The sequence below is a fragment of the Leptidea sinapis genome, chromosome 14, assembly GCF_905404315.1.
Source record: "Leptidea sinapis chromosome 14, ilLepSina1.1, whole genome shotgun sequence".
NCBI classification, from domain to species: domain Eukaryota; kingdom Metazoa; phylum Arthropoda; class Insecta; order Lepidoptera; family Pieridae; genus Leptidea; species Leptidea sinapis.
Genome location: NC_066278.1, coordinates 4,081,475 through 4,153,563, shown reverse-complemented (window position 1 = coordinate 4,153,563; position 72,089 = coordinate 4,081,475). Strand labels below are relative to the sequence as shown.

General features: G+C 35.0%; 2 protein-coding genes and 1 pseudogene across 2 annotated transcripts in view; all 3 read left to right on the top strand.

Moving 5' to 3' along the window:
* Positions 1 to 22,769: 22,769 nt before the first annotated feature.
* LOC126968120 (uncharacterized) lies at positions 22,770 to 37,532 on the top strand. The gene is made up of 3 exons (XM_050812935.1): positions 22,770 to 22,810; positions 22,969 to 23,098; positions 35,489 to 37,532. The coding sequence occupies exons 2-3, from the start codon at positions 23,084 to 23,086 to the stop codon at positions 36,722 to 36,724; spliced, it is 1,251 nt and encodes a 416-aa protein (XP_050668892.1). The 5' UTR covers positions 22,770 to 22,810; positions 22,969 to 23,083; the 3' UTR covers positions 36,725 to 37,532.
* Positions 37,533 to 55,541: 18,009 nt separating this feature from the next.
* Positions 55,542 to 56,392, top strand: LOC126967837 (2-iminobutanoate/2-iminopropanoate deaminase-like; annotated as a pseudogene).
* Positions 56,393 to 69,567: 13,175 nt separating this feature from the next.
* Positions 69,568 to 72,089, top strand: part of LOC126967861 (uncharacterized) — an 18,170-nt gene continuing 15,648 nt past the window's right edge. The window contains exons 1-2 of the mRNA XM_050812547.1: positions 69,568 to 69,623; positions 69,744 to 69,787. Coding sequence (XP_050668504.1) covers positions 69,770 to 69,787 — 18 coding nt within the window. The 5' untranslated portion in view covers positions 69,568 to 69,623; positions 69,744 to 69,769. The remainder of the gene's footprint in view (positions 69,624 to 69,743; positions 69,788 to 72,089) is intronic.

Genomic DNA, 72,089 nt, shown 5'->3' with positions numbered 1-72,089 from the left:
TAATAGTTGCCGTAATAAAAAAGCTATTGTTCTTAGATAGTGGGGTATCTAGTTTGAGCGCAGCGGAGATCAATCCTTCATCTAAGATTATTGCACTGTATGTGTTGTTGGCGAACCAGTATATTATCTTCTGTTTCCGGTTTTAGGCCACTAGCGCCATCTATGGTTCGCTGTTTTAACGCTCCGTCCGTCAAGTCGTTTATACAAAATATATCCACGAAATAGATAACACTGTGTTGACTTATTCGTCATTTTATTCGAGTTTATTTCGGAATAGCATTTAAATCTTGAAACCGGCCAAGTACGAGTCAGACTCACGCACGAAGGGCTCAAATATACTAAAACATCAAATAAAAAAACGTCATCACGTTTGTTGAAAGGGAGCACGGAGCCCCCTTAAATATTTAATTTATTATGGTTTTGTATTTGTATTTATAGCTATAGTTAACGACCTTTATAGCCCGGTGGTTAATAACCCTGCCTACTGAGCTTGAGGTCCCGGGTTTGAATCCCGGTAGGTGCCAATATTTATATGATGAATAATATAAATGTTTCGGAGTCACGGATGTTTAACAGTATTGGCTATGCCTAGTTTGGTGCAAGATAATTTGTCTAAAAATGTGTCATTATTTATATTTATTTATAGCGGCAACAGAAATAAATTATCTGTGTAAATTTGTCTATTTGACAACTGTCTGACTATTAACACACAACACTTAAATGAATAGATAATTTATATGTATAGATAGAGTCTCTTGCTGTTAGAAAACCGATAAAAAACAGGCTAATTGTAATACTTTAGTGTGCGCAACAAGGCACGTCTTACACTCGCGGTTTGTATCACACTTTGTGTTAGTGTGCGTGAATTGCTCAAAATAGAGGTTAGTTCTACACTAAATTTTTTCAACGTTGTCACAGCTGTCATAGTCTATCTAGACGTATAAATGGTCTTAGCAAAACAGTTTAACAAACAATTCCTCGTATATTCGATGGGCTGTCGTTAAGAAGTTCTGTTGTATCCATTCCTAGTTCAATTACAATGCAGTCCAACAGGTTTTGATCATTTTTATGTACAGACTTGATGTTGTCACAGTTTCCTGGTGGATTTATTTTCCCTCCAGTAACTAACTTACTTCTTCCGGAACAGTCAATTTGTTCTTTATTTACTCTTAATAAAAATTAGTAAAAGGCCATATTATTGACAGTTCTTTACTATCGAGTGAACTAAATTAGTATCTACGCACTTATTATTTAATGTTTATTAAGCCACAGGTCTTGGCCGTATCTCGATATATATATACAACATCTTAGCGATTCACTCAATTGTATGAAACGTGCAGTCATTTATAGATTGACAGATGACGGCTTTAACAGACTTTATATATTGTAAACCACGAAGATAGCCGAAATCCACTATATTTTAAGTTACCGTTCACTCTCAAATCACTGCACGTTTCATACTAATCTTATAACGTAGTATTTACATACTCTTTGTTGCGATTGTTCTGTTTCTTATTCCCATCAATTAAATCGGCTTGTGTTTAACGTCGAGTCTTACCGATATTTTGTTATCAAGACCATATTACGAGTAGGTATAATCATTTTGAGGCTATCCTCTAGTTGCAGAAAGCATCCTTAGAATTAATGTTTCATTAAATATAATTCCGTCACTTTCATTTTCATTTTGACAGTCAAAGATGATTTCACTGCGGTTTCGAAAATTTTCTATTTTTTGGGTCACGCATCTAATAATTTAATATTTACTATGAAAGCTTTTAATTAGCAGTCTATAATATACGAGCTGTTCAATAAATAGTGAGAACTAAGTGCAAACTCCTTGGAACCAAAAAAATACTGGCAGGTAAGGCTGAGATACTGATTTGATTAAAAGAAAAAGAAATAGATTAAGTTTTGTTATTTATAAATGGAATTCTTTTGTTTGTCGCAGCGTGGTGTTAAAAACGAATAAAATTAAATTGCTTGCACTTGAAAAATTTCAGTATGAAAAAAGTTAATCAACATTTACAGGTACACCTGTAAATGGTAACAGGTATTTTCAATTACAGTACAGTTATACAATTTATCACAGTACAGTTATGTACAGTTACAATTACACGAGTGTTAATTATTTAAAAAGAATTTAATTTAATTTTACAGGATGCTCTAAGTGAAAATGCTCCACTGTGTTCTACGAAAGCAGACGAATGATAAACAAAAGGATAATCTTTCTTCTTTCGAGATCTTCTTTAGATCAAATTATATTCTTAACGGAAATTTTTGATTTCTTTGTCACTTTAACTCTCGAGTGGTACTTATAATAATTTTAGCTGTGTATGATACAAAATACCGTTTTTGCTTTGTACAAGATGTAGATAAGCATACCGTTTGTTATTTGGTTGAGTTCTTGTGACAAGCTTCGTCTTAAATGCCATTGCTTGTGGTGGCGTCGTGGGGCGGGTCGTTGCCTTCCCTAAAATATGGTCGAGGGCGATGGCTAATCCACGCGTCATGCCTGTGAACAAGTGCTACTACTAGTAGCGGCTGAATGAACTTGTTTTTGTTTCCGTTGGAAACTCTGCTTCCTGCTTTTTTTTTTATAAAATTTATTTCATATGTGTATAGTTTTATATATATTTTTATAATCGTTGATTAAGTGCTCGCATTAATTTATTTACAATGTGTATGGATTAAAGCTTCTACAGCACTAAACAACACTAGTTTTTACACGCTTTTTATTAGCTTCACCTGTATGTATGTTTGTTTGTAACCGACTCATTTGGGCGCGATTTTGACCCACTTTAAACGGCCAGATTTCGTTCAAACTTCGAAGATTTATCGAGGACAATACATTAATTTGATAAAATTATTCCATTTTTCAATTTACAAAATAATATTTTTGTTACAAAATTAATAAAATAATTTATTCATCTATCGAATCGAACAATAAGGCAGGAATTGATGTTCATTTTAAATTTCAACTTTTTCAATTTATTTTAATTTTTTAATTTTAATTTACTTAAAGTCGGAAAAGAAATTTAAGATATGACATTTGAGTATTTTCGTTGCATGACCTTGTAAATCAATGAAGGTGTCAATGTTTATTTAAAAGAGGCAAATTGTTTCTTGCCACTTCTTCTCATCAAAGCGCAACTATTTCAGAAGTGGTGGTAAATGAAATAACTTTTGACATTCATAAGTGTCACTTCCTTAGCTTACATGAATAAAGGGTGTAACACCGGAGTGCCTTACCATCTACTTTCTGGGTTGCCTCTCACTATCAAAGCAAATTAATAGGCGATTCACATCAATACACAGACATAGTCATGTGATCAAAGCTAGCACTAAACAAGTGCTACGTAATAAAAACATTACGTGCTAACGACAGATAACAAGAGATACATTTATAATGCCAAGCATGAAAAAATTGTCTATCGCGATATAAAAGATCATTTATATAAGTCGGAGATTGGAATATGCACCATTTACTAATAATACAATTTACAGTACTTAATATGGTCTGCATTCTAAGCTACATTCCCAAATGTTATGATACTATGCATTTGTTTTATGATAATAAGGGGCGAGACGAGCAGGATGTTCAGCTGAAGGTAATTGATACGTTCTGCCCACTACAATGCAGTGCCACTCAAAATTCTTGAAACACAAAAAAATTCTAAGCGGTACTTCAACTGCACTCATCACCTTTCAGGCGCTCGGCGCCATTCAGACCGAAACACAGTAATGTTTATACAGTACTGCTTCACGGCAGAAATAGGCGCCGTTGTGGTACCCGTAATCTAACCGGCATCCAGTGCAAAGGTGCCTCCCACTCGTAACTGGCATTTCTTGTTTTCAAGGTTTTTATTTTATGGAAGTGGAGGACAAACGTCCGTACGGGTCACCTGATGCTAAGTGATCACCGCCACTCACATTTCTTTGTAGGTAACACGTCATATCGTTCTGGAAACACCACACAAGGAAGTTTAATCCACAGCTTTGTTTGTTTGTACGTGGAAGAAAGTTCCTTAAAAACAGCATTGTCGTGTCGAGCGAAGGTGGTATTTGGCAGCAGGAATCAGGTCAAAAGCGGAACAGTGATACCACATTTAGAATATCTCTAATATATAAAATTCTCGTGTCATGGTGTTAAACTTTGAACTCCTCCGAAACGGCTTGACCGATTCTCATGAAATTTTGAGTGCATATTGGGTAGGTCTGAGAATCGGACACCATCTATTTTTCATCCCCCTAAATGTTAAGGGTGGTCCACACATTTTTTTTTTATTTTTTTTTAAATTTGTTTGATTATGAGTCAGCATTAAAAAATACATACAACTTCAAATTTTCACCCATCTACGATTAACAGTTACTTTTGTATCGCGATTTTAATATCGGCAATACAACGTTTGCTGGGTCAGCTAGTCTATATACAGGATGTCCCAAAGTTATGGGACATGAAGGGAAAGTACCTTAAATATCGAAGATAGGCTATTTTACTGAAAGAAGACTCTATGTTATTTTTAAAAGTTAGTAATTCTGCATTCAAAGATTTTCTAAAGATTACTTGCCTCGTCTGGGAATCAAACCGACTTAAATTAAAAAAAAAACACCCCTACTCTTATGATGCCAATCGAAAGAATGGCCAAAAGCTATTAACTCTTCTTAATAGGCACCTTCAAATTCACCCACTTTAAGTTGTACAATTTGTTTGAATATTAACAAACTTATCAAGAACTGATAACATTCCTATACTTAAATTACTTTGGCCTTAGATAGACTATGACAGCTGTGAACACGTCAAAAAAATTGCGACGAACTGTCAACCTCCATTTTCAGTAATGCACGCAGACTAAAACAAAGTAACTAACAATTAACAAATCGCGAGTGTAAGACGTAGCTATCATGCACACTAAAGTAATAAACTTGACCTGTTTTCATGCGTTGTCTAACAGCAAGAGGCTCAATCTAGAAGTATTAAGAATTTGGCCTTGTATCTAACTAGGGTCACAAGGGTGTATAAAAAATATCGATATACAAATAGTGTTCGAACGGGACGAAATCGAGCTAATGAGTTATATTATGTAGGTATTTATTATATTATTTTATTTGTCTATTATTACAATTGATGCTTTTTTAATGCTAAATAGTAGAATATATAATATCGCTCTATATGAAGTTGACTGTTTTGATAAAATAAAAAACAAATCTGTTAGTACACTTCATATACTGATGCTGTTTCTGCACTGTGCAAGATACAATCCGGAATACCACAAGGATCAGAGCTTGGCCCTGTGCTGTACCTCACGTTCACAGCAGACTTACCAACAACTGACAACACAGTAATGGGAACATTTGCAGAGCACACAGCTATATTAGCAACGCATAGCAACGAAATCATTGCCAGTCATCATCCGCAAGAAAGTCTTGTCCTCATGTCAAAATGGTACCAAAAATGGAGAATCAAAGTTAATGTAGAATAGTCTATACGGGTTACCTTCACGCTTATAAGGTCAAATTGTCCGCCTGTAAACCTAAACGGCGAGATCGTCCCACAGACAGAAGAAGCGAAATAACTTAGACCGCAGATTGACATGACGGAAGCATATTATGATAAAGAGGATGCTTGACTCTAAAGTCAGACACATGAACTGGCTCCTGGGCAAACAGTAAAGACTTTTCAAGTTCAGCAGACTCTGTGTTTGTAATAGTATGCTCAAACCGGTCTGGACGTATGGAGTGCAGCTCTGGGGAACAGCGGCTAAAACAAACATAAATATAATGGAGCTATTTCAATCCAAATTTATCAGAATGATTTATAAGATACAATGGTATATCAGCAATAGACATATGTACCTAGATCTAAGATTCCCTACAGTAAAAGAAGAATTAAAAAATCATTTCCAAAGATATATCGAAAGGATTTCGAATCACCCCAACATATTGGCCTCGGCCCTGATCAACAGCGACTGTGTTCAATTCACCCAACTAAGGATAGATAGTGTGACTAGCTTGATAACACGTTTTGAATAGAACAACCAACAATTGAGGCACGTGGCCAATGGGTCACTCTCAAGTATAATATAAAATCTCAGCACAGGCAGACAAGTGTTGCTCATTGTTGGAAATTACCAAACGATCGCGACAAGTGCAATAAAGAGAGAAGAGAAATAAAAGTATACCTTATATTGCTGTAGAAAGAATTAATCTTCATAAATTGTAACAAGCATGTTTTTTGATAACTATTATTTTATTGGAATCAATCACGTAATAAGCATATGGACCCACCTGTTATTATATCAGTCAAATCAAAAATTGTTTGAAAAATAAAAAAGTGTGAAAAGTATAACATATATTTAAATTAATATGTTAAAATATTACGCGAGTGCCATATCTGAAATAATGAATAAAAGGCTTCCACCGCATTCTGATTGCGCGCGGTTTACCATCATATGACCAGTATTCTTGTTTACCATATTCCATTTATCATATTGATAAAATACAGACAATAATTTAAGATTCTACGCTCCGACACGCCCGATATATATCTCGTAAGCAGCGTCTAAAACATTCGAGTGTATCGAACGAGAGCTATGCGTTTCCGCGCCTTTCAGGAAGCCAACTCTCACACAGAACTGGATCTGTTACGTCGCAGGACAAAGACCTATCGACTGGTCACTTCCCTTGGCACTGCCCCTTGGAAATTGAGGAAAGTTAACCGCAATATAAATAGTTGAACTTGATATCTACTGACACTTTTCCAAGCGACATCGCTTAGAGCACTTAATTTGCGTGATATGTGTATGTGCTAATAAAATGGCTACAAGGGAACTATTTGTAAGTGATTTTTGATATTTCGTTACTTAATTAGCGTTGCGTTACCTTTTACGAAACAACATAGCATCGGCCACTTAGCAAGTATTACAAAGGGTTGATTGATAGTATTGATCGTAATTTCTGTGTCGACTAAATTGGTGTCCTTGTTTTCAGATCTTAATTGTGTCTGTTGCAATTGTATTTGCAAGCGAAAGTGAAGATGTGGAACAAAAGAAACGGGGTGCTGGAAAGCCGAACGTCTTGAATTCTATTCCCACAGGAGCGCAGAAAACAGATTACTCATACAATTTTTATTCCCAGAATCCGATTACGCAAAATTCTGGGCAAAACTATCAAGTACCGAACTCATTTTATCCCAATCAGGCAAACCAGTTCTATACCTCGAATTCCCAAGATTCGTCTCACGCTAATCCCTCAACTGCAACCAATGCTCCCCAAGTCCCTCAATATATACCGATAAACTTTGTACCTAATTCAGTCTATCAACCAAAGTATCAAATAGTACCATCAAAGTCAAATGGAAATATCCAACTACTATTACAACCTTCACCATTCCCTTCATCACAAATTTATCCCCAAATGGTAATATCACCAAATACTAACGTAGGTCAAAATCCTGTAGTAATGCCTCAGAATCAATTTAATTTTCCACATTATCAGCTCCCTGCATTCGGTCATCCTTTTATAAGTCAACCGTCAATGTTCCTGTATCCTCACATGAGTCCGCAGTTTTTAAATAATCCAGGATATTCAGTCCAGCCACAGAGTGTTTACTATCCTGTAAATCAACAAGGAAAACAGCAACAGACATATACCTCGACAAATTCAAACGAATATGACAAGACACAGTCCCAAACCAGCGCAGCTAAGGAAGAAAACGATATAAGTAACCAGAATGCTGATTATAACACATCATTCCGCAACACATACACAAAGCTGTAAAAATTTATGCTCAATGAAATAACGACGTTAATTTTAAAATTAATTTTATTTTAAAATGTATTTATTCGATTAAAACTTAGTTCAATGTTTTGTTAACTATTTCTAATGATTTTAACATGATTTAATATAGAAACTCTTTTGTTATATGTTGTTTTTTTACGATTCCATGTATTATGTGTATTATTTATAATATGTCTAGTTAGTTACTCTAACCATGTTATAAGTCAGATTTTACATATGTTAGTGTAGTGTATTTTGTATATTTTGATCTAAATTTTGATTTTAATTATCTGATCGTCAATTACAGGTTCACCCTTCTTAATGATATAACAACAATTAATTTTCAAGTATTTATGGTGTGTGTAATTAAATAGAAATCGCCTGAAATTAAAATAAATTCGATTTATTGATCATTAAATGTATATCACATTAATTATGTATTTAATAAAATTACAGATCCCTTATTTATAAATTTTAGATACCTATGCACAGTAACAACTTGACAACAGTAATAAATTGAGTAACACAACGTATTTTTTTTGGAATGATTTGCATGTTTGAAAGGGCATCACGTAGAAATACACACGTTGGAGTAAAAAATTATTTACTGACAAATATTAAGCTTTTCTTATCGTAACATTTCATACTCATTTCATTAAAATTTACGCAGGATAGCGGACAAAGTCGCGGGCACAGAGATTTATGAGAAAAGCGGACGAGATGAGTAAAAAGTGATACATACTGCCCATTACAATTAACGCTCAGGATTCTTGATTGATCTCAAAAAATTTTAACGGCACCGTAATTGTGTTCGTCACTTTGAGACCTCATTAGCCCAGCAATTTCATTAGCTACCTGCAAACCGATATACATGCAAAGTTCACGCCAGAAATAGGCAGTGCCGTGGCCCTACGTCGCCATCATGGCCAAACAAACCTCCCACTAGTAGGTATCTTTTTCTCTCCTACCACTATTCACACACAAGCTTACATTAAAAATAACCCATAGATTATAAATTTTTTGCTAGTCGACAAAATTCTTAAATACGTATAATTTTACATCCTTAATTATAAGAAGTAAGCTTAATCACTGTTTAATTGTCAGCTTAAAGCCAGAGAAAACCGTTAAACGCGTTTTAATTGAGCAACCAATAAAAAATTTTGAGAATTTCACAGATATTATTACTATTTTCCTATAAAAATTAATCGTGCCTCCATGTATGAGGATACAGTAAAAGCTAAGGAATTTTCAAGACCATTCAAATTCTTAATGGCTGTATGAAACTCAATTAAGTTTTAACAGAACAACGTGTGAATAAATAAACTTATGTAACGTTTACGAAGACAAGTGTTATAATGCGATGAGTTTGGTGAAAGGCCTCGTGTTTTGTTAATTGCTCGTATTATTTGTATCATTTCTGAGATACGCAATAACTGCACCTGTGTTATATACAGGATGTACAAAAATTGTAATGTTATATGTAATTATTTTTTTTTATATAAATTGAGTTACTGTTTTCTATGTAAGTCGATAATAAATCTGCAAAGGGTGCATTTGATAATAGGTGATCATCTCAGCACATTTCATCATAAATTAAATAATATTTTTTTATTATTAGCTCGAATGAATTATGTTTGCTAATTATTTTAATGTATGTACAACTAGCTGTTGGCTTTCTTAGAAAAAAAAAATAATACACCTTATATCGAGTTCGTTTTCACCTTCGAGTATTGTGTTTATTTTTGTTTTATTTTATTTCTCTTATGAAATTGAGTTCAACATTTATAATTCTGATTTTTGTTAGTTTTAGAAGTGATAGATACTGATTAATTAATGTGATTTCTTTTTAGTTTTTGTAATGTCTCTGAATAGGATTAATATACTTATTTAGTAAAGTAATTCCTACAGTATTAGTGATTCCATCTTTTCTGGGAGTAACATAATACTGTATGTATAATTGTATATATACATAATAGTCATATTTAATTAAAAATAATGGTAAGTTCCTGTAAATATTATTGTGAAATGTCAGTATGAACCTACCACAGAATTAGAAAGATCATGAATTCTAGAGAGAAAATAGGAGAGAAAAGAGGAAAGAAAAGATACGAGAGCCTTTCCGCCCACTATACCACTCAATATCAACCTGGCGCCTTAGATAACCTTATATAATATTAAATTAAATTTTATAAGGGAAACCGAATATAGAATATGTTATATATTGACATAAACACTTTAGCAAATTTACTAGAAACATATGATATTAAAATATTAACACGAGTAACAAACATAAACTTGTCATGCGTACTACTCGGTTAAGTCGAGTTGGTAAATATTTTATTTGACGATGTATATGTTTTTACAATAAGACCCTAGTAAATGTACAAAACAAATGTGTTACGAAATTCAAAAGAATTTTCATAAAAAGGTTTGCGTGGTTAAGGTTGCTATTAATGACTTTCTTAATGATACCACAGATTGGGAATGGAGCGACCGCCCTCAGGCTATTTTATTGCACGGCATTACATTGCAACTGTATTTTGTTAAAAAAAATCCGCTGATTTTCTTGTGCCCGTTCTTTACTTTACAAACAGTTTCGAATGGGTGGTTTTTGGCGTTCAATAAGTGAAAAAATATTTGAATTTGAATAGATTATTTTATATACGAGAAAGTAGCTTGGCCAGATGTCGCACGATTTCGCAATCACACCCTGACAGTGTTTGCCCTTAGGTTAGGTTAGTATATATAGTAATAGTAAACTAAGTTAAGTAGTTAAGTTTATAGTTAAATTGTAAAATACTCAATGAATGTTTTTAGTGTAGTTTAAAGATTAACGATTCATCGTGATCCTTGTAATTTTTATGAATAAATATAATCTATTTTTTTCTTATGAAAATAAGGTTATCTCTAAACTCAATTTTGTCGACGTTTTCACAACTTTCATAGTCTATCTGGGGGTATAAATGATCTAAGGTGATAGGTTCTCTTTCTTACATGGATGTAGAAATAAAGATTGACATATTGAAATGCAGTTACGGGATCGATTGACGAATGACATAAAAGCTGGATTAGAGTTGGTAACGTAATAATACTAATATTTAATAATAACATAAAATATTAAGCCACATTAGCAAATAATTTAAAATGGGTCTCTAAGAGAGAAGAAGCCGCGATGATAATAAGGGACGAGACGAGCAGGACGTTCAGTTGATGGTAATTGATACGCCCTGCTCATTACAATGTAGTACCGCTCAGGATTCTTGAAAGTCCCAAAAATTCTGAGCGGCACTACAACTGCACTAGTCATCTTGAGACATAAGATGTTAAGTCTCATTTGCCCAGTAATTTCACTAGCTACGGCGCACTTCAGATCGAAACACAGTAATGCTTACACTTTACTGCTTCACAGCAGAAATAGACGCCATTGTGGTACCCATAATCTAGCCGGCATCTTGTGCAAAGGAGCCTCACACTGGGAAATCTGAACCTAAATAATAGGAGATTACGTTAACGTCTGATATTCCAGAATCTTGCCGCGTGCAACCAGTCTTCTATAATTAACACGCGGAGAGCTTTTTTGCGCCATTTCTTCTCTATCAGAACGCCATTTGTTTCCCAAGCGTCGGTAATGTTTCTAAGGATTATAAAGGAATTAATTTTGAATAAAGAAATAACTTTAACAGCCTCTGCATGAAATGTTTGTGGCGGGAATAACTATTCTTCTCAATGGGTCACTCATGTCAGAGTGGTCGTGGTTGCTAAGATGATGAGACATTTTAGTCGCCGTTGGTCTCCTTAGTATTGGGTCACACTGCCTCCCGCGCGTCCCTCCTCTCCACTTTTGGCGGTTTGTAGCATTGCGGGAGCACTCCACCACAGTTGTCTGGGTCACTGCTTTGATCAGATCCGTCCATCGCGTGGGCGAGCGAACTCTCGCACTTTTCCCCTCTACCTGGCCTGCTCTACCAACCGCTCAATCCATCATTCATTTCTGGAGATGTGGCCAAAGAACTTCAGAATCCGTAAATGCAAACTAGCCCTTCTTTTATCTTCAGTTCTTTAAAGATGGAATAATTATATCTTCACTAATTACTTTCTCTCTTAATAAATCTTAAACATAGTAGCTAGTTCATAGAAGCGGAAAGGATATTATTTGTCACGGATATCTTATAATTATTGCGTCTACAATTCGTCGGTTATGCCATAGAATTGTAAGGCAATGATGAATCTATTTTACAACGTCCTGTACTTGCTCCCAAATCGTTTTGTTGGCCACGAAACCGGTCTACCCATCGTTAGGCCGAAATATTGAAGTGTGTACAGTGAAATGCTAAAACATAGTTGTAACAACTCATCAATTTTGTGACGTAACTCTATTTGACAGATAGAATGGTTTATTGGGCGTCTTGGTCGAATCTACAGATTAATTATCGACTATTTAATTGTATTGATGTTCTCTAAATGATGCGTTAATTTTGTTTGCTTCGATATATTATAACGGTCAGTGTTTTACAATATTTTTATTGAATAGAAAAGCAGCACTACTCATGGAGTCTTCACAAATTTAATAACCCAGTTGGGTACCACAGTAGCGCCTTTATCTGACGAGGAATAGTAATGCAGAATTGTTGGTTAAGGTTTGTAGAGCGCTGTAGCTAGTAAAATCACTGATTTAATAAGACTTAATGACTTATTTCTCATAGGGATGAGCGTGAATGCGATGATGCTCGGAATATCGTGTTCAATAAAGAATTCTGAGCACTACATTAAAATGGGCAGGGCGTATTTGTTATCATCGGGCGAGCTTCTAGCTCGTCTCGATACATGTTCTCATAATAAAAATGTTTTGATTATCAATAAACCATTTTTTGCCATTGCTGTCGCTAATTTTGATTGCAGACTTAAGCCACAGTTTAAAGTGACCTATTGTTATAACACAATTTTATTATAAATACATCATATTATATAATTATAATAGTTTTTTTTATGAAAATTAGGGACGAGACGAACATGACGTTTAGCTGATGGTAATTGATACGCCCTATCCATAACAATTCAGTGCTACTCAGGATTCTTGAAAAACACAAAAATTCTAAGCGGCACTACAATTGCACTCGTCACCTTGAGACATAACTTGTTAAGTGTCATTTGCCCAGTAATTTCAATAGCTACGGCGCCCTACAGACTGAAACACAGTAATGTTTACACATTACTGCTTCACGGCAGAAATAGGCGCAGTTGTGGTACCCATAATCTAGCCGGCATCCTGTGCAAAGAAGCCTCCCACTGGTAAACTATAGTATGATATATAGATATATTTGTTGATTTAATTAGACTTGAAATATTCATTCTTGACCATTTAAATCGAATAACGACTTTGAAACATCTTTTCCTTTGTCTGTTTTAAACAATAAGTCGTTCGACTTGAGTAGTCCAGCCCATAAGAACATTCAAGGAATAAGACATATAGTATACGACAAGCCCTAAGTACATTTAACTGTTTTATGAAAATAGTTTGAGGACCTCGTAGGATATTCGTTGACCAAATTGGGGACGTTTTTAAAAAAGGAAAGGTCTAAAGCGCCCGGAACCGGCGAGCATGTATGAAAAGAGTAATGAATGTAGAGGAAGCGCGTGAGATTTGTAAGGATAGAAGCAAGTGGCATTCTATTGTTGTTAGTTATTTTCATTATTATAAGACTAGAAATAAGGGATTGCTTGTATCTAATTCTAGTAGTCTTCATAAGACAAATAATAGCTTTAAAGGTAAATGTATACACCATTATTAGAAAGTCCCAGTCACTGTTTAGGCACTCTCTATAAATAAATTTAAATGATTTATTAAAAAATGGCTCCTAAATCCTACTACTCCACAGCTGAATATCTCTGTGATCATGGACAGCCTGCGACTAGATTATGATTATTTTACAGCAATAGCAATGACAGTAGGTACAATATTGTATATTTTTAATAAAAAAAAGCACAAAAAAAGAATGCTGGTGGAGTTTCTTACGCCACTTCTTCTCTCTCAGAACACCATTTGTTTCCGGAGCGGTAGTAGTATCTAGAATATTAGAAATTACATCAAAAAGAATTCTAAAGGTATCAATTTTGAGAAAATAAATGCCTTTTATGCCTTTTTATGCCTTCAACCTACCTGAGGGGAAAAAATGGGGAGTGTATGTATGTATGTAAAATAATTTAAAACCGGCTTCCGAATTTCATATGATTCTTCATTATTGTTCATTAAATGTGCTAACAGGCTCGTATTAAATGCATTAATTAAATGCAAATTCAGTTCACGATAAAATTGAAATGAAATAAGTTACGAGCTTCAATTTATTACTGTCATAATCGCCAGGTAAATCATTACGTTATAGTTTTATAGAGCGATAGTTCTGTAGTTATGGAGGTCTTAAATAACGTTTAGTTGCACCGCGGCCGCACGCTAAGTCTTCCTCGTGTTAAATAATGCCATGTAACATTGATTAAAATGGTCAATAACTGTATTTTATCGAGGATCTATTCCACTTCTGAGACTTTTTGAAGTAAGAATTTATTTTGGTATGCAAAGCTCTTTGTGGCGACGGGGAGAGGGTTTCTAATAAGCGTTTTGAAGATTTCTGAACCGCTTAGCTTTTTAATAAGACAATAAGAGACGAGACGAGCAGGACGTTTATCTGATGGTTATTGATATGCCCTGCCCATTACAATGTAGTGCCGCTTAGGATTATCGAAAATCCCAAAAATCCTGATCGGCACAACAATTGCGCTCGTCTCCTTGGGACATAAGATGTTAAGTCTCGTCTGAGAAAAGCAGTGGGCCCATTCTTCCTTAGGGGCCTATTCTATGGCATACGCTTTCACCGCATCTTCAGGGCTCGTAAAGCGAATATCTCGAATGTTAATCCTTAGTTCTTGGGAATAAATAAAAGTCGCAGTGCACCAGGTCAGGACTGTAATGCGGATGACAAATATTCAACAGTCCGTTTTGCGAAGTGTGCCGAAGCATTGTCGTGGTGAAGGAGGATCCTGCTTCGAGAGCGCTGTCTATGCGAAGGCATTTTTTCGGTCGTCGGTTAAAGTATGGGGAATCCATCTGGTACCAAGCTTCCTGACGCCTAAATGTTCGTGTAATATTTTTTGCACTTGACTCATACCTATGCCTAGGCTTGCCCGTATCTGCTGATAGGTCACCCTCTTATCTTCCTCTATCATGCGTCTCACAGCACTGATGTTATCTTCAGTAGTAGCTGTTAGAGGACGTCGCTCACGCGGATCATCGTTGAGATTGCTACGTCCACGCTTAAACTCATTAATCCAGTTGTAAATAGTGGCACGAGATGGGGCTGTAATAAGAAATGCTAATCGCAGCTTATCATAGCTTTGTTGTTGAGTCAAAGTCATAATAAATCATTGACCGAAAAATTTCACAAGAGTTTTAGGTTTGCCGCCAAATCACAAAAACAAATGACAAATGAATGCAACATACTACATTGGGTTACCAAAGAGTACTAAAATTGAAATTCAAAAAAAGTTTCCATTAGTAATGTTTCTAATTGGCCAGTTCTAAACATTTTCAGTGTTACCCACGTATAGTCAACATTTTGTATATTCTTGGTTTGTTCTCAGATAAAACTTTGTATCAAGTTTCTTCGAAAGGCCGTTAGTGTTTGACACACAGAGCTGCTTGAATTCTGGCAGATCCATAGCTCTGTGAACGGCTAGATCCCTTGGCATTGCGTAGAGACGTCACTTCAATATGTGTCTTCCACCACATTTGTCACGGGGAGTGTTCCAAAGAGCTATTTTACGTGATTTCTGCCGCTGAATTCCACTTCACTTTATCCTTACACTACACGTCATAAATCAGAATATCATCCCCACCATCTGGCTGTGTGACATTCCTCCAAAGTGCGGTTTTCAAGGAACATTCTTCTAAGTACGACCAAATGGAATGTGATTCCTTGTGCGGTCCTTCAAATAAAGCGCGTACACTTTTCTAGAAGGCTGGATACGCTCCTATCATTCCTCTGGTGTTGCATGCAACTGTAAAGGCTAAGATCAATTGATCACTTCTCATCAATTAACTGTACGTTTGCACTCTTCTTCCATATAGTAAAAGCTAACTTTTTACTTAACCGGCCGGTAAAAGTTGTCGATCCATCTCATCACAAAGGTCATCATTAACGTTACATCAATTGCAAATATGTTCATCTTTAATTAAGTCTCGCATTTTGTCAAAAATCTTTTTAAACTTCCGATAATGTTATCCGATAAAGGTCCATCACATTAATGCCAAACTTTCCGTAATTACTTCGCAACGATATTATGCCCTGATATATTACATCGATAGTACGATGTGCCTTACAGAATAATTTTAGAATATCAATCATTATTTGACGCATATGTTTTATAAGGTTAACATTCTAATTCTGGTGACGTCCCTTTCTAGTAATACCACACTGTACAGAATGTTAACATTTTCATAATTATTCTTGTGAGATTTCTTTATATATTCTAGTACTCTTGTAGTACTTTCCAAATCTTGTTTTTTATAAGTAAGTATCTATTAGTCCACCCCATATAGCTCTGTCAATTTTGAAAAGAAAACGATCCACGAACGGCCGTTCCCAATATACTATCTACAGATAGAGATAAATTACTAACTACTGTCAGTAATTAGCTGTCAATAATCTGAAGCTGTCCCAATATACCCGATAAGTCATTCTTATCGCCTTATATTGGGACGCGTGAATTGCAATTTCCATACAAACTTCTTTCGCTGGTAAGCTATACGTCTTCCCATTGACATACACCGTGTACGGATAAGGTGAGTAACCGTTGATAAGTTTATTGGGACAGAAAAGTCAAGGAGAGTAACAATTTTTATCTAAAGTAAGCCACAACCGGTGATACACTGAATATTGGGAACGGCATCACGAAAAAGCTTACAGATTTGGCCTTGAGGCCGATAAAACGCCTCTTCATATCCTTTGCGATTGCGGCCCACTAATGCATAAACGTAACACCATCCTTGTCGACTACACCCTGCTCCCAGGTGATGTAAGTAATACTCGCGTCAAGAAGATATTGCGGTTCGTATATACGGCAGGGCTTGACGACGAGCTATAAGTATGAGTGGCGAACACAATAGTTCAAGTCCGGACGCGGTGTTACTAGGACTCTTAGGACGAGATAAATAGCCCCCCTCTGTGCATAAAAATATAGGAAATTGGTTGACCCTAAAGGCCACCCCTATACCTCCCCCCTAATATCATACTTACTTACACGCTTCAAATTGTACTTATGACGATTTTGAGTTCCTCGAGCTCAAAAATATAATTTGTGTAATGGTAAAAGAGATAGCTGTTCCATGTTTTTGAGTTCTTCGAGCTCAAAAGTCTGGTAATTGTTAAATAATACAATATTTATTGAATTTTCAAACGGCAATAACTTTTTAATTAATGAACCAATTTCCACTTGGTTGGCGGCATTCGACGCAGTTTTTCTTGCCTCATAAGTTCAAATGAGTTTCAATTGATCGAACTCGGAATTTCGCAGTAATTCGGAAAAAACACTTTTCTCAGTTTTTTCGTTTCGTCAACGATAACTCACCATCCGGCTAGGTGGCGATCGACGTGATTTTAAGAGCTGATTATTATATATATATTATTTATTATATTATTTTGGAATCGATCGGTAAAGCAGTTAAATAGTTACACACATACATACATACAGACGTACGGACATCACCATCGCGGGAATTGCCAGGAAAGCTTTCTAGGACTTTAGAACGTCGAGACCTGATGAAAACTTGATTTTCGTAAAACGGGGTAAAACAAATGACTTCCCGAATTTTCGAAAATTTAAATTTTCTCTGCGGGAATATAAAAATAGGAGGGCATCATAAACACATTCTTCAAATGGGAATACAACAGTAGAAGAGAACTGCTGTTTAGTGGTAGAAGTAGGCGTAGCGGCAGTATTGTTGGATAAACATTGCACATCAACTTATAGTCTTTTTTTATGGAAGAGTAGAAAGACGAACATACAAGACACTTGATTGCATGTTGTTACAGTGGCCTATATTCTTTTTTGTCACCAGAGGAACCACAAGAGCAATGCCGACCTTAAAAAGCGTCGAAAAAATTTATACCTACATCATCATCAGCCCGAAGACGTCCACTACAGGCCTCCCCCAAAGATCTCCAAGATGAATCGGTCCTGCGCTGCCGTAATCCAATGTACTCCGACGATCTTGACCAGATCGTCGGTTCATCTTGTGGGGGGCCTACCAACATTTCGTCTTTCGGTACGTGGTGTCCATTCGAGGACTTTACTGCCCCACCGGCCATCTGTCTGTCGAACTATGTGTTCGGCTATGTTGGTGACTTTCGTTCTTTTACGAATAACTCAATATAGCGCCAATGGATTTGGATAAATCTTTTTTTATTGGAAAGGATATACAAAGGTAGTTTGAGGAGAGTTTGTATGGGTTCTGATTATGGAATCCATGTCAAAGTAACGGAACTCTTCAATTCTTAGAAGTAAATTAAAGAAACTCGACCGAATCTTTTTTATGCTATTAGAAAGAAAGATATATTTATATAAGATAGGTTTGTAACTGCATACATAGTTATAGGTCAGATGTGCTTGAGTCGTGAGGAGGCAAGAGGCGAGAGCGGGTCGCGGCGGAAGGACACCGATTCCAAAAATAACAATAATCGTAACTAGAATTAGATTAATTAATTAGATTGTATAAAATACGCAATTATTTTTATCCTTTTTAGTACATATTATATCTATTGTTTTGGAATAGAGTTTTTGAAGTCGGTTGTTTTTTTGTTAATTTTTTTTTATTTATTTAGGCAAAGGCATTTCCATTTATTAAAAATAATATTTTAAACTATATACATGTATTGCCTATTATAATGTTTGACAGATTACATTATAACGAAATTATAACGCTCATAATAATATTCTATATATTGTTATTATTATAATGGTGATTATATAAAAAAAGAAGAAGAAGTCCTGAATAATATGTTCTTGTGATACATAATTATTAGATAAGAATGCGAAGTGAGTATGTGAGAGTTACAAGTTGTTGCATATTATTGTATAATAATAATATAATAATATTGACACACTTTTACACAAATTATATTGCCCCAAACTAGGAATAGCCTGTAGCGGTACAAGACAACGATATATTTAATACAATATACTTACTTAAACATATATAAATACAAATAAACATGACTCGGAAACAAACATCCATATTCATCATATAAACTATTGCATCTACCGGGATTCGAACCCGGAACCTCTAGCTTAGTAGTCAGGGTGACTAACCATTCGGCTAAATGGGTGTGTCAAACGTATATGTATGGGCTTTGTGTTGTTTTTAAATGTTTATTGAATTGATCTTAGATTAGTATTACAGCTGGTTAGATCAGTCAAGTGCTCAAGTTCCCTAGAAAGTAACGCAACTAGCCGATACCTTGTAATTATATGCCTTACTAGCCGTATGACTGCTCTACTATGTGGCTGATATATATCGGAGTGCAATGACTCCGATTTACTTCATTTATTTGTATTACAAGTGACAACCTGTGGGAGGCTAACTTGCACAGGATGCCTGCTAGATTTTGGGTACCACAATAGCGCCTATTTCTGCCGTGAAGCAGTAATATGGAAGCATTACTGTGTTTCGGTCTGAAGGGCGCCGTAGCTAGTGAAATAACTGGGCAAATGAGACTTGACATCTTTTGTCTCAAAGTGACGAGCGCAGTTGTAGTGCCGTTCAGAATTATTGGGTTTTGCAATCATTTTGAGCGGCACTGCATTGTAATGGGCAGGGTGTATCAACTAACATCAGATGAACGTCTGCTCGTCTCTTCCCTTATTTTCATAATAAAATACCTCGCGTGTCTCCTGCCCGTGTATGCATGCCTGGTTAAGCATATGCAATGGAAACTCTATGAAAAATGTTTGAAAATGAATAGATTTTGATCCCGACCACCTAGAAACGTAAACTCAACGATTTTACGCTGTTCTCATCAAGACCTATATATAATATATAAGTCCTTATGGGGTTCTGTACCTATTGTGGTTGCTAAGAATTAAATTCCATGGCCTTTTTTGTGCTTTTTAAGCATGTATAATGTTTTTAAACATATGTTTTAAGGCAGCTTAAATATCAGCCGTATTCAGAAACAGGAGGAACTTTTCACTTCGACTATATTAATTGTGTGTTCGTTACCTTATATCTTCGCCGTTTATGGAATAATTTTCCAAAATTACATGTAATGATGCAGTATATGAGCAGTACTCAGTAGGAACTAATTGAAGGAACTCCACAATATTTTTAAGCATAGGTACAAATAACCTTTTAGTTTTTATCAACAACAAAAGAAGCACTACAGTACACAAAAAGTGTTATTCGGTGGCACAAATGAAAATCACAGATGGCCACAAATTAATTTAATAATAATCTCGTCATAAAGTTTATTTATGGCATAAACCATATACTAGCATATATAGGAAATGACAGCCCATAATGCCTGACCAATTTTGATTTTTCAATTTAAGCGATAGCTAATTTAATATTTAAAATACAAAAGAGCTAATTCTGAGCATGGCTGACTGTTTACGGCTTCTCAATCAAAATCGGTTACTGCTACTACCTTGCTGTTACTTCGTGAAAGATGTTCATCTCTACTATACGCTTTGTCTATACTCTAATATTTTGTACGTCTATGGCACAAATCTTATACCTTTAAACGAGCAATTCTTGTATATATATAATCTGAGTCTCGGAAATGACTCCAACGATTTTAATGAAATTTAGTATACAGGTAGTTTCGCAGGCGAGAAATCGATCTAGCTAGGTTTCAATTGTAAAAAATGTAGTTATATCCGTGTTTTAATGAGTAACAGTTAAAATAACATTAGAATACAAAGGTACATTTCACCACTAAATACAAGACTATAATAGCTCACTGGGTGATCCGGAAAGCACAAGACCCCGGTTCGAGTCCAGATGTCTTATTAGTTTTTTTTTGTTCAAATTTTGTACCTTCCTAAAAATCCGATCAAATCTCGGTCGTCCAAATATATCTAAAACCGACAAATATTAAATTGATATAGATTGAATTAGACAGTTGTTAAATGGAATATTGATACACATAATATGAATATTGAATATGTAATGAGATTATTAAACACCATTTATATAATGAATGTTAGTACGAATAGGTATTGTGAAGCTGAAGTTATATAAAGTAAACAATCTGCCGCCGATATCATAACCCTGTTATTAAATCAAATATTGTCTAAAATAATAATACATTCAAATAATTATCCGAGCCCTATAATTGTTGTTCCGTCCAATCATTGTAATGATAAACATTACAATCAAGATATGCTTTTAGCGCTTTCGAGTTTTTGATGTCTGTCATTTACGTAACATAAAATGGGATAACTTCTATTGTACGTGATTTAATGTACTAAATGTTGTATGATATTCTTAGTATAATATAATCGCTATGTTGTGAAGAAATCCTGTTGCTTTCTATCGGGTGATAAAAGGTAAAATGTATAACTTAGCCACTCACATTTAAAAGGGACGGTAAAGGTTCATTGGGAAGTCCCACACCCAAAGGTGTCGTAAGAGGCCACTAAGGGCATTTAGTGGGAAGTAACTTTGCACAGGATCTCATAATCTATCCATGGGTATATGTATGGGTACCGTAACAGTGCCTTTTTCTGTCGTGAAGCAGTAATGTGTAAGCGTTAATGTGTTTTATTCTGTAGGGCACCGTAGCTAATGAAATTAGTAGCTATGGGTGGCGAGCGCAATTGTGCGGCTCAGATTTTTTTTAGATTTTTCAAGAACCCTGTGCGGCACTGCATTGTAATGGGCAGAGCGTATCAATTACCATCAGCTGAACGTCGTACTCGAACGTCACTTATTTTCATTATAAAAATCTAACTCTGGTGATGAAGCCAATGAGAAATTCCTTTATAAAGTCACAATGTATCCTACCTTACTTATTAGAGTCCATGCATTAAGTAATATTTCGCGTCACAATTAAGTAGTGCTTACTTGAGTCATATTATGCATACCCACATCCGTAGCCTAAAAGTGTAAAACAAAAAAATATTGATTTCAAACATTATTTTAAAACGAGATACAACTGAAAATTAAAAAAGAACTAGTATTTTCTACAAAACTTTAAAGTTAGTGGAAATTACTCATTTTTAACTCAGACCCATAGGCAATAATAATAATAGTAATAATTAATAACATATAGTCTATAATTTCGCATCAGCATTGTATATATGTACATAGATATATTGTATGGTAATTTTGTGGTTACCTTGGCAATGGCTTGGAAAGATCAAAATATTGTAGTAAATTAATATATGTTTTTTATTTTAGTCACCTAATTTTTTTTATGGAAAAGGAGGATAATAGAGCGTAAGGATCATCTGGTTTTAAGTGATCACCACCGCCCACATTCTCTTGCAACACCAGAGGAATCACAGGAGCGTTGCCGGCTTTTAAGGAAGGTGTACACGCTTTTTTTAAGGTCACCAACATATAATTATACTTTTCAATCAAATGTGTTTTTAAAGCTATTTTTTTTTGTAAAATATTTCATTTTAAATAAGACTACACAAACTACAATATTCAAATAGCTTTAGACATATATTATAAATTTTTGCGGTAATTCTGTTCAACCTCATTTAAATCAGATCAAATAAATCATTAAGTTTAACGAACTACATGCAAACAGGCTATAGATATATTAGGACCAACAACCTTAATAATATTGTATTTCTTACAAATCAGATACCTTACATACTTTCGCTCTCAGCAGAATCTCAGCTGATATTATGTGTCTCGTTACACCTTTCAAGCATCGACATATAGCCTAGTTATATTTAACAACTCTACCCGTGGCACGAGAGACCATTTAGATACCAAAGCTACAGACGTGCGAACGCACCAGTGAATATTCAAGTAATTATCCTTTATCAATACGATTTAATTCGAAATGGAAACGATGTGTTACAAACTATTGAATGTGTAAAGGTTTCACTTTCGTTTAGAAAAGTGAACCAATTATCAGGGGTAGTGAATAGTGAAATTTACAAACCATTGGTCTGTTTCCATTACAGGGCTCTCATTGTTCTGTTGGACGCTGAAGGTGCCGGCTATGAAGACGCAGTGAAACGGCTTTTAGCGATGATATAGCTGTTTATTGACACTTTTATTCTGTTTGGGCCAGTCAAAATGTATATCATAAAGGTATGTAATTATTCATCTTATAACTGTTTAATTAAAACGTGAATTAAACTGTGTTTATTTGCTCTACATTATAATGAATTAAATACCGTGTACAACAATTTTATTATAACATAACAATCATAACCTCACTTTTTGCCGCCAAAACATTTGTTTTATTTGTAAAGAAGATAATTGATTTTTTTTGGCTATTTGAATTTATTATTGACTTAATTGTTATCAGCTTCGTCAAACTTTTGGAATTAATTATTTTATTCAACCGTTACTAGGAGATGTTACTTTGTGTATTATACATTGTTTATTTTGCTGAGTTTACTTTTATATATTTATTATTTACACAAATATGCGAGAGAATAATAATATTTAATTGAGAACAACATAAAACATAATCTTTAATAGGAGTTTTTTTTACTATACTCGCTCACTCTTTACTGGGTACATCAATGTTGTTTAATTTTGCAATTAAGGCAAGTTTAATTCAAATTATGGTCGTAAAAAAAAATTAATATTCTTCAAATTATGGTCGTAAAAAAATTTAGTATTTTTTATTATGCTTTTTTTTATGTCGCGACACCATTGTAACTTTGATTGATAATTCCATATCTTAGGTTTGTGTTTCTTCTAGAGAATTTATTATCTTTCTGTAATATAAATATCCATCAGTAGTGAAGTAGTTAGTTAGCGGAGTTAGCGATGTAATAATTAAATATGCAAGAGTCTAATATACGATTGACATGTTCCTGAAACCCTTAGCTCGTGTAGGGTGCGGTGCATCCACAGTGCATCTCCATCCTGATCATTACTGAGCATCTCTTGATTTCACTGCAGGACTTTCTGTTGGCTTTCGCTTCGTCCATGACAGGTTTGCTTTGTAAGTCCCCATTGGCATCTTCCTTGGGGAATTCAGTCTTGGGCTTGCTGCATATGGTTTTAAAACCTTAGCAGTGCCTATTCATTTCCCTTTGCAGCGTTTAATCTCTTAATAGATCTGGTCTTTATGACAACGTTCCCAAGATGGTCGTAGGTTTTGTCGGACTGAAGATTCATTCTAATTGAAATATTTTTATTCAAAATAGGACGTGATATCACTTATTGAAAGTCAACAAATACCACCCATTCCAAAACGAATGCCTCAGACCTGATAATAATGGGCGCAACAAACTCAGCCAAGGCGTTGCAGTCGATTGGAAATTGATCTTCGATATCTCACACTCATACAGTAATAATATGGTCTTCACCAAGGACCGAAATATTTTAGGCTTCAGTCTCCGTGTCAGTTTTTGTGATAAAACTCGAACCCGTGCAAAGATTGCTCGTTCTTTGGTGATGCGTGAAAGGATATCTTCTTCAGTCCCTCATACGCACCCGATATAAGAAAATTTATGGAAGCATTCCACCAGCTCCCTGACTGTCTCGCACCTCAGTAATTAACTCTTTTGGTGTTCATTTAAGTACCACCTTGGCTTCTTTCAAACGGACAGCATGTTTGCGCGTGCGTGGCTTAAGAGGCATTCATATATCGTCGGTATCATACATATCCTCCATACTTCCGAAGTGTTAGGACTTATTCTAATTCTATATGCCGGTGCTTGCCTGTTATCTTTATAAAAACTGTCAAAGGCAACAAGAATATGAAGAGGTGAAAGCAGGTACCCTTGTCAAAGAGCATATTGTATCGCTATGTTATCGAAGACTAATCCGTTGTCGGTCATTTAACACGCATAGTTCTAAGACAACATATTTTGCACCTCTAATAGGCATTAATTACGTTGAATGCTTAATAAAATCTACTGACTATATTTTGTGAATTTTATAAGTAATAAATAATAAATTTATAAACAAATTCCGAATCCAATTTTTTCGTTAACGTACCAGGAGATGAGAAGTAAAAACAGCATAACAAATTTAAAAGCGTTATGAAAGATATTTGATGCTAGTGGAAGAAGGCAAGTATGTCAGAGCGTCGGCAAATGGATGTCCATGATCTCTGTCTGCTCTACATTGGGAGTCAGGCGTGATTGTATCTATATATGTATGTAGCTACGTGCAGTCACCTAAGTGATCATTGCCGTCTATGTTTACATAGCATTGTAACACCAGATGAACGACTTTCTTAATAATAACACATATTGGGAATGTAGCGACCGCCCTTAAGCTTTTAAAGAATAAATTTAATCGTACGATATTACATTGTAATGATATTTAAAAAAAAATGAAGCACCTTGAGTTTCTTGCGCCCGTTCTTCTCTGACGTATACTATTTCCAATGGATGGAAGTTTGTTACTTTCAATGAGTGATATCAAATCCTAATTTGAATAAAAATATTTGAATTCAAATCACAGCAAAGTTGTTGACTTTATAGGTGAGTGTACGCGCTTTTTTAAGTTTTTAACTTTTGTCACACTGGAAACACTTCATATAAACCGTTCTCTGGAGGAATACCAAAAATCCGTGCGCACAATATTATAGTATACTAGCTGACCCAGCAAAAGTTTTTTTGACATATAAATTATTTTTAGAGTCAAACCGTTTCTTGGACATTACAACATTACTTTATTTTTCTAAAATAAAAGAATTTGTCTAAAATAAACGTAGCCTAAGTTACTCCTTATTACATCAGCTACCTGCCAGTAAAAGTCCCGTCAAATTCGGTCCAGCAATTTCAGAGATTAGCCGGAACAGACAGACAAACCGACAAAAATTAAAAAAATGTTATTTTGGTATATCTACCGTATGCATATTCATATACATGTAGTAAAAAACGGTTATTTCAATATTACAAACAGACACTCCAATTTTATTTATATGTATAGATTATACCCGTGATAATTGCGATAGTAGAGAAGTACTTATAGTAGAGATAGATATTTACGTATAGACATATAGAAGACGAAGACGTTTTTAGGCAAATGTTTCTTCAAAACCCAAAAATAATGTTTGAAAATTTGTGAAACTTATGAGTTTTCACTTTGTGTAGTCCTATGACTGATCATTTTTTAAATCGAAAACCGGCTTTTGGACGGTTAAACTCATCATGGTTTTTATATAGCTTAAGGCCATCACTAGACTGGAATCGATAGAATAAGCAAGCTTCTTCTAGCACCGATCATAGACTTCCTATACAACAACTGCAGCACTATCGCCGGATATTATTGAAATGCAAAAAAAACACAGACCAGGCTTCACGCTCTTTAGGTCCGAGGAATAACCGTAGACAATGACTTGTACAACCTTGTGATTCGTATACACAAGCTCTCGCGAAGACCATAAGACGGAAGTTTCGAGAAAAAGATTTCAGAAGTTTCATGTCTTTAAAGTATCTTAAGGACATGAAAAAGCTCCTCGTAGATTTTGTATTATAGCGATTTCTTCAGAACTCTGCACTCCTTTGTGTACAGTGCAGTACCTAGGTTTGAAACGATTATGTCATGTATGTTGATTGAAGTCAGCTTGTTTAACCGAAGCATTAAACCAGGGCTGTGATCTATCACATTGGTACTATTATTTACTCTTAGTTTGAAAATGTCCAAGTGCTTTAACACGATAAGTGCGCAACGAGGCTTGAAACACCTCGTTAGTGTCTCGTCTTTATAGAGGTAAGGAAAAACTTAAACTTCTCTGACGTGCGAGAGGCATAACTTCTGTGTGTGTCTAGGAAAGAGATAACTATATATCTAAGATGTGCTTTTGATGCTGAGTTTTTGGGTATACCTACCTTAATACCGGATTTTTTAGGCATCGTACCGCACACAAATAAAACTTTAATACAGTGCGTTACGAGGTTGCGAACACCTCGTACCCCGCACACCTCGTACCGCACCCTACGCTAGCTTCAAGCGGTTAGTGTCGTGCAAAACTGCGCCCGCGACGTCCCATCACTAAACAATATGAAAAACTGCCCTTTTCCAGTGCGGTATGGGGTACATAAGAACTCACATTTTATTTTATCTATAGAATCTAAACTAATCTGCCCACAGGCGGCGGCAGATTTAGGTTAATCAACTCATTGATAATAATAATCGCGACAAAAACCGTACAATTCTCCTTATTTGGCGCTAAAAAAAGGATTTTTGTCTCCTGTGGGCGGTGGGGTTTACTAAGCCTCGTGCCCCTACAACCTTTGGTTCAGAACGATGTTTCAAACGTCTCGTAACGCAATAATGGAAAGTACAGATAAATCAGTGACGCTGGGAACGTGTTAATATCACATCTGCCACCGTAGCGGCACAAGCACTCCCATCATCGTAAAGGAAACAATACCAATTCAAATGGATGTTATCAAAAAGCGGCCAAGTGCGAGGTGGACTCGCCCATGAAGGGCTCCGTAGTAGCAAGTAAGAGAATATAAAAGTTCTTGTAGTTCGTTGTAACTTTGATCGATGTTTTAATAATTGTGTATTTTTTTCAATTATTACTCATATTAAGATTTATGACTTATTAAAAGAACTTACTTACTAAATCTCGTTTAAACCAATTTTCGGTGGAAGTTTGCATGGTAATGTACATCATATATTTTTTTAGTTTTATCATTCTCTTATTATAGAAGTTACAGGGGGACACACACATTTAACCACTTCGAAAGTGTCAAGGATTCGATATATGTTACATAAAATGACATTTAACAGAACACTTTATATAAATACTAGCTGACCCAGCAAACGTTGTATTGCCGATATTAAATTCGCGATACAAAAGTAACTGTTGATCGTAGATGGGTGAAAATTTGAAGTTGTATGTATCAAACAAATTTAAAAAAAATGACAAAAAAATTAAAAAAAAAACATAGTGTGGACGCAACATTTAGGGGGATGAAAAATAGATGTTGTCCGATTCTCAGACCTACCCAATATGCACTCAGAATTTTATAGAATCGGTCAAGCCGTTTCGGAGGAGTTCAAAGTTTATCACCATGACACGAGAATTTTATATATTAGATTAATCGATGGGAATTTGTTGCTTGATAAGTTTCATGGTTCTAGGTCCTGATTTAACAGAAAATTACTTAAGCGTATTTTTCGACTTGTCTTGTTTGATTCTAAACCTTGCTTCGAATATGATAGTAGATATTTGATGTTCTATTCAAGACAGACGTCAACAAAGTTATAAGGGCTGTTCTTTTTCGTACAAAATAATAGAATTACTAGCTGACCCAGCAAACGTTGTATTTAAATGGCATATAAAATAAAATAAAAAATAAATAATTAAAATTTTTGGGGTATAAAAAATAGATGACCGATTCTCAGACCTACCAAATATATCATACATAAAATGACTACATACGAATAATAATATTAAAATCGCGGTACAAAAATATATGAAAGGTGAAGTTGAAGTTGTATGTATATTTTAATGTTGAATCATAATTAAATAAAAGTTAAAAAAATGTCAATAAAAAATAAAAATTAAATAATTAAGGGTGGGTGACCCTTATCATTTATGGGTATGAAAAATAGATGTTGGCCGATTCTCAGTCATACCCATATACACACAAAATTTCAAACAAATTGGTTTAGCCGTTTCGAAATAGTTTGGTAACATACACCGGGACACGAGAATTTTATATATAAGACTAGCTGACCCGACAGACGTTGTTCTGTATACAATAAATAAAATAATGATTTTTATTTGAATTTGTCAATAATATATCATAACATCAAAAATTACTTCGTAAAATATGCACCCTGCTGTCGTAATGAAATTGTTTCACAGCAGAACTGTCAAACCGTGCGTCAATAAATTATCTCATAGAAATTATGTATGGACACATCAAAGGAAAAACAAATCTGTTGGTTTTATTAAATTTAGCAGCATTTTCCTATTTATTTACCTTTTAAACCTTCCCTGGACTTCCACAAATAATTCAAGACCTAAATTGGCCAGATCGGTCCAGCCGTTCTCGAGTTTTAGCGAGACTAACGAACAGCAATTCATTTTTATATACATATGTATATAGATGGTCACACAGCTTCATCTGAAGGTGACAATGAAAGAATAATAGGTATAAGACAGATTTCTTTGTATTATTATTGTGATTCAAATCAAATCAAATCAAAATCACTTTATTCATCTAGGTCAATGAGATTAAACTTATGAATGTATAAAGCTATCTTTTTTTTCATTTGTTTTTTCACTTTGGCAATATTATTATATCGTGGTAATACACTCAACTTTTATATATTATTTATACAAAACCAATAATTTAAGATAATGGCCATTACTAAATTATTCCATCTACCTACACTTACTCAATTTTAGGACGTAATCAAAGTAACACAAATATGACGTAAGCACAAAAAAGGAGATTGAAACCACAACCACATATGGCAAGCTGAACGACCCAGTTACCAATTTTTTGTTATTGCCTCTGAATATGATGAAATACTGCATGCAAAGATCATTTCTCGAAACATTTTAGAAAGGTTTTTATAACTCCAATCAATACTATAATGTAATAAAACTATAAACTTTGATCCCAATAAAATTTTATTCTTTAAGGTTCAAAGGTGCGTATGGTTCAAATAACAGTAGGTTCATATGTGACATAATATTGTTATCGATAGTGAAATAACTGAGGCATTTTAATGTGTTTAACTTTTAGTTGAGTTTTCGTTTCTTAGAGTTGAGTTCTCGTTGCAGGCTTCGTCATACTCGCTAAAACTTGTGATGGCTGTTACGAGTAATTCTGGTTCATGTTTTTTAAATTAAAGTTATTATATTTTTTATAATCACTAATAAAATGTTCGCATAATTTATTCATTTACGGTGTGTGTAGATTGATGCATCTACTGTACTCAATAACTCTAGTGTTTTTAGTTAGTAATTTACATTTACTTTTTAATGTGAAAACCACTTTAGCGGTGTTATTTTTCTTGTGATGGGTATAAAATGTTAAACTCGCGTCAGTACACGTGACCTGATCGAAAATTCGTAAGACAGTCGTTGAAATTATGGATGAAAGCTGATTTTTCTGAGAAATAAACTTTTATAATGTTAAATAATTGTAACGAAGTGTTAAACTTTTTATGTAATATAAACTGTTATTTTTGTGTACGAGAGTGCAATAGATGAATATTGTATTTAACCACATAAATGTACTTTTATTCCCTAACCATTCTAAACTATTAAAAAATACACAACGTTAAAGTTCGAGTTTTCACTTCTGCCGGATTGCAACCTGTTCTTTTTACTCGTGTAAGGCATCTTATATTTGACGTTTGACTGTTTTTGTTTCATCACTTTACAAATTGTATTGTAATTAAAATGATTTGTTAAACGATGAAGCTGTAAATGTTGATTTAAAAGAATGGCAATGAGGTTCTAGCCACTTGTTCTCATTAAAGGTCAATTTTTTCCAAAGTGATGGTAAATGTAAAAAGAAAAGAAAACTTTTGTCATTCATAAGTGTCATTTCCCTGAACCACATGAATAAATTGATTTTGATTTGATTTGAACCAACTGGTAGAGCTACGTTGTGGCGTATCTTCCACAGAAATCACAGTGGGAAGAATATAATAGAAGCATTTAGCATTTCATACTTACATATATAATGTATAATTTGCTAAAATTAGTGAAAAGGAATATTTTCTGTCCACCTTAGGTATTAATTCTTTATTTGTGGACGGAGAAAGTGCCATAAAAGCAGATAAGAAATCTGAATCTTTTTGATAGCGATCAGTGGTTTCATGTCAGCCTTCGCTTTATCACAGCTTTGGCATTTGTGTCCGTTGGTTTGTTGTCGCTTCTTTATATATTTACTCAGATTAAGGATTGGTCCCCGCTGCGCTCCAATTAGATACCGCATAAGTATACATTACTTAGTCTGATCATAATTACTATTACAATTAAAAATAGACATTTACAGAGTTACAAAAAAAAATACTTTTGAATTTGGAATGTGTCATTTTTATATAATTGTTCATTGAGTTTTCTCATTTTGGCGTCAATACATTGTACAATATTTTGCGATATTAAAATGGAGTGGGGTGCTAAAGAGAAGCGAATCTCTGTGATTGCATTAAACAAATGCTAAAAGCCAAATGCAATTTTTAAAACTTGTGAAATTTGTAAAATGTTTTTGTATCGGGCTATTAATATTTACAGTGAGACCTCTTCTGTTTGTGACAGAAAAAGACCTGGCCGTCCACGTAGTGTCCGTACGAAAAAGGTGGTCAAAGCAGTAAGGGAAAAAATTTGAAGAAAGGATTTCTTCTTCGTCCGAAAGCAAAATATTTTATCTCGGGAGATGAATACCAATTTATGCATTGTATGTTTATGTAACCGTTCGTAATGCTAACTAAATGAATAAGAAATGACGTCTCTACAAATAATTTTTTAAATCATATTATGATTATCGTTTAACTGTCCAAACGTACCAGTGGGAGGCTCCTCTTGCACAGGATGCCGGCTAGATTATGGGTACAACAACGGCGCTTATCTCTGTCGTGAAGCAGTAATGTGTAAGCATTACTGTGCTTCGGTTTGAAGGGTGCCGTAGCTAGTGAAATTACTGGGCAAATGAGACGTAACATCTTAAGTCTCAAGGTGACGAGCGCAGTTGTAGTGCCGCTTAGAATTTTTGGGTTTTTCAATAATTCTGAGCGGCACTGCATTGTAATGGGCAGAGCGTATCAATTACCATCAGCTGAGCGTGCTCGTCACGTCCCTTATTTACCTTAAAAAAAATCTTTTGTACATTTTCTTCAAAAGGTCCAATTTTTTTGTCGCACAGACAACTGACTATTTTTGATCTGCAATATTTAAGGGGAGATCCATAGAACGTACTTAGACTTTGCTCAGACTTAACTTACGTAAAACTTAGCTGCGTTTATTTAATGCAAAAGTCAAGTTCTCGTTTTATCACACTCAAAGCTTTAATTAAGTAAAGTCTGAGCAAAATCTTAGTACACTCTATAGATTCCAGCCTAAGATTCTGCGTCCGACTCAAACTTTATTACATACAAGCTGACCCGACTGAATAAATTAAATACTGTTTTTTTATGAACTTGTCAAGAATATTTCATAAACTCAAGAATTATATTGTAAAATATGCTCCCTGTTGTTATAATGAAATTGTTTCACAACAGAACTATCAAACCGTGTGTCAATGAATTCTCTCATAGAAAATATGTCCATACAAAACAAATACTGGAAATGAAAATAATTATGGGTCTCAAATCGAAATAAAAACTATCCTATCTCTCAAATTGTACTAAACTGCACTCCATGAAGTAATCACCGTTAAAATTATTATCACCCGTTTATTAGTTTAGGAGTTCACTGGAAATAAAAATCAGGACACTGGATTAATATATGTTAAGATTTCATGTAATAGCTTTTTATTGCCTACTATTACCAAATTTATAATATGAATAAAAACTAAGTTTGAATAGAAATCTAGTTGTGGCGTGCCTTAGAAAATATTTAGTATATATATAACATACAATATAGATTACACTAAAACTGATTATTTCGTTAATGTAACAGTTATAAGCATCGCCGTAATATGTTACTAATGTAAGCATATTATTACATGTAGTGATTGTACAGCTTCGTACTGTGATGGAAGTAAATACAAGTAATAATTATTAGAACAAGCGATCATTTAAAGTTTGTTATTGAAAGGTTATTAAAGTTATATGATTATAACGATTATCATTTGTTCTCCCTCTTCCGATAGTACTGTTCCAAGTAGTGAAGACCAATCCTTAATTATTTTTATTTCACCCGATCTTTGTTGAGGTTTAAACTTTTTGTTATTTTTAAGTGGTATCCCTCACTTCTGCGATTAAGTATATACAAAGCTAATTTGTACCAAAATTTATAGACGATGAGGGATTCGAATCCGCGCCTCATCGGCTGTGACCCAGCGCATCATCCGTAATGTGTTGTTGCTGTGGAATAGTCCGTTATTTTTAAGAGCGTTCTTAAGAATACCAAATTGAAAAAAGCGACACTCAATTAATTTTTTTTTGGTCTAGATAAAGGGAAAGGGGATAACGACAGGAGGGAAGTGATGAATGCATAGCAACGCAGACTTAGGCAGCGATTATGTGGGCGTTATGTGGGACTCACGTAAAACCTAAGTGCCTACCCCCTAACCACCATCTGAGGTTAGCTTGGCTTGGGCAAGTGCCCTCTAAGCCTTCATTGAAGCCGACCTTCTCTTGGAGAGAGATTGGCACTCCCTATGGAGTATCCGAGAGATAGCTCAAGTCAATTTCCTAATATGCAATAAATGTGGTATAGCAGGTTATAAATTGTAAAGTAGATCCTGTAGATGGAGCCACAACCCGTGAGTTGAACAAGGTATACCAAGATTGACGGATCATGCGTCATGCGGACGGTTGGCTTAGTTGGTAAGAGCGTACCCGAAAGGCGCGGGTTCAATTTCCGCATCTATCATGAATTTTGGTATAAATTAAATTGTTCGAGGTTGAACAATTCCGCAATTCTTGTTCTTGAAGTGGTTTCGATACTTGTTCTTGAAGCAACAACGTCTTCCTACGTCCAATAGTGTTTCATCCGGCCACTTTGCCCAACATCATCAGAGTGCCTTAGCCCTTAGCAGGTGAACCAGATAGGCAACCTATCTTCTTTTGTTGGTCTGCATCAGTTCGTGTTTCCTCCCAAATCGACGTCAAAAATAGCGATAGTCATAAGTTTAATACTAGTAATAAAGATAAGCTTGCTGTTACCACTACCAGGCTCCATAAAGTTGATAAATCATTTAAAGGGCAATGTATACGCTTTTATAACAAACTCCCAAGTGATATGCTTAATCTGACAATAAACAAATTTAAAAATTCAATTAAAGGGAAACTTTATAAAAAAGCTTACTATAAAATAACGGATTACTTAGATGATAAAAATGCTTGGGAATGAACATGCTCTAACTCTGTCTTAATAAAACAAAATATATATTATAATTTTCTAGAGTATAAGTATATGTATTATTTTTACATTATGTAGCTCTTATTATTATAAGAAACCTTAAATTGACGATTCAAAATGATCAAATATGATTTCAATGAATAAAGATATTTTGACTTTGACTTGACGTAGGACGACGTTGGTTGGTCATTCGTTACCAATATGGGCTGAAAAATCAAATCATAGCAGCTATATTTATTTTATTTGTATTTGTATTGTTTTTTATTATAGCATATAAAATACATTAGACATATTGTAAAGCAATAATCGTTAATCGTTAACAACGTTAAAGTTTGATGCTAGAAAAACAAATGTCTAATGAAGTGTTACACCAACATAACAACATAATCTCAATAAGTCATTATAGAACTTAACTTAATTAAATTAATTACGACAGCTGAAATTTCTTCCATTATTTTAATATTATTAAGCTTGTTAATATAATAATGTAGATTTAGATGTACGAAAGAAGCTAATGCACTTTTACATAGCGCGTAGTAAAAGACATAATAATGCGTTTATTTTCTTAAAATTACTTAATTCATTTTGTGCATCTTCAATTTATATTAAAGTGATCCTAGTTAATTTACCGATTATGTTTCACTGTAGCTCATATTTAATTACATTTACATTGATTTACAATAAAAATTCATTCAAATCGGCCCAGCCTTGTTGATAAGAATTCTAGCACCGTAAAATAATATAAAGAGTGAGTTAACTTCCCCGTAATGATAGTTTTAATTTAATGTAATCATAGTATTGTAAATATTTTTATTAGATTTGTTTTGTTTGAATAAATTTATAGTACTATGGGGTAGAGGTAAATAACGTTATGAATGCCCAAATACTATTAAGGCCTACTAAGTAAATAAAAATATGCCGACAAAACCGTTTTTTTCATGAGAAAATATAACAAGACGGGCAAGACTTGATGGTGTAAGACTGTAAGTAATACGCCGTGCCCAATTACAATATAGTGTAACTTTCGTTTCTTGATTGAACCCAAAAAAAAACTTGAAAATTCTGAGCGGAACTACGACTGCACCCGCCGCTTGAGACTTAAGATGTCAAGTCTCATTAGCCCAATAATTTCACGGGCTACCGTCGTTGTTATACTTGATATTTATTTATTATGTAACAGAATTGTAACACGATGCATTATTAGGTGGAAATGTTTTTTTAATAATAGGATTGTACCGTAACGTGTTTCCTTCGGAAGCATGGACTACATCCGCCAAGAAAGCGGAATGCAATTAGATAATCGAGACAAAATAAGAGTAAAAGTTAGTACATTCCTTCTTTAAGCAGTCGTCGACGCTATAAACCAGTTTCATAATAGGCGAGGGAATTTTACCATTCACCTGTACTGTATCAACATGGGCACACCTTTGCATTGCTAGTTATGGTGCGATGACCACCAACGGATAAATACTCCTTTTAAAGCTGTTTACTTTTACTTTCAGGTATTAACAGCAGTTTTGTTAGTGACAGTAGTCAATGCTGAGAAGAAAATAGAGCTAGAAGACATCGAAGAAGATAATCTAAAGAGTGAAAGGGAAAAGGATTTTGAGAAATCTGGAAATTACGTTCAAGGGCCTAGTGGAGGATCTGGACTGGGTGTGATACCACTTGAATATGTTAAAAATGGTTATCTACGGTATTATGAAGCTCAAACTGCTCAGCCAAGATATGTCCAGCAATACGCAGTGACTGAAGCGCCTGAAAGACCACCAAGCGGTGAGCCTCATGGATATGGACAAACACAACCAGCAATGGTCGGCTATCTGTCTAATATTCCAATGCAGTTATACTTCGTCCCACAATTTTACAATGAGCCTGCAGAACAAGCAAGTAATTCTCAGCATGCAGCGCAATACAGACCAGCTCAAAGTGGATACTCTAATTCACCAGATGACACTCAGCATCATAACAATAATGTGGTACCTACATATGTTGCGCCGACTGGGAATACTTATCCCCAACAATATTCAACGCCAGTTGGCTACTTCAGTTACAATCAACCACATTTGCCATCAGCTCATGCCTCAGTAACTCCAGTGATTGCATATCCAAACGCCCAATACCCGTCACCTATACCAACACCACCAATCAAAAGCTATCCAGAGAATACGCAGTTTGCTGACACGAATAATGTTGATGACGATAAATATGTTCAGCATGTGCAACATCAAGAATATCCAAGATATTATAACTCCCGTGTACCTTCTAGGGAAGAGTACGATTACCGAGGTACAGTGAATAAATTGCCACATCCGAATCCGTTGTTGCTGAACCCTCAACCACCTCATTTATCCCATATTCCGAAAGCATTACCTATTTACCGGCCTCTGACAAAGCCCATTTACGCGGCCGGCGGTGCGTTAATTGCGAACACTTTCACTCCTCGGCCTAACGAAGCTTACGGAGTCCCTTTCAAAAGGCGACCAAATTCACTTCTAGATTCTTATGTGCCATCAAGCTTGCAACTTGAATATATGAAGAGAGGTTATACAAAAGATCCTTTGTCAGCATACGAGGCGCTATCGAGCGGGAGAAATCTTCATCAAGTATATCCAATGCCAAGATACTATGAGCGCGGATTCCTTCCAAATCAGATGTATCATACTGCAGCTGGAGGTATAACATATGGTTATCATAAAAGAACACCGAAAATTGATAAAACGACAAAGAAAAAGTAGTGCCTTTTAAAAAAAAGGTTCTAATATTTTTCATACTAAATATGCTACTTGTAAGCATTGTAAAAAGCTTTAAATTATTTTTGTTTATGCATAGTTTTTGCCGTGTTGACTTATGAATATATTAAAGTAACATATTAAGGGAATTCCCATCTCTATTAAATTTATATTATAATGAAAGTTTGCATCGTTATGAACCGCTTTATTACAGCTCGGTTTTATTATCGTCGTAATTTTAAACACAAAATAAGTAAATGGTGTATTCCATTTATCACAGTTCCATCAAAACTGTTAAATAAAATACTTTTTAAAGGATTAAAACGAGTGTAGTTGTAACTGCGTTCTTACTTTACGTTTTTGCGTAAAACTTACATTTTTATCGTCATATCTATCTTGACCCTGAAAAGGTGCTCTGAAAAGGTCACGAAATGTCGGGTTATATAAAACAATAATAAAATGTAACATTCACGCAATAAACCTAATGTAAGAACAGTTACAAATTCAAATTCAAATATTTTTATTCAAAATAGGATGTGACATCACTTATTGAAAGTCAAAAACTAACACCCATTCCAAAATGAATGCCTCAGACCTGAGAAGAATGGGCGCAACAAACTCAGCAATTACATATTCTAATCCTTTAAAAAGTATTTTATTTAAGTCAATACAATATTATAAGAATTATGATGTATTTTATATTATATAACTTAATAATTGTTCAGTATTTTTGAATAAATTAAAAAATAATTACAAATCTAGGTTATGTCAATAAGTCAATTGATTATATTAAATATAGATTACTAATAAATGGTGGAGCAGTTATTTAATTGAATTGTTATATTTTTCATTGATTTTTATTAAAATAATGATGAAAAATTGTGTGTAAATTTATTTGAATAGTTATCTCTCAGCTAATTATTTTCAGGTACTTGAGTTTCTAAATACTTTTATAATAAAAGTACTAGATTAAAAACCTACGGCCTTACAAATAAAAATGACATAAAGTTATAACTAAGCACAAACCATGAATATGTAAAATGTTTACAAATAGACATTTTGTTTACGAATGGTTTGTTCGGACGTATAACGTTTCCCGCGTTTATTTGCAAGGCAGCTTGTCATTCGTAAAACTTCAGAATTATAATTTTTTTTTTTATTTATTTAGTGGCACGGGATGCAAGTCCATAGGCCAAGAATTATTATTGTATTGACAGTGTTGTCAACTATAGTGTAAACATTTTGCATTTTCTTTGTGTATCATTAGTTATAACTTTATACCAAGTTTATTTGTAAGGCCGCTAGTATTGTCTCGTTCACAAACAATTTTAAAACATTGCTTTTAAGGGGAAGTGTAGTTTTTTTTTAGTTTTTGGTTAGGTATTAGTATTTAACGAATGAACTGGCTTTATCATTTCTGTCTATTACATCAATAATGACGACGTTACAAACTGTTTAGTAAGGGTTAGGTACAACATTATATTATTAGGTACTGTTTCATGTCAATCCCTTATTGTTTTATATCAGACCACTGACCTGTATAAATACCACTGGACAGGCTGTTCCATATGTTTGACAGCAAATTTTTGTGCCTGTTTGAAACGCCACTCGCGAGCGTCCAGATAACTAATTTTGACGTATAATACAAATGGAACGTACAATACTCTAAAGCATTTTTGTATTTTGAATAATTTCGTTTGTTTTCAATTCAATACTTCAAGAATCAACGTAATAAAGTACACTATATTTTTTTGTACTTAAATAGTTTCCTACCATCGATGTTTGCTGAGTTTGTCATCTCTAGTTTTAGTACCGCTGACTCTCGCTACATGGCCAACAGCGCCAAAACAGCGAATGTCAAACAGGCACAAAAGCACTTTGACAGCCACCAGTATAGTGGTATATAATAGAGGGCAGTGTATCAGACGTAATAACGTAAAGATATACATAACGTAACGTAATCTTAGTCATAATAATAATATGAAAACACCTAAGACTACTCCTGTCAAAACTATTGCTATCCAAAAGAGGCACGCGGAGACCACTTCTAGAGTGTCAATATTCTAATTGAGAAGTGTGTTTGTCTATTACACTAGTATAATAAGTTTATGGAACCCACATCTCTACGCAACGCCAAAAAATTCAAGTGAAAATTCAAATTAAAGATACAGCCGGCCGATACCACATTAGACATACATATGTCTACTGTGCCGATACAGCGCTGTTCCTTTTTTGAATTTGAATAAATTATGACAGTGAAATTTTTAGATGCGCGTGCATCACTGTAACACAAAATTAAGAGTAAAGTTGGTTCCTAAAATATTCTGACGTTAGCGACATTCGTTATTTTTTTTGGTTTCTTCGTCCATTATTAGGATTGGCAAAGGGTTTAAGCCCGTACAGCTGTATTCGTTATTTAATAATTAACTGTCAAAGCTATCGTTGTAAGATTTTTACAATACTGTTCTTTCTGGAAACGTAGAATAGCACGAGGAATAAATAATTTTAAGGATTTTTTCTTTGTTAGACAAAGAAGTATAACTTCTTGCGTGCATACATAAGTACACACACCCTTTTTTTATTTCAATGGAGTCCATCCATAAAATAATAAGGGCAACAAAACTTTAGTCACACAAAGCAATGAACTATAATATATATTAATCTGAAGTTTAGTCGTAATGTTGAAAGTCATACATAAGTACCTCACTCTTGATTAGTACATGAATTTACAATGGATCCTCTCGGCACAATATTGGATTTATCGGTGTCGATCTTAGAATAACCACCCGTTCATTAACATTAACCATTCATAATATTGTGTTCCATTTTTATGAAAATAAGGGACGAGTCGAGCAGGACGTTCAGCTGATACCACCACAGTACCGTTCACACACACGTTCCACAGCTCTGTAGTACGTGGAAGAAAGCTACTTGAAAACCGCACTGTGGAGGACCGACACACATCGAGATGGTGGGGATGACATCCTAATATGCTAGTATATTCTAGTATATAAGTTTATGGAGATAAGATACACGTGATCACACATTACCTTTTTTTATGATTTTTTTTTATGAAAAACGAGACGACCACGACGTTCAGCTGATAGTAATTGATACGCCCTGCCCATTATAATGCAGTGCCGTTCAGGATTCTTGAAAAACCTGAAGAATTCTGTGCGGCACCATAATTGCGCTCATCAGATTACTGTTCAAATAAGACGTAAGATGTTAAGCCTCATTTGACCAGTAATTTCACTCGCTACTGCGCCCTTCAGACCGAAACACAATAATGCTTACACATAATCTAGCTTACCCATAATCTAGCCGGCATCCTGTGCAAAAGAACCTCCCAATGGTGTTAGTGGTGTTTGTGAGAAAAAAACTGTATTCCTGTGGTGATTTCTAGTGAATCTAGGACTATCTAGGACAATGACCGAAACAGGTTTTGTCAAAGCACAATCGGACAATGTACCGGAAGTAGATGCATTTTTGATGGCATACTTTGCATCAAATATCGATTTTACGAGCGCAGAGATCATAGGAATGAAAGCAGTAAGGAAATTATTGTGGTGCATGGTATATTTATTCCGTAATATATATTTTTATTCTTAAATGTTTAAAAGTCTAAGCAACATGTACTTATTTAAATTTTAGGTTGGTTTTTTACATTATAACGTTGTATTTTATTTTTAAAATAATATTTTTAGAGTCCTATGGTGTAAAAATAACAGCTGTTGTCTTTATAAGTTCTTTTAATAACAGAAATTAACAATATTAGAATATACTACAGAAACTAACATAAGCAACTAAATAACTACAACTAAATACTAAAATTTTTAACAAAATGAAATTTCTAACGAAAATGAATTTATTGTGAAAGAATAGTGTAATTTAATACAAAGTATGGCCACCTCTGTTATTCAGAACATGTCGGCAACGATTATTCATTGAATTAATGAGACTGTTTATGGCATCTTGCGGTATTCGCTCCCAATGGAATTGTAGCAAATCCTTCAGCTGTTGGGATGTTGTCACTCCGTCCAAGACCTTCAGCACACACTTCTCTGGAGCATGTCCCATGCGTGCTCCATGGGGTTGAGGTCTGGCGATTGTGCAGGCCAGGACAATACCCGGACGTTCTCCGATGCCAAGTATTGACTGGTTCGCCGAGCTGAGTGTGAACGCGCATTGTCATACATTAACGTAAAATCGGAGCCAAAGGTTTGTGCAAATGGATTGACATAAGGTCTGAGAATATCCTCAACGTTATTTTCAGCGTTCATGTTTCCATTTACAAAAACGAGCTCAGTTCGCCTGTCCTTCATAATACCCGCCCATACCACAACTGTTGAGCCGCTGTATGGATGAACTTCCTGAATGCACCTGAGCCTTTCAGTATTTCCGGGCCGACGGTACACTCGCACCCTTCTTGTATCAGGTCTAAACCCGAATCGCGACTCATCGGAAAACATAATTTTATCCCATTGTTCCTGGGTCCTTGTTCTGCGTTCTCTACACCATTCATTTCTACGAGTGCGATTCCCGTGACGTATCGGTGGGCACCTAATTGGGCGTCGAGCTCGTAGGCCATGCAGTCGATTTCGCACAGTTTGGTGACTCACTTGAATTTTGTAGCCTCAAACTTATCTCTCGAGAGGTTAACATCGGCTGGCGTCTTGCCGAGTGGTTGTACTCCTTTTACGGCCTGAATGCTGTTCAGCGGGTTCCCTTGTATTATTGTAGCGCTGCCAAAGACGACAAATAACACTTCTATGAATGCCAAATTGCCGATATACCCGACATTGAGTACTTCCCCCTTGCAACATCCCTACAGCTCTTTGCATTTCATTTGCCGTCAAATGACGTCGCTCCATGACGTAAAGAAAATCTAGCAATTCAATTTTGTCGCTAACTTTATTTAAATGGTTGGTAAAATTATAAAATCAAGACTAAACTTAAATTCAAACAAATTCCCTTTCATTTAATTTTATGAAAAAAAAAAACAAAACTTAATCGAATGTTTTTTTACAACCAGCCAGTATGACCAAACAATATTAACAAAATAGTTTACATACCTATGCACTTTGAGTGAATAAAGACTTAGCAATTAATTAATATAAATGGTAAATTTGTAATATCATGCATGTTGCCTAAGCAAACTAATCTTTTTTGATGTGTGTAATTTACCTTTATGAAATATTAGATAAATATTTAATGATTTTTTGTACTTAGTAATTGGTCAGTATTTTGGAATAAATTAAATAAAATTACAATAAGTCAATTGATTATATTAAATATAGGTTACTAATAAATGGTGAAGCAGTTATTTAATTCAATTATTATATTTTTCGTTGATTTTTTTAAAATTGTATTTTATTTTATTGAAAATCGCTATTTTGATTTGTTGCCATGACCATTTTCATGAACAACATTTTTCAACAACAACATTGGCGCGTTTACATAATATGAAAAAATATCTAACGTAAAACGCACGCTGTCAATCTAATTGTAAGTTGACCTATATAGCCCAGTGGTTCATGACCCTGCCTTCTGAGCTAGTCCCGGGTGGTGCCATGATCGAATCCCGGTAGGAGCAAACATTTATAATTATGAATGTTTATTTCCGAGTCATGGATATTTATATGTATTTATGTATGTTTAGGGTATGTGTATCACATATAAATAAATTGTCTAGCGCCCATAGCACAGGCCATGGCTAGTTTGGTGCAAGATAATTTGTGTAAAAGTATTCAATATCTAAAAAAAGGTATATGCAGCAAGCAGTACATACATGAAATACTTTAACCGTAAATAACCATCCATACTCTGTGCTTTAACTCTGTCTGAATTAAAAAAATAATAATTGTAAGTGTTTGAGTACAGCGCCATCTACATTAATATATTGTCACATTAATATATGTCCTACCTTTTGTAGTTTCCGACTTTATACGAATAAACTTAGCAGTCTATAAGATGAATTCCTATTGCATTCGAATTTCAGTAAAATACGTGTAGTTTTCAATAGATGGCGCTGTGTAGCATTAAATAAAATCATCTGGGGAGAGTGATTAGGATTATTCCAAGCAGTAACTTGAACTTAACTGTCATACTCATATCGAAGCCTTAGTAAAGAGTAGTTATTTTTTTATGGAAGAGGATTACAAATTCATGGATAACACATTCTTCTGCAACGCTACATTAATCACAAGAGCGTTGCCTGCTTTTCAGGAAGGCGAATAATGATCAAATAAAAATTATAATGCATCATTGAAGTTGTGATGTATTTCCATTCGAATAAAATCAGATTTATTAAATTAAGACAAAAAATTAAACTTATGAATGTCTTTGGAAAAGGTTGAGCTTCTTGTCATTTCTCATTATCTAAAGATCTTTGTCACTCTTTTTAATCAATATTTGTTCAGTTAATCCCAGAAGTGAGACATATCACGTTTTAAAAATAATTAATTGTTTATATTTACAAATCATTACAATATATTATGTGAAGCGTTGCAAGCGTTGAAAAACCCATTTTTAATTAATATGAGTTAATGAGTACAGTAGATGTACACACACATAGTAGCATTATAGTGGCGACTATCGGTGAACGTGGGCAAAACCCAGGCATCGCGACCGGGAGTGTGCTCACAGGCCAGCAAAAGTTGCAGCTAAACGGACAGGACATTTCGTGGTCCCCGGCGGTAAGGTCTTCGGGCTCACCATCGACCGCCGGCGCAATATGATCAAGCACGTCACGAAGACCATCGCGTCGACAAACGTCACAATGGTATTACTTCTCCCAGTGCTCTCCCCAAGCATTCCTCTGAGGGTTAAGGTGTTGGTATACAAGTCCCACCTACGCAGCCGACTCACGTACGCCGCGCCTGCATGGTACGCGCTCGTGAGCCAAACTAATCGGAAAAGGTTACAAATCGTTCAGAACAAGATTCTCCGCCGTATCAGGGGCGCACCATGGTACGTGAGCAGTACGTGAATCCAGAGGGATCTAAGAGTCGAGAGCCTAGACGACTTCATGCGTCGTCTCGTCGTCAACATGTACGCGCGTGCTGATGCGTTCGATCTCCATCATCTGCGAGATCTGACACGCGCGGCCACCTGACGGCCGCCGCTACCCGCACGATCTCGTGCGGGACGAGCATGAAGAGTGACTTGTTTGCGCTCGGGCCCACTGATCGCCCTCCCTCTTCTTCGGGGCTGATTGCCAGGGTCCGCGCAAACCGGCGATAACTCACCGGACTTGACAGAATAGGCGCTCCCTCAGCTACAAAAGATAACAACAAAGGGGAGCATCCACTCCCCCAGCAAATATAACTATTTAAAATAAAGAAGATGACAGTAGGGAGCAATCGCTCCCACCTCAATGACCCGCCCGTCTCCAAGGACGGCGAGTGAAACCTGCTACGGGGGACGAGAAGTCCCGATCATCATTTCCCCAACGCGTCCTTACTGGCGCGGCGAGAGGAAACCATGATTTGTAGCATTATATGAAGATAATGAAAGTATATGTTATCTATTCTAACTATAAATGAAGTAGAGATCCCGATAAAGGATCATCCTGCCACCACAAGTAGTGACAGTTCACGAGAATGACAAGTATTATTGAGGAAACCAAAAGTATGTTTTCACACGTAAATAAGCACAGCAATATGTTTACATAAGTGATATAGCAAAATTGATATTTTACATAATTAAATACGTTTTGCGACACGTCTTTTAGCAAACAAATTAGATTTTGGTTAAAACAATTTGTCAAACCTACTTTCCTGGTTTTACCTCACAGTTTTACATTAAATCCTTGTTATATATGCTATATTGACAAATTAATGAATATTTAGTGAATTCGTGTGCATATTAGGTAAGTATTAGGAAATTCTAAGTTAGCATTGCTGTGTAACTGAAAGTAAATGGATTATATTATATGCGGGTAGAATACCTGCCTAACTTCAATGTGTGGAGCTCTGTTCCTGGGCTATGGACTATGGCTATATAAAAGGAATCTATCCGAAAATTCAATATTTCCATTTTGTTCTTCGAGAATATTTTTTTAATAATACACACCCTACCTCTGCAACTCAGTCCTGCTCGGGATTCTTGAAAAACCCAAAAATGTGAGCGACTTCGCAATTGCGCTAGTCAAGGAATAACTGAATGGTTACTTTATAAAAAATAACTTTATTCAATAAACCCGATTTACAATGTTTACGGACCTAAGACTAAACACAGAATACTTAATTTTACGGAAACTAACTTTATATAGCTTATTCTAACAAAGAGAGTCATATTTCTGTGGGAAAGTAATTTGGTACATCAGCAATATTGTTTCCAAAAGGATCTACACGTGTAAAGTAAATGTACCTACGACTTGTTGCTATGTTCTACTTTGGCTGACAAAGCATAAATCTATGGCGTGAGCACCCTTAACTCGCTCGTCTGCTTAATTAAGGTGGTAGGTCTAGTTATAATGAATACAATACAAGTATACTATGAATGTATAATGAAATATACGGGTACTTTAAATATACTGGGGCCTAAACTAAGCCCGAACCGATACCTTAGGACTCCAGCTCCTTCCATTTCGGACGTCACGTCATGTCTTTTAAATTCCCATGTTAATACAAAAAATATATATATTATTTGCGGGTGTGTGTTCCGGCGCCCTGCTGAACACAAGTAGTACTTTTTCAAAAACAACAAAGATGTTATTGAATTATAATATACATTATAAATGTTATTTTTTACGTCATCTTCAAAACCCATCACGGCCAGTCTCTTGTACAAAGAATCTTCCCTCTTATATCAAATCAAAAATATTTCATTTGATAGGTAAATCACATTACACTTGAAATATGACATTTTTTCATACAGCTCATTCGGAAGGCAGATTTCCTCAGAGAAGAACGAGCAAGAATCTCTAAGGTTACTCTTTTCAAAACAGAATGGTGCTAAAAGTTCTTATTTTCAATTAAATTTACAAATCATTTCGATTTCAGTATATATGCAAAGTGACGCTATAAAAATACTCAAACATCAAATTCTAAGGCCTTACACGAAAAAAAAAAGTAAATTAACAATTAAAAACACGAGTACACCAATCCAAGCATACTGTAAATGAAATAAAGGCATGAAAGCATTAATATCCTAAATGGAAAACTATTTTCATAACTATTTTCAAATATAACTCGTGCCAATAAAGAAACGAATCTTAAATGGCGACCACTACGATTCGCTCTCACTCGCACATGTAATGTCATCTATCTGCCATCCCTGTTTTGCTGTCAGTTCAATCTGTTTCGCCGCAATTTTATATTTTTACTGTTTGTACTTCGGAATCCATTCCATTATAAAATTTTCATTGAAGTGTTTTCCATAATTTTTAACACATTTTACTATTAGGTACATTACTACTATTTATATCTATGTGATAAGTGTCAATTGAGTAGGAAAAAAATCTGCCATCTGCGAGTTAATTATGCGTGTGCTACAAAAACTTCCAAATATATATAATGTATAATTCATATCTTTGTCTTAAATATATTTTATGTGTAAGCCATTATCACAAAAATAGTCAACCATAAATACAATAAAAACTTTCATTTATTTTATAACGCACATTTGGTAGTAACTAATTGATTGATACTAAAAAATACTTTTATCAAATCTTGTATTTAAAGTCCATACACTTCGTCATATTTACACTACATCATTGGGACAAATATATGAATAATAATGACGATGACGATAAACAGCTGAGTGCGCGATATTATGTTGCGGACCGGTGGCGGGCGAGCTACATACAATTATGATTGAGAAATTAATAAAATATATGTAGGTAGATGGTTACTTAAAAGTTTCCACATAATATGTTTAAAACTATGTAATTAAGTATAAATTTACGATTTGAAACTTGTTTGATAATAGTAGTTTAAGTAAGCAACAAAATTTTGTTTAAAGGCATTTTTAATTTCACTATAATGAAGAATTTTATATCCAGATTATTTTTACTAAGCTTAGTCCAGCTCAACGTCATTCGACAAGGATTTGCAGGAAAATAGGACTACAGAATGGAAATGCGTGCGGTACTATTACATGCATATAGTAAACTCTTGGTTAGTTGATCTGAGATCTATTCCAGTCCTTTCCAGAAGCTCTCAATACGTAATCGGTGTTCAAGTGTATTTTGTCTATAAATTTAATTTATCGACGATATTTATAATATATCGACAATACGGGTTTGGACCCCGTGCCTCCTGGCATCTCGTTCGACTCTTAAGCTCTTTTCAGACTACTATTGTGATATATAGTATAACAAATAAGGACCTAATGCTATAAGTGAAAATAAGTGAAGTGTGAACTTGTCCATAATAATGTATGGTACGCGATATTGTTGTGTTATTAAATAAATGCTATATAATAATAGTAATATTGACACATTTTGACACAAATTATCTTGCCTCCAACTAGGCATAGCTATTAGACAACGATATATTTAACACATTATACTTACTTTAATATACATAAATACATATAAACATCCATGACTCGGAAACAAACATCCATATTGCACCTACCGGGATTTGAACCTGGGACCTCTATCGCAACAGGCAGGTCACTAATCACTGGCTATATAGGTCGTCGCTATGGGCTATATATACTATTATATTATAGCGTAGTCTGAAAAGAGCTTTAAGTTGTGGCTGTGGTTTACATATTTTTTCTAGCACTTCTTAATTATATGACGGCTTGAGGTTTATGCATTTTTGTTGCATCGCTTCCCATAATATAGTATGGTAAAGTAATTTCTAGAATTATGGAGTTATAAATATTGCTTTAATAGAGTGCAAATGTGTTTCTTGCCACTTACTACTAATATCTTCCCTTTCTTGCGTGCGTCCATGCAGAATGGGTTGTCGCTATGCCAACTTCATGGCTGACAGGCTTGCCCTGCATATTTCAGTATGACAACTCTCTCTGTTATCCCTAATTAAACATTTTATTGAGATAAAACGTTTAGTTGCAAATGCAAAGGGAATCTACTAGTCTTGCCATAAAAGCTCAATCTTTTCCGAAGTCATAGTAAATCCTCTATTGACAAATAAATAAATGAAATATATTTGTTATAACGCAAACCATACTAAAACAAGTTATGATATCATAAATCAAACTAATAACCCATCCATCTTCAATATTTGATATATGGTTAATCAAATCAAATCAAATCAAACACAATCGTAACTAGAACAGTTCAAATCTCACTCCATACGTTACACGGTTACATAACTAACATAACAGTTACTGCAGGTTATTTTCGTGACGCTGCGTTGGTCGGTGAGATCGTATGAGCACAGCGGCTCATAAATAATGCAATAAAAACATCTTCTCGGTTATTACACCCGAATTCATGCATGCCGAGTGGACTGAGATACTCTATCTTTGAGTAAAAGTGAAAACTGTGACGCGGAATTGTCGCTACATATTTGAATTGGGCAACATATTATACCGAGTCAATGTCGATTCTCTTATAAATGTTATGTAATCTTTGTAATATAATCAATATCTTTGTTGTTATCTAGATATATTTAAAAAAAAACTTTGTGTGTACTTATGTATGAACGCAAGAAGTTCTTCTTCTTTGGCCTAACTAAGCAAAAATCATTAAAATGATTTATTCCTCGTGCTATTCTACGTTTTTAGAAAGAACAATTTTGTAAAATCTTGCAAACATGGCTTTGACAGTTAATTATTAAATAACTAGCTGACCCGGCAAACGTTGTTTTGCCATATAAAGTATAATTCACGCGATAGTTTTATAAATAATAAATAGCCTATGTCTTATTCCTGTGTGTAAGCTATATTATTGTAAAGTTTCACCAAAATCCAATCAGTAGTTTTTGCGTTAAAGAAGTTCAAACATACATCCAGACATACAAACTTTCACATTTATAATATTAATAGGATGAATACGGCAGTATGGGCTTGAACCCTTTGCCTGTCCTAATAATGGACGAAGAAACCAAAAAAATAACGAGTGACGCAAACGTCAGAAAATTTGCAAACTGTACAGTGCCAAAAAAAAGAACTTCAACCTGTTACTATTGTGTTACAGTGATGCGCGTGCATCTTGAAATTTCACTCTTATCATTTTTTAATAACGCGCCTAAAGAAGTATAACTTCTTCAAATAAAAAATGTTTTGCTTCCTGAACCCTGGGTACTTCTTTTGACACTTTGTGCAAACATCCCATTCCATTATTGTGATTAATATTAACCTCTTTTTGAGGTGTAGATAAGTGATTTGGCGTGAAATGAACGAGGTTTCTGATGTAATAACCGCATTCCAAATTTGAATAAAAATATTGCAGTATTTATGTTGTAATATTAGATAGTTTATACGTCTAGATAGAGTATCTTGCTGTTAGACAACCCATAAAAACAGGCCAGGCTTTAGAGTGCGTGACAAGCTACGCCATACACTCGCGATTTGTATGTCACTTTGTGTTAGTGTGTGTGCATTGCGCAAAATAGAGGTTAGCTCTAAACCCATATTTTTTCGACGTTTTCACAGCGGTAAGAGTCTATCTAGACGTATTAATGATCTAAGATATTAAATTATTAACAATATTTATGGCTAGACTAATAAACAATCATCCTGCAAGGACTTTACATTTAAAGCAATACTTTTACATTCTTATATAGATTTATATGGGAACGGCCCGCTCCACGATGTCGACACAAGTAATGACATTGAACAAGCCAAACGAACCAGCGTTGACTATTATATATTCTTTGTCAGCTTCATAATTTTTTATTTAGTTTGTGAATCTACCCAGCACTTGAAGTATAAATAAAAAGGCCAAGATGGGGCGGTCGTGAACACCTGATATCAAGTGGGCCGTTGTCCGTCCGTTGATGAAGGAAATAAAATTTATCTTATTTGAATATTGTGAACGGATTTTTTTTTAAGTAATTCCAGTCTGTGGTCTTTACCTTATAAGTATTTCCTTGCTCCTACGTGATAACTACGCACTAATTTTATTGTTCATGTCAATCCTTAGTTTTGTGAATATATCTTAACGAGATACTGTGTGCGACTTGAGACATAAAAATAGGTTGAAATTGGTTACTAAATTTTTTGACGTTTGCGTCATTCGTTAGAAAACGAGGACAGGAAAAGGGTTCAAGCCCATACTGCCGTATTCATTATGTAATAATTGATTGTCAAAACCATCTTTGCAATTTTTATAAATTTTTACAAAATTGTTCTTTTTATAAACGTAGAATAGCAACTTCACTCGCATAGATTTTGATTGGAATTTTGGTCACGATTAAGTTTTTTCGCTAAAATCTAAAATTTCAATTCTATTAAATCGGTTCAGCAGTTACATAATGTTATCTGGATCATATAGACATACCAAAAATGCAAAACTTTGTATTCTGGTATTATGTAAACTAATTTACTAATTGTAGCTGTTTCTCATTAAACAACGGATAAAACTATTTTTTTTTTAAATTAATTAAGATTTATCGCCCCCGAAATCCCCTGCATACTAAATTTTATGAAAATCGTTGGAGCCGTTTCCTAGATTCAGATTATATGTATATATAGAATTGCTCGTATAAAGATATAAGATGTGCGTCTAGTAAACATGCATCGTTTTACTGCAATCCCCCCCCCCGCTCCCCCCCCTCAATACGTGACGTGACGTAGAATGATGACTGCGCTGAATATTTATGCGAAGGTTTTTAGAGCACTTTGCTTGTAGAACAGCTTGTAGAATTTTTTTCACCAGAAATAGGAATATTTCTGTAGCCTTCACTCGTGTATCGGGACAATAAATAACTTGATTAGGCCACTATTGAGGATTAATTTAATCGTAGGCATTGATAAACGACATTTCCTGTGTATCGAGAATGATCAACAGGCCCTAATCTATATACCAGAAGGCATTTTTAATATGTGAACCACGATCACGAATATTTTTTTAGTTTATTGCACAGTTAAGAAGATATTCCTAAAACAATAATACGTACTTATTAAGACACGTTTTGGGATACAGGAACTAATTGGATACTTAGAAACCTTCAAGCTTAGAGCCTTATACCAGAGGGAGGCTAATTTGCACAAGATGCCGGTTAGATTTTGGGTACCACAACGGCGCCTATTTCTGACGTAAAGCAGTAATGTGTAAGTGTCTGAAGGGCGCCTTATCTAGTGAAATTACTGAGCAAATGAGACTTAACATCTTATGTCTCAAGGTGACGAGCGCAGTTGTAGTGCCGCTCAGAATTTTTGGGTTTTTTCAAAAATCCTGAGCGGCACTGCATTGTAATGGCGTATCAGTTACCATCAGCTGAACGCCCTGCTCATCTCGTCCCTTGTTTCCATAAAAAAAAGAGCATGATCACTTCAAAGGCCGGAAAAGCATCTCTTACATCTCTTGCACTGTCGTTTACACCATCCAATAGGTGAACCAACTGCTCTGTTGTTATGTTAGTCCCCTCTTTATGTGTGAACGGGTCCGAAGTTATATAGACCTTCAATCTTGTTTAGTCATACGTGAAAGAGTTCCAGCGGCAATTTTAATTTCTCAAAGTTCTATAAACACATGACTACCCCGATCTTTTATAGTCCTTTGCAGAAGAACAATTGATATATCTGTTGATACTACGATATACGAACTTGTGGCTGTTATCCAGCTTTTGAATCGTCTTGAAAATGACGGATAGCAATACATGCATTGTACAATGTACAGGCCGTGAAGTGAATGGCATTTGCAAAGTTGGACAGACCGACAGTGTGATTAAGAGAAAAGTAGAGTAAGAAACAGAGAAGGAGCAAAGTTGAGATGATTTGGCCAGTTAAAGAGGTTGCATGAAAGTAAATTGACGCGTTCTATCAAATTCACGATCAGAGGGCCTACCATCAACTTTTAAAAAGCGATGCGATTCCGATGCAGTTCAGTTTAGGTACCTAAACTGAATCACTAAAATTGTGTGTAAAATGTACCATGAAGTGCCTTTTAATGATATGATTTTAGCAGTTTTTTTTTTTGCGTAGAAAATACTAAAAATACATTTTAAAATTGCGCTTTATAGCGTCAAATTATAAACCATTAAGCCCTTTTGTGTACTTATTAATTAATTATAGTAATATAAATAAATATACTTCTTTGAATTACTAATTAAATGTTTGCTTAGGTGTTTTTGTAAAAACGAATTATGAACATTGATGTTTGATTTGACAGGAGCACAGAGTACATTTTTTTTGAATTCGTTCTTGCAAACAGGCCCTTGCTGCCTCGTCTTTAGTATTTTCATTTTTGGTATTTATTTTCAGTATTTTTTACAAAAAAGTCCAATAAAGTATTCTCATCTCATATTTCATCAATAAAATTTTCCTTTTGTGTATGTTCTCACTATTTTATAAAAGTTATTAACAACACGATTCACTTTCCTCTAAGGAAGTAGCAACTTTTTTGGAATCGCTCACTTTGACACATAAGCTATCCAGTTTAGGTTGAAATATTACAATATGGTACAAATGAATGAACGAACTTAATCAGTTTGCGATTCAATTGACATCATTGCGATTTAATCAGTTGATTTTACGTCAACCTAAATTAGATAGCTCTAATCACGTCGTGGTACGAAATAGCAAAGCAGCTCATTTTAGGTTGTCAATTGAATCGCAATAAGAGTTCATGGTAGGCCCGCAGGTAAAGAATATGTTGAGAAATAAACTGCATGGAATTTGCATGAATCCAGGGGAGTAGGGAGTATAGATAATATTGGTAATGTTACTGAAGCAAAAGAAAGGAAAACAATCTTATGCAGCTTTGAACTAGTGAAGTAAGAGCTGAATGTACAGAGACATAAAACTTTGACCCCAAGTTTGATAATGGCAATGAAAAAGATGCAATAAAAAAACCGGTACACTCCGCAAAACTATTTATTTTTTTGGTATAATGGCTATAATTTGCATTCGAAGTAATTAATCTATTGACCGGTTGTTGACCTTTCCTTGGCCGACAAGTAAAAGTCTGCTCGACAATACAACAGCACACGCACCGGATTGTGAGATAATTTCTATTGTTTACTAAATCTTTGTTTAGAAATTTGAGAGTGTGATGTGAGAAAGGTTTCAATGAAGAAATAATATCATATCGCTGATATAATGTAATAATTAGAAAAACGAAGTCACTGAAAGTAAATTGTTAATATTCTAAATAAAATACTGAATAGTAGACCACTGTCACCACGTGCGGGGTTGTAAACTGTTCGGAGCTTGGATGAGTTTATGCGAGAAGTTATTTTCTGCTCACCCACTCCATTTTTCTGCTTTCGCGCTTCGTATTTACATTTTTTTTTTGGAAAAAAGATTTTATACCTATGTTATTATAACTATCTATCCTTTAATACGTAGCCAGGCAGCGGGGCGGAGCGAGGAAGTAATGCGGAGCGGGATTGCAGACTGTAAGGAGCTAAGACGAGTTTATGCGAGAAGTCATATCCCGCTGACTCGCCCCTGCTTCCTGCTTCTTTCACGCCTTTCTTTTTCTCCACTTTCACGCTTCGTATTAAAAAGAAATAAAGTATTGAAATAAATATTTTATGCAATCCTAATAATATTTATAAACGACTAGCTGACCCGACAGACATTGTTCTGTATATAATAAATAAAATAATGTTTTTATATGAATTTGTCAATAATATATCATAACATCAAAAATTACTAAGTAAAATATGCATCCTGCTGTCGTTATGAAATTGTTTCACAGCAGAACTGTCAAACCGTGCGTCAATAAATTCTCTCATAGAAATTATGTATGGACACATCAAAAGAAAAACAAATTTGTTGTTTTTATTTAATTTGGCAGCATTTTCCTATTTATTCACCTTTCAAACCTTCTCTGGACTTCCACAAATGATTCAAGACCTAAATTTGCCAAATCGGTCCAGCCGTTCTCGACTTTTAGCGAGAGTAACGAACAGCAATTCATTTTTATATATAGACTAGTGGACCCAACAGACGTTGTCCTGTACACACGTCTTAAATTTGAAAAATCGGTCCAGCCGTTAGGAGGAGTTCACTAACATTCACATGAGCAGGAGAATTATATTATATGGACGGAATTGAGAATCTAAACCAATCTCAAATTCACTGAAACAAACAAAAAAGTCATCAAAATCAGTCCAGCCGTTTAGGAGGTAGTTTAATTGTGAATCTAAACCATTTTGCATCCACCTGAAGACACACACCAATCTCAAATTCACTGGAACACACAAAAATATCATCAAAATCGGTCCAGCCGTTTAGGAGGTAGTTCAATTGTGAATCTAAACCATCCTCGATTCCCCTTGAACTAACATTAAAAATTTCATCAAAATCGGTCCAGCCGTCTAGGAGGAGTTCAGTGACATACACACGCACACAAGAATTATATATATAAAGATAATATAATGCTCGCTAATACCTTTACTTATTAACAGTGTCCTTGGATTGATAAATCTATCTACTGTTCTCAATGACTTTCTGTTCTCAATAACTCTTGTGGTTTTTACTTTTTTATTTACATTTAGTTTTTTAGCTTACTCGTGTAAAGCATTGAGTAACATTTGAGTATTTTTTGCATCACTTTAAATATATAAGTGTAAATAAAATAATATGGAGAACGATTAAGCTGTTAGTTAATATATATAAATAAATAAAGATTTAAAAGAGTGGCAATGAGGTTCTTACCACTTCTTCTCATTTAAGCAATACCGAAATGGTAGTAAATATTTAAAAGTATTATTTTTGACATTCGTAATTGTCATTTCTTTGACTCCTTAGAACATTGAAACCTTAGATTAAGAATTGGTCTTCGCTGCGCTCCAACTAGATACCGCAGGCGTAGTCGCAAAGTGCGGCAACTAATACTACGCCCAATTGGGCGTACTCGAGCCAGTCTCGAACAATGTATGACGTTGAAATGCGACATGTTCTGTTAATCTTTGCTAATACTTGGAAACTAAAATGCCGGGTTGCGTAGTAAAACTTTGTAAAAAATAATAATTCAAGAAATAAGAAGGAAACTGTGATCACATATCATCAGTAAGTATTTTGTATTTTATTAATTTAAATGTAAAATAACACGGAGCGAATATATTAAGAAGATGCCATTGAGTAATTTGAGTGCCAAGTATAAAGTTGCCCTTGTAAAAATAGCTATTGTTTTTAGGTAGTGGGGTATCTAGATGGATCGCAGCGGATACCAATCATTAATATAAGGATAGCTCATATATTATTTCGTAAGAATATCGTGCCGTCTTCAATGTAAATGTTACCGACATTGAAACTAAGTCACTAAGAAGTATTACTTAAATGTTACACGCGGTAATATTCAAGTCATGGCGGCTCTCATTAGACACAATAAAACTATCAAAATTTAACAGTTACGACTTCATAACGCAATACAAATATTAATATTTTGACACTGATTGCTAATAGCGAAATACTGGCACATATTCATAACTTATTCCGTAATTTCCTTTGAAACAAGAGAATAACAAAAATATTTATTATAAATTAAGCTAGAGGTTCCGGGTCCGAATCCCGGTATGTGCAATCATTTATATGATGAATATGAATGTTTGTTTCTGAGTCATGGATTTTTATTTATATTTATGTATGTTTAAGTAAGTATATTGTATTAAATATATCGTTGTCTTGCACCCATAGTACAGACTATGCCTAGTTTGGGGCAAGATAGTTTGTGTAAGAGTGTGTCAATATTATAATAAATAATATAATAAAAAAAATTACAGTCATGGAGATTGCCGTTAGAAATGAAATCTTAGAACTTTTATAACTAAAATTAGAAATTTCATAATGTTTAAAACAATTAAATTATTAACTTCAATTCAACTTGGTTGTAATAAAAAGTTAGTGTCATCTTACAAATGCAATATTAAAATTTTCAAATAATTATCAAGAATAATAATATCTTCAATTTAAATTAGTCTTTTAATAAGTTATTGATAAGAATCGTTTTTAATGGAACTAATAGAGTCGATGTAACTGCCTAATCATAATTACTTACTATTTCTTTTATTATCGAGCGAATTGTCGTGGTCTCATGACCTTATCAGTGACGTAACGATAATTTATAATTCAATTCAACGTGCAGCTGAGCAAACGTGTCGATAATAAATAGTTAATTAAAATGTCCGACACCGTTGCTCATAAAGTGACTAAGACTATTGTCACGTCTCCTGAAATATATAAACCAGTTGGACCTTACAGCCAAGCCATACTGACAGGACACACGCTGTACATCTCCGGCGTGTTGGGGCTTGACCAGCAGGCGCAGTTGGTTTGCGGTGGCCGCGACGCCGAGGCGGAGGCGCGACAAGTGCTGAACAACATGAAGCACGTCCTGGAGGCTGGAGGCTCCTCGCTCGCTGCCGTCGTCAAGACCACCATCCTCCTTCGCGACATGGACGACTTCCAAGTTGTCAATCAAGTGTATGCAGAATATTTCCCAAGAGACTGTCCTGCGAGGGCCACTTACCAGTAGCTAAGCTACCCCTTGGAGCTGCAGTCGAAATTGAAGCTATAGCAATGAGTGGAGATCTGGTCATCCCTGAAGCCGGACCCTGTCCTTGTTCCAAAGTTTAATTGTAATTGTTAATGTCAAACCAAACAAGATCTTTTGATATTGATTTAAAAAAACGTCATGGAAAACTTCAATTTATTTTAAAACTTATTTTTCAATAATATATTATTAATAAAACAAAAACACGATTTCAACAATGAACAATATATACACATTGAATTTTTCACTACATTCATTCAATTTTACTTATACACAGCACGAATGTTTCACAATACGTCAGCTGTATAGCTACAGATATACTGCTTTAAGCACTTCAGTGACGCGAACTCTCGAGATTTCATCCATCCAAAAAATGTTTTTTTCAGATACATCAAAACCGAGTGTGCCATACGGCACCTTACTCTCTCACCCAGTTCTGCCCTTATCTATATGTATATATATAATGAAAATGGTCTTTGTTTGAGGCACAATCACGCCTAAACCACATGAAATAACCACCATTCGATGCGAAATTTACCGTAGATGGTTTATTGCTTTTCTTTATTGTATTTGTAATAAGATGAATAAAATTTAATTTATTTCCTTTTCAAATTCCCCCAGCGAAGCGGCTAGTTTTGTTTATAAAATGGTTTATTTTGCATGCTCTTAGCTATAAGACCATGCAAAATAAACCATTTTATAAAGAACAAGATATTGTTTCAATAGCTTTCTGATACATTCACTCAAATCATCCTAATTATAAGCCATCTATTGTTACACGTAAAATAATACACATTGAAGGAACGCTGCGCGAGCGCCAAAATCACACCGATCAGAGTCATGCCGCGTGATCAGAGTTTCCCGGAACGGAAAGGGTAAGATTGTAACTTCAGTGATGGAACTCATTCATTTCTCTCATGGAGTATCTCAATTCAGTCATCAAACACAACTCTTGTCTTGTGAACGGGCAATATACGTCCAATAACAATAATGCAGCTGCCATATACCACATATCGGATTACACCGAACCAGCGCTGGGACTTATCCGGTATAATTTTTTCTCTGCACCCGGACTCTCTGCGTACAAGATTGTTCTAAAAGTCCCATTCTGATTACTTAAGCTATGCAATGGAACTCATCTTAAAGTGTTGTCGGTTCAAATTAGAAATTGAAATTCTTACAGGTGGTGGAGCTGGTAAAGTTTTTATGCCACACACTTAGACACGTTTCCCGTGAGCGTATGTTGCACTATTACCATCAACAAGTCACAAGGATGGCCAGTTCAAGCCGCAGGTTTAGATCTCAGATCAAACTATGTCTCACACGGTAGACCTAGTATCGGAATACTGGGTCTCGAAATCTCGAGGAGGAATTCTCTTCCACATACAACGTAAATCTTCCTTAAAGGCCGGCAACGCTTCTGTGATTCCTTTAGAGAAGCAAGAGAATGTGGGAGGTTGTGATTACTTAGCACCAGGGGAACCGTACGTTCGCTAAACCTCCTTTTCCGTAAAAAAACGGACAATTATTTCATGCTCACGGGAGGCTAACTCATATAATTAAAAGTAGATCATCAAATGTTGTATGCAACGAAACTTATTAGTTTTATTGAATAACTTTGCAGAGAAATAAACAGGTTACTTTCTAGTAACTTTTACTCTGCGGTGCCCCTTTAGTTGACTCGAGCCAACATTACCCGAATCAGTGTGACAGTTCATTCAATCCCCTCAAAAGTGCGCATCGATCCTAAAGAAAATTTCACTTCAAAAATCATTTAAAGCGTATATTTTGTACCTACATTGAAAAGCCGGCTACTCTGAACAGCATGATACCAGCAGCGGTGGTGATTACACTGATAAATACACGTTTTTTTCTTGTATTGTCAAAAATATACGAATATTACGAAGCTCGGCATCTAGTTCTTTTGCAAGAATTTGCGAAATCATGTTACCCTTGAAAATGTAGAGATAGTTACTTCTTGTGCCTCAATGTTTTCAAAACAGTTACTTTTACTCTTTTCTTATATTATTTTTACATAATTACATTACATTATTATTATTTATGTTGAAATATTGCAAACATCTCTCAAAGTGTAGTTACTAGATATTAAATGCAGTGTGGAATAATTAAATAATGAATATTCTTGTGTACAATATCCAATATGTATGTATTTGCATTGGCGTATGGTCCGTCCCAATTGGTTGAGGCGCCAACGCGGCTCCCGGATGTGGATAGCCACATGCCGTCCTTATTAGATCTTCTGCTGACTACATCCCAATGGTTACCAGGTCTTTGTCAGCGCCCCTCTCGGAACGTCCGACCATTGCCTGGTCAGGAGTGTAGTGCCTATCCGACGCCAACGTTGCAAACCACCAGCGACCCTCCGCGTTTGGCACTACAAGTCAGCAGATTGGGATTGGATGCGTTCCTTTTTGCATCCTACCCTTGGGGCAGGGTTTGTTTCCCTTCGGATGATCTTAGTGCTTGCGCCGTTGCAGTAGCCGATGTGATACTGCAGGCCATGGATATTTTTATACCAAGCTCTGTAGTACCGATCGGTGGCAGATCACAGACCTGGTTCGATGCGTCAGTTAAAGCAGCATCTGACTGCAAAAAACAGGCGTATCAAAATTGGTTTGCGGCGCTGGGCACAAAGGATTCGAACTGCATAGTTCTTAAGAGGAAATACAACCGTGCCTCCAGATTTTTTAAGCGACAAATTTCCCGTGCAAAATCAAAACACGTCGTCAAAATCGGCGTGCAGCTTTCCAGTTACCCGACCGGAACACGCAAGTTCTGGTCGTTGTCGAAAGCTGCTCTTGGTAACTTCAGCCAGCCGTCCATGCCGCCGTTGCACATGAGGAATGACACCCTGGCCTATTCGGCAATAGAGAAAACCGATCTCATGTGCGCCCTTTTCGCCTACAACTCGACTCTTGACGACATTGTTGTCGTTTTTTTGTAAAAACACTGACGACCATCCCGCGGTGTCAGAGCTGTATGCCTGAAGTACAGTTCAGACAGAAAACTGTTAGGCGAGCTCTGTTTTCGTTGGACGTCAGGAAGTCGAGCGGGCCGGATGGCATTTCTCCAATCGTGCTTAGAAGGTGTGCCCCTGAGTTGACGCCGGTGCTAACGCGTTTATTCCAAAGGCGTAGTCCCTGACTCATGGAAGTCAGCCCTTATCCATCCGATCCAAAAAAGGAGACAATTCGGATCCGGCAAACTACAGGCCTATTGCTATTACCTCCCTGCTCTCCAAAATCATGGAGAGCATAATTAGCCGTCAGCTCTTGATATACCTAGATACGACAATACGGCTTTCGCCATGGTCGGTCGGCAGGTGATCTTCTGGTATACCTAACACATAGATGGGCTGCGGCTATTGAAAGCAAGGGGGAAGGCCTGGCAGTTAGCCTGGATATAGCGAAGGCCTTTGATCGTGTATGGCATAAGGCGCTCCTCTCAAAACTTCCATAACTTGGGCTTCCCGAGAGCTTGTGCAAGTGGACCTCCAGCTTCCTCATTAGGCGCAGCATAAAGGTCGTAGTCGACGGACATTGCTCGAACCCGAAGCCCGTGAATGCTGGAGTGCCCCAAGGCTGTGTGCTCTCCTACGCTGTTTCTTCTGCATATCAATGATATGTTGGACACCTCCAACATTTGGAGGAGCAAAAAAATATATATAGTGGAATAAGTGACTAAACGAGCAAATGGCCTACCTTATGCTCAGATTCATCGTCGTCACAGCGTTCGCAGCTTACTTGTAGGTGGAAGACAAATGCGATAGAATCCACACAATGAACCGACGTTTTTTCGTAACGCCAGGTGATATAGCCGTTGACGGAGCACATAATTTCTGCAATTCCAGCAGATCTGTGTAACATGCAGTCAAATGGTTCGAGCTGATACTGGGATGGGGTGCACCAGACCGAGATGACAGCAATACTCCATATGAGATCGTACCTGCGCTTAGAGCGCTAGAATGTAGGCCGGCTTAAGAACTGCTCTATTTATAAAGCCCATCTTCTTCGAAGCCAATTTGGCTTTGGCTTTTAGATTTGCGCAATTGGCAATCACTCGAGACTTCCGATACTAGGTGAGGCTGGTAAGTGTTGCCAAGTTGGAAGTTGGAATTTCGCATATGGACGTAATTTCTGGTGGGCGAATTCGGCTACTGGTATTAACCCTTACTCCTCTAAGCACTCCTCTTGATATATGCGGTAGAAGATGCAGAGAACTTATATCTCTATGCAACGCCAAAGAATCAAGCTCATCGGAAATCTTAAATCATTACATACATAGATAAAAATAGGACGTAAGATTGCCAATTGACTTGCAAATATATTTCATCTTTAAGTATACATAAATTATGTTTATGCAACAAGTGGTATAATTCGAACATAATTCAATAATTTTTATTTATTTATTCGGGGTTTTGGTCAACAGTGCGTATTGGAATTTGTCATTTGACAGTTTGAATTAATTTTTGTCTACAAATTTTAGATTAAGTAATAGTGGAATGTAAATACAAACAGCTTGTTATGTTTTTAAAGTGATAACTCTCACTTCTAGGATTAATACACAAATAAAATTTAAAAAACATAATATTATGAACGATGCGGGACTCGATCCCACCACCTCTGGCGTTCCGTGCCAGTGCTCTAACAAACTGAGCTAACCGTTCGAGTGACGTATAGTCATAAAATCTTGTATGCTTTGTTCAACTCTCAGGTTGTGGCTTCAACTACAGGATCTACTTTACAGTTGATAACCTGTTCAGCCCCAATATTTGCATATTAGGAAATTGACTTGAGATGTCGCTCTTGTAAATCTAAACAACTTGTTATATTTTTAAAGTAATAACTCTCAATTCTAGGATTAATACATGTATATACAAATATAAGCCTAATGTCTTATAATGATGGTGTTGATCGTAGAGGGTTGAAAATTTTGGGTTGCATGTGTACAAAAATTTTTGTCCAAAAAAAAAATTCGTCGTGGAAACCCTTTACACTTAGGGGGATGAGAAATATAAGTTAACCGATTCTCCACCCTAGCTGATATGCACGCTAAGATTTACGAAAATCGGTCGAGCCGTTTCGGAGGAGTTCAATTACGAACACCGTGACAGGAGAATCTTATATATAAGATAGGAACTTTGTAAGGCCAATTTCTATAAAAAAATTACGAATCATTTAATATCAAGTCTAACATCCTTTAACTAAATATAATTCCCATGAAAGCCATTGCAGGATATTATGTTGAGTACCGGACGCTTGTTAATAAATTCATATTATTCTGAATTGCGAAAGATTTCCGCTAAGATTCATAAAAGGTTACATTCTTTGATTAGATAAATAACCAATATATATATATATATACGAGTATATGTAATTATTGGTTATCTTTAGTGTTGATTGCGCTAAATTTTGTTGTAACGCTCGGTGATTCACTCTCGTTCCAACGTTTGGCGAGCTAATAGCACCTGACGATGCCTCGTGTAGAGGCAAAATACATGTTGAAGTGATTAAGTAAAACTTAGTGAAAATAACATTTATAACCATTTCTATAATTCTATGTAACAATGGATTTCAACAAAGTGACGCCACGCCACGCCCTTTTTCTATTATTTTTTAATTACATTCGCTATATAATTACTGTGTTTCGGTCTGAAGGGCGTCGTAGCTAGTAAAATTACTGGGCAAATGAGACTTAACACCTTAAGCATCAAGGTGACGAGCGCAATCGTGGTGCCGCTCAGAATTTTTGGGGTTTCAAGAATCCTGAGAGGCACTGCATTGTAATGGGCAGTGCGTATCAATTACCATTAGCCGAACGTTAAGCTCGTTTCGTCCCTTGTTTGAAATAAAATAAAACGTATTATTTTTATAAACTTGTCACGAAGCATTTCACTTTTTTGTTACCTTGTTCAAAACTATAAATGCTTGCCGGAATCTGGTATTTTTGATATAGTTTTTTATTCGTACTCTTTAATTTTATTTATCTTAATATATAAATAGTAAGTTATTTTATATTTTCCGTTTATTATAGAGAATTAGTAGTTCTTGGTCTTTTACATCACCTCAGCTTCATCATAATATGATAATTTCTGCTTTCTCCATATGTGATTTGTTATTTAATGTATCAAATTAGCTTAACTAACATTCGTTAACACTAACAATACATGCGTATTGAAAGTGTAGACTTGTGAAGATTGCCCTCAATCAATTGACTCGAAATTATTAAAACTGCAATACTAATCTGCAAGTAAATAGCCCATAAAATAATAATAATATAAGCCTTTATTCAGATAGTATCATTTACATATATACTTACAAACTAACCTTAACTTAGTATCCACCACTATCTGGTTGTCTATTGACAAGGGCCTCTTCCAACTTCTTCCACTCTTTTCTATCTTTAGCTAACCTATACCATGTCTTGCCTGCTGTCGTTCTAAGTTCATCTAACCATCTCCTGTATTGTCCCCCCGGTTTCCTTTTTAAGTTTCTGGGTTACCAGTCTGTGATACATTTGCTCCATTTGTATATACCCCGAAGGGTGTGTCCCGTCCTGGGCCATTTAAATTTTCTTATAGCATTAGTGACATTAGTTTTTTTTTTCTCTCTTAAATCTGTGTTTCGAACTTTATGTGTTTTATTAATATTCAGTTCAATAAAGTTGGTAAAAAATGAAAACAATTGGTAACAAAACAAACAAACAACTTATGAGAAAGCTCATGGTCGCTCAGAGGGCAACGGGGTGGGCTATGTTTGGAGTTTCCCTCCAAGATCGAATCAGAAATGAGGAGATTCGTAGGACAACCAGTCACCATATGTGTTATTATAATATAGACTACTGAGGAAGTGAGCGATTTAAAGGCAGGAGACAAAAAAAATTGCTCTCGTGTGAAACATACGACTTTTCACCTCGACTAGAGAGAAGAGTGTTATAGTAAGAGAAACAATAATTAAGATAATAAATTTTTGTGACAATGAGATAATACGCTAGGCTATAATGAATTTGGAACGCATCGGATCGCATTGTTTATTTTTTTAACGCGGAATAATTCCAGGATATATGGTCACATGGGCTTCGAAATTTCAACCATACATAGCCCGACTGATTGCTAAACTGAAGTGGCAGTGGACAGAGCTCGTAGCTCGACGGACAGATAGCCTTTGGGGCAGAAAATCCTTCGAATTGCGACCACGTATTGGAAGACGCAGTGTTGGTAGGCCCCCCACAAGATGGACCTATGATCTGATAAAGGTCACCGGAATAGGTTGCATTAGGGCAGTGAAGGATCGATCGTCGTGGAGATCTTTGGTGGTGATTCTTTGTCCAGCAGTAGACATCCATCGGCTGAAGTGATAGGCAAACAATAATTCTGGCGTGCCACAGGGATCAGTTTTCTCTCCCAATTTATTCTCACTCTTCACGAGCGACATTCCTAAACGTCAGAGTGAACAGATCGCTCAGTACACTGACGACATACGTCGCTTCTGCGGACTCCCAACACCGATACATGGGCCCCCTTTTCGGGTCTAAATACATAAATGTATTTTCATCTTCAAAACTTATATAGTTGTAGTCTAAAAGTGTTCGTCTTTGGCAAGCGATTACTGTTGATTGAATACGAACTCTACACTTCCGAAAATCGGCTTTAGATATATAATAATGAAGATTTTTGCCATGTATTTGATTATGAAGATTAAATAAAAAATGCGCACATTAATACTAATATATATGCAAATATGTTTCCTATATAATTGTAGTAACATAATTAAATATTTACAAATTAATAAATCTCCAAGTAGTGAAAGCGATTTTATAACAAAAATGAATACGAAAATGACATGAGGTTAAGAAATGCTCAGTTAACGTTCTAGTTAGTTAACAATTAAATGATTATACAACAGTCATTTGGTTAGATGAGTGTATATTTTAAAAATGAATGCCTTTGACTCGCCGTCGTGGTCAGTTCCCAGCTTTGTTTGGCGAAGTGACTCTAAGTGATGTAATTAGGCATTGCGATCAGAATGTCTCTTACATACGAATACACATATTTTAATTATTTCAAAAGTAAGTAGTAAGAGGCTCCACAGGCTGCCAGCAAGATTATAATAAGTCTCAAGGTGACGAGCGCAATTGTAGTGCCGCTCAGAATTTTTGGGTTTTTCAAGAATCCTGAGCGGCACTGCATTGTAATGGGCAACGCGTATCAAACACCATCAGCTGAACGTCCTGTCCCTTATTTTCATAAAAATATACTTATATAGAATAAACCATAACCAAGCAATGATTGCACTAACCGGGATTCAAACCTGGGACTAGGGCTTAATAAGTCAGGGTCACTGACTACTAGGCCATAAGGGTGTCATATAGGTAACGTATATTGGTGACAAGAGCTTAAGGCTGCTATCACAAAAAAATCGCCAAAATAGCGCACAGTTGAAGCCATTTCTTGGCGTTTTATGTGAATATTATATTCTTACAAAAAACAATTATATATCTACAGAATACGAACACAAAATTCATTGTTTCATTTCATTTCTATTTTTTATAGACAGTGCGTAAGTAAAAAACATACCAAAATGTACCCTAGCTTTTACAGTTGGAGTCATGTTAATCATTCAATCTAGATAAAAATTATACGAAAATTAATTAATTGTACACCAATACTATTTAACATGAGATAGTTTTGTTAGTTTGTAAAGAAAATTGTATTGTGTTTGTAATAAAATAAAAATGCTTCTAATTCTGAATTAAAACTATGGCGATCTTGTACGGGAGAGGTAACCTAGCTCCGCTCGATTCCTCAAGGCCCTTGGCTTGGTCCCCAGCCTTAAGGCGAAGAGTAAGCAGAAAACACGCAAACATGGTGTTTTTAGACAAGTTTAGTGATGAAAGTATAGCATTTCGATCTATGAACACTACTTAATCCTGTTACACATATCATTAAGTCTTATTTGTAGGTTGCTAATGCTTGCTGTTGGTTATAGTTAACACTGCCGAGCCTATTTGAACTACCACTTTTCTTTGAAGTTAAACAAGTTTTTTGGCATGGCGTGACTCATTTTTTTGGTACTTCTCTCAGAAAAGTTATTCTTATAGCTTGTATATATTTTTGTGTAGGTTAATTTATTCAGATTAGTAGTGAATAACGAGGATTGTAAGCATATAAACTGTTTTCCACGCAAGAATTTTGAAAGTATTGGCTTTGTTACATAGATGGCGGGCCGGCAGCCGTGAACTCATATCGCTCAAGGTTGCTGGCATTTAGTGTCGAAAGTGGTAGAAAGTTCCTTGAAAACAACACTATGGGTGACCGCCACACATCCAGATGGTGAGGATGATATCCTAATATGTGGCGTGTCGTGCGAAGGTGGAATTCGGCGGCAGGAATCAGGTGAAACAGCTCTTTGGAACACTTTCCGTAATAAATGCGGTATCTTTTACCGCCTTTATTACACAATGTTTATTACACTAAGTCCCCAACAATTCGAGCTGTTCTGCGTTGCATACATATTAAATGGCATTTATTTTCTCAAAATTGAGTACTTTAGAATTATTTTTGATGTCATTTCTAATAGACTAGACACTACTACCGCTTCGGAAACAAATGGCGCTCTGAGAGAGAAGAAGCGGCCCAAGAAACTATCTCAGCATTCTTTTGTTTGCGCTATTACACTATTATGCGTGCGAAGCTGGGGTGAGTCGATACTAAATAATAAAAAAAATATATGGTATGTATGAAAAGTGAATTTATACAGACCGGATTAGTTCATACATTGCAACATCTAAATTTAAACATTAAGAGTCATGTGAAGATGATAGTTGCGTGACCCCAGAGTTCATTGATTAAATAATGACATGAAAAAAATGCAGTGTAATAGTTTCACAAAGTGTAAGTCAATAGGTTCAACTTGAAAACTAATTGTTCAAATTATAAATTAGTTTTAGCCGTATCATGGTTAATAAGAAGTAAAGTACAAATACGAAATTATTTTTGCCATAGCGACCAAGTAATATTTGAAGAAATATTGCAAGAACCAATCGCAGACCTAAACTATCTATTAATACATACATTAAACTTAATAATATAAAGGCGTATAATATGAAAGTTTACGAACAGAATAGTAAACTTTGAGATAAATAATTAAAACTCTTGCTGTACCTATAAATCAAATCAAATCAAAATCTCTTTATTCATGTACGTCAATGAAATGACACTTATGAATATGAAAAAGTTTTTTTTCTTTTTACATTTACCACCACTTCGGAAAAGGTTGAGCTTTAATGAGAAGAAGTAGCAAGAAACTCATTGCCACTGTTTTAAATCAATATTTACAGCTTCATCCTTTTACAAAATGCCTTACACGAGTAAGTCAAAAAAGTAAATGTAAATTAATACGTAAAAAAATGAGTTATCGAGTACAGTAGATGTAACAATCCACGCACACGGTTTAAATAAAAGTATTTTGCGAGCATTTAGAATTTATTTTATTTATTTTTATAAAAAAGAAAGCAAATGAAAATCTGTATCCGTTTATTCAAAATCATAACTTAGTTAATAGCTCAATAAATAATAATGATGTGTGAACCACCATTAATTCTCGGCATGGCAATTCACGATGTAATTACTTAGGTTGGATGGTATGAGGCTATATCATCGTGGCGTGACATTGTCGTGTGTTTTACGTGAAATTTAAAGATTTTTGGTTTCATTACAAAAAAATCATTTAAACATGGCTTACACACGTATTTTTTAAAACAGTGACCTTATTGTAACAACGTCAATGACCTTACAATAACCACATCTTAATTATTTTTCTATAAAAAAAAAGTGTTTAGCTTGTGTTTAACTAAATCGCCGTTAAGCACAACATAAACTGAAGTGTACAGGAACAATAAAAGGAACGGAACGTAATTTTGACAGCTGTCATCTATATGTCATCATATAATCTTAATCTTCAAAATGAATATGATCTACCGCCGTTTTCAATAACCTATCAATCCTTAGTTTAAATTACTAGAGGTAGACAAATCTATTCTTTTACGCTTACTTACATTTCTATAACCTATCGATAGATAGCATTGGACATAACTATTGATAGATAAGATCTTGTCATTAAACGGTGATAGCAACATATCTGTAACTAGAGATACGTTATTGAAAACGGCCGCTAGACACATCTTAGACGAGCTTAGACTCGTGTTTAAATATAGCTAAATATAGCTATAGCAATGTCTAACGATTGTTGAATGCTAAACAACAGAAAGACACTGATTTGTAATAACTTGATTAAAACATGTGTTCAAAATATTTAACTTTTTTGTAATAACACAGATTATGTCAAAAGTAAGAAATGATACCATAGAATTACTCCTTTGGATTAATTATTGTGAAGACACTGTGGACCAAGAGGGTTACATTTTTGTATCCCAGAGATGGCACTAGAAGGTAGACAAGACCAAAGATGAGATGGGAGGATGATATACGACTGACTTTAAGGCCATATGAGGGTTGCGAAGGAGAGACAAGTTAGAAAGAATAGAGTAGATAAAAAAGTAGAGAAGAAGAGGAAGATAGACATCTTATAAAAGGAGAAGTTACTCTTGATCAGTTCTTATTAATTTAGTATAGTTTCATTAATCCTCGTATCGGAATTAAAAGGCTTTCTATTTATTTATTTAATTCTGAATATTAGTTTCTAAATTTTAAGTATTTAAACTGAAATTGACCGGTTTACCTCAGACAATTTCACGCGTAGTTAACGGCTAAAGAACAGAACTTAAATTTGCATTTTATGTGACTTTCCCTAAACTCTTTGTGTCTGAAATCTGAATCCAGTTACATAGTACGAGACTGTATACAAAACTCACCACACTATTAATATATAAAGAATATTATTTTAGTTTAGAATTAAGTTAGTCTAGAACTATTAAAAGTTATATATACCAATCCAGTGTCCTGATCTTTGTTCCCAGTGAACTCCTAAACTAATGAACAGATTTTAATTGGGACTACTTCATGGAGTGCAGTTTAGTACAACTTGAGAGATAGGATAGTTTTTATTTCGATTTGGGACCCATAATTATTTTTATCTCCAACTAGCCACCCACTTCGCTGGGCGAATATTAGAACGAAATATATTATTGAAGAAACATTGGAATTCAAAAAATAAGTAGCCATAAACCATCAAGGATAAATTTTGCATGCATTTTGTAGTAGTTTCATGTCGATACGATCAGTGGTTTAGGCGTGATTGATATTTTGTTTGGAATGGTCATACTATTTTCTATGAAAGAATTTATTGACGCACGGTTTGACAGTTCTGCTGTGAAACAATTTCATTATAACAACAGGGAGCATATTTTACTAATTAATTCTCTTAACCGATCGGAATAACACTTATACCATGAGATGCAGCGTGTTTCGAATACGGTTTCAGTGTATAATAATGATAACTTATCCGGAATCTTTATTTATTTGACTTAGAAATACCTATTGTTTGCCGGGTCAGCACTTGTATTATTTTATATAATTATTTATGATTTACTTCCTATGAAAGCTATTTAAAATATACAAGTAATAATGTATGATTGTACAACATACATTTATTGTGCGAGCAACTAATTAATCTATACATCTATACATATAAATAAAATTGGTGTATCTGTTTGTAATATTGAAATAACCGTTTTATACTACATGTAAATGAATATATATACGGTACATATACCAAAATAACATTTTTTCCAATTTTTATCTGTCTGACTGTCTGTTTGTTGCGGCTAATCTGTGAAATGGCTTAACCGATTTTGACAGGACGTTTATTGGCAGGTAGCTTATGTAATAAGGAGTAACTTAGGCTACGTTTATTTTAGAAAAAATCTTTTATTTTAGAAAAATAAAGTAATGGTACAATGTCCAAGAAACGGTTTAACTCTCAAAATAATTTATATGGCAAAACAACGTTTGCCGGGTCAGCTAGTCTACAATAAATAATGCTCTCCGACATTTATTTACTGTTATCTTTAAATAAGTTCGTGTATATTCGATCTTAAGAATTATCGTACTAAATTACCTTACTTATCCTTGCGGAGGAATTGGTTTGCTCAAGGGCTGACCGTAAAGTGACAGAGAAAGTGTACAATCAATTTTGTCGTACAAATTGTAGTAAAGTTGTGCGTGCTTTCGGACTTTAGCGCATCTTGAGAGCTCTTCCGACGTATATAAGAACGTCGCGCGATATTACACAGACTCATTGCTTATCGTACACGACCGCTGGAAGACAAGATCAGGTACTGTCGTCAGCTTTGGCGATTTGAGCTTTTACTGATTGTATTATAAATCATATTTGCTTGAGAGCTGCGCGTGTTAGTGTTGTGCCTTGTGTAGTGAACTTTGTTTTCTTTTGACAGACCGAGCCATATAAAGAGGATCGACAATGCGGTGGATAACATTGGTAAATATTAATTTTACTACCCTTTTTTTTTTAAAAAAAATGTCATCTATTTTATTTTCAGCATTGTTTCCTTAATAATTTTCGTTGTTGTAAATAGAAGAATAAGAGAGAAATAACTCTTCCTTGTAGTCTTTTCTTTGAAATATTATTTAATATAATTATTATTTTATTAAAACAATATTTTAATGGTCGATTCATAAGTCAACACTTCAAAATTTAGATAATTTGCATTATAGTAATCAGCCATTAAAAAAACATAAAAATTTGGAAGTGACATCTTAACGCAAACTTAATAATAATTTACCCTTAAAACTATTTTGTATCTTTTGGAGCCTACGAAAGCAGTCATTTAATAAACGACATCTCCATATCTTTAATATATATATAAATCCAGTGTCCTGATGTTTGTTTCCAGTGAACTAAACTAATGAACGGATTTTAATTGGGATTACTTCATGAAGTCCAGTTTAGTCCAACTTGAGAGATAGGATAGTTTTTATTTCGATTTGGGACCCATAATTATTTTTATTTCCAATATTTGTTTTGTATGGACATATTTTCTATGAGAGAATTTATTGACGCACGGCTTGACAGTTCTGCTGTGAAACAATTTCATTATTACAACAGGGAGCATATTTTATAAAATAATTCTTGATGGTATGAAATATTATTGACAAATTCATAAAAAAACAGTATTTTATTTATTATTTACAGAACAACGTCTGTCGGGTTAGCTAGTACCTATCTATAGATTAGGCATTGGTATCTTATTTGATCCAAATAACCTACCAATTATAGTAACATACATGTTTTATTTAACGTAATGAAGATTTTAGAAGTTGATAGTATATTAAACTGATGCTTGATAGTAAAATAAATGTTTGAATGTCATTAGAGGCATTAAATATGTGAATGATAATTTGGTCCAACGCATTACTTAATAAGAAGTAAATATAGAAAGGCTTATAGTGACAATTTGTAAGGTCTTATCTGAATACTATTTCGTACAATCATAATCTAATATATAAAATTCTCGTGTCACGGTGTTAAACTTTGAACTCCTCCGAAACGGCTTGACCGATTCTCATGAAATTTTGAGTGCATATTGGGTAGGTCTGAGAATCGGACAACATCTATTTTTCATCCCCCGAAATGTTAAGGGTGGTCCACATGAATTTTTTTGTTTTTTTCACATTTTTTTTTCAATTTGTTTGATTATGAGTCAGCATTAAAAAATACATACAACTTCATCTACGATCAACAGTTACTTTTGTATCGCAATTTTAATATCGGCAATACAACGTTTGCTGGGTCAGCTAGTTATAACTTAAAAACATGACTTTAACAGTCATAAAATGAAATATTATGTTGTATATTTCTACAAATACTAAATTTGTCAAAATTTTGAGCTGTGGCGAATCATTAAGAGATTACGTGTATACAGACAGTTTGTTGTACTGGAAAATAACAGAATTAGTAGGTACATATTTAATTATACAAAAATTCTGCCTAAAGTTATGAACATAATATTTATTAGTGAAAGTGTATCAACATGGAATCCCACCCGCTGTGGCGGAGACTGAGTAGCTCGAGGTGAGGTACTAACGATTTTTTTAATGAAAATAAGAGACTAGACGAGCAGGACGTTCAGCTGATAATAATTGATACGCCCTGCCCATTATAAGGCAGTGCCGCTCAGGAATCCTTAAAAACCCTAAAATTCTGAGTGGCACTACAATTGCTTGCATGAGACATGAGATGTTAAGTCTCATTTGCCTAGCTACGGCGGCGTCCTTCAGACCGAAACACAATAATGTCTACACATTACTGCTTCACGGCAGAAATAGGCGCCGTTGTTGTACCCATAATCTAGTCGGCTTCCTGTGCAAAGGAGCCTCCCACTGGTAATTTAATTATTCTATTTATAAGTTAATAAAATTGTGAATTGAATGAAACTTTGATTTGCTGTTTTCGTTCGATAATTTGTTGACATTTTTTAAAACTTTTTTTTCACATTAATGTGATCAGTAATGGTAACCAATAAATCTGTAAGCAGTCAATAAGCAGCAATGTACAACATTTATTCACTTCAGGTATAATTCAGACAGTGACAGTTGACACGGTTAAAGAGCAAAGTGTGCTTACATTGTCTTTAAGCACACTTTTGCTATTCCACTATCAGACTGCGAATGATATGTAGTTAATGTTTATAGAATGTCATTGATATAATAAAATCGTTGGATTTCTATTGTTCAGTACATATTAGTACTTAAGTATGTTACAGAAGCAAAAAACATAGTCT